At 40.2% G+C, this 72,089-nt stretch overlaps 2 long non-coding RNA genes across 5 annotated transcripts; one reads left to right on the top strand and one right to left on the bottom strand.

Moving 5' to 3' along the window:
- Positions 1-24,603: 24,603 nt before the first annotated feature.
- LOC133617688 (uncharacterized) lies at positions 24,604-32,839 on the bottom strand. 4 transcript variants are annotated; one of them, XR_009817057.2, is made up of 6 exons: positions 32,698-32,839; positions 30,759-30,854; positions 30,154-30,392; positions 27,820-27,972; positions 27,394-27,702; positions 24,604-25,684 (listed from the first exon to the last, which is right to left on the bottom strand). It is a non-coding gene; the product is annotated as an uncharacterized lncRNA (long non-coding RNA). The 4 variants fall into 4 exon arrangements; XR_009817056.2 differs by having other exon boundaries at positions 30,154-30,854; XR_009817054.1 differs by having other exon boundaries at positions 30,759-32,783.
- A 272-nt stretch (positions 32,840-33,111) lies between these two features.
- Positions 33,112-35,803, top strand: LOC133617697 (uncharacterized). The gene is made up of 5 exons (XR_009817060.2): positions 33,112-33,173; positions 33,538-33,639; positions 33,718-33,756; positions 34,930-35,052; positions 35,242-35,803. It is a non-coding gene; the product is annotated as an uncharacterized lncRNA (long non-coding RNA).
- Positions 35,804-72,089: the final 36,286 nt, after the last annotated feature.

The raw sequence follows: 72,089 nt of genomic DNA, 5'->3' as shown, positions 1-72,089 counted from the left end.
ACGAGGGCTAGCGCATATAGCATCAAACTGACACACATATATATATATATATAAATATATATATATATATAACTGATGATTCCATAGTGTACATGTTTTACTCAAACTTTATATTTGAAGTTTGCAGTCTTCACATTGTTTTTTCTCTGTACAGTATTTTTGAGTTTGTGACGTGGCTGTTTGTGTCACTGTGGAACTGCGAACTATCAAGCTGGTAGCTATTTATTGCTAGCACGCACATTTCCGATAGCTAACATTAGCATTACCATTTTGATTTGAGCATCAAAGGTCACTTACTCGCCCAGCAGGAACAGAGCCAAGGCATCATTGGTCTGAAATTCCTCGTCTTTGAGCTCCCGCCAGCGAGTGAAAGCCCAGGCAATGTTGATCCTGACTGTCCTTTTATCCGGGTAGCCTTCCTTTTCTTTTTGTTTGTCTCCTCAGAAAAAAACTTGTTGTTTCTTTGGTTGATTTGTAGCCTCTGCCATGATAGCAGTAATTGCACATAGGCGTTCTTCTTCTTCTTTAAGTTTTCTGGCAACACGTAAGCGTTCGCTTCGACTTACGTCTTTTTAATGAATGGGGAAAGAGGGAGTGACGTATGCCTTAAAGCAAGTCAGCACATTTGTAGTTTTTTTTTTGTGTTCCTGCCACCCTCCTCAAATATGCTAAGTGCCAGTGAAAGCGATACATACCCGCTCAGGCCATGACAGAGGCGTCATTCAACTAGTCGATGTATTATCCTAAAAATTAGGAAAATATTTTATGAAGGTTGAAAAGTTTTAGTGCTGCTTTAAAGTTGCTGGTACAAATTTGTGTTGCAAGACTCCCAGCTAATAATTGAAGGAATGATTTTCCACAGCTTGTAGCCAGAGATCAACACAATCCTGCCCTCTAACCTCTGGAACTGAGATATTGAGTGCAAAGGAGAGCGTCGAGTAGAGGAAATGTAACAGTTAAAAATGCTCTTGATTAATATTTCTGAATTGTTTTATTGTGTTATTTAACTATTGCGTTTGTGGGAATTTTATCTCAAAGTGTTCTTTATTTTTGTTGATTTATTAATTTATTTTACTCCTTCTTGTCACTGCATATCCTGCCAGGTTTCCATAGTTTCTTGTAGATTTTGTCGTTCCTCCCCTTTCCTCCTCACTTTGCTACTTGAAATGCTGAGGTAAGTTGTGTCCAAAATGCTGTTGTTTTCTAACAAAAGACAAACACTTTATTTTTGTGATCCTTGCCCTATATTGATCACTGTTATGTACCCTAAAGATGTCAAGTGTTTTTGTGTTGTTTTAACCGCTACTTTGAGAGCTACAAGCATTTTTCGAGTGACACGTGTTGGCGCAATTTGTTTGACGCGGCTCTCTTTTATGTCACGTGACCACACTATGTAGCCTGTGTCCTACTGGTAAATGTATGTTTTATATGTGTCTGAAGCAGAGCGGTACAGGGAGTCACAGAGAAGGAGTTTATGTGATTTTTACTTGATTTTCAGAATAAAACCCATAAAGAAGTTAAATGTGTGATCGCTGTCTGCAAACGCATCACAAGTACAGTTAAGTTAAGTTAAAATACCAATGATTGTCACACACATACACTAGGTGTGGCGAAATGACCCATCACACTGGTGCTGTAAACATTTGGATCTCCATATCATCACTGTGGTTGCTGTTTTCCTGTCCCTTCCATATTTCAAGATTTTCTGGTGAGGTTAATGAAAGTTTGTGATGCAGGAAGCTCGGTTCGAAATGATAAATTTACCTCCTTGAATTGATCATTTTGTATCACTTCTGTGTACATGTCTGCTGCGTTCCATGCCATTTTAGTTTTACCGTCATTTTGTTTTTGTATAAATACGCAATGCTGGTATATTTTGGGGTTTGTATAAGCTATCATAGTAACGATGGACAGGTTTGCTGATAGTAGGTCTGTGGGACATTCCAGGCTCACACATGACAATTACATACATACAGGGTTGGGTCAGAACCCAGGCTCAGGTCCTGTTGGGGTTTTTATTATGGGGGGGGGGGGGTCCTCAGACTTCTACCCCTGCCAATAATGTTGATGCCATTTATCCCTTCTCAGACATGAGACAACACCCAGAAACGCAGCCGGTTTCGCTGGGCCCGAGCTCATCTAAGATGGACTGATGCAGAGTGGAAAAGTGTTCTGTGGTCTGACGAGTCCACATTTCAAATTGTTTTTGGAAACTGTGGACGTTGTGTCTTACGGAACAAAGAGGAAAAGAACCATCCGCATTGTTCTAGGCGCAAAGTTCAAAAGTCAGCATCTGTGATGGTATGGGGGTGTATTAGTGCCCAAGGTAACTTGGGCAACTTACACATCTGTATTGATTGATTGATTGAGACTTTTATCAGTAGGTTGCACAGTGAAGTACATATTCCGTACAATTGACCACTAAATGGTAACACCCGAATAAGTTTTTCAACTTGTTTAAGTCGTAGTCCACTTAAATTGATTCATGATACAGATATATACTATCAGATATACTATCATCATAATACAGTCATCACACAAGATAATCACATTGAATTATTTACAATCCGGGGTGTGTGTGTGTGTGTGTGGGGGGGGGGGGGGGGGGGGGGGGTCTAGGTTTGGTTGTTATCATCAGCCATCAACAATTGAGAACAGAGAAATGGATATTGGAACAGTGTAGGTCTGACTTGGTAGGATATGTACAGCACGTAGTGGACATAGAGAGAGAGAGGGAGAGAGAGAGAGAGAGAGAGAGAGAGAGAGAGACAGAGAGAGAGAGAGAGATCAGAAGGCATAAGAAAAAGTATCTACATTTGATTGTTTACATTTGATTATTAACAATCTGGGGAGGGTGTTAGTTTAGGGTTGTAGCTGCCTGGAGGTGTACTTTTATTGCGGTTTTGAAGGAGGATAGAGGTGCCCTTTCTTTTATACCTGTTGGGAGCGCATTCCACATTGATGTGGCATAGAAAGAGAATGAGTTAAGACCTTTGTTAGATCGGAATCTGGGTTTAACGTGGTTAGTGGAGCTCCCCCTGGTGTTGTGGTTATGGCGGTCGTTAAGGAAGTAGTTTGACATGTACTTCGGTATCAGGGAGGTGTAGCGGATTTTATAGACTAGGCTCAGTGCAAGTTGTTTTACTCTGTCCTCCACTCTGAGCCAGCCCACTTTGGAGAAGTGGGTAGGAGTGAGATAAGATCTGGGGTGGAGGTCTAGAAGTAATCTGATTAGCTTGTTCTGGGATGTTTGGAGTTTAGATTTGAGGGTTTTGGAGGTGCTAGGGTACCAGGAGGTGCATGCGTAATCGTAAAAAGGTTGAACGAGAGTTCCCGCCAGAATCCTCATGGTGCTTTTGTTGACCAGAGAGGAGAGTCTATAGAGAAATCTCGTTGGTTGGTTGACCTTTTTGATTACCTTGGTTGCCATTTTATCACAGGAAAGATTAGCCTTAAATTGCCTTAAGGCACCATTAATGCAGAAAGGTACATACAGGTTTTGGAGCTGAATATGTTGCCATCCAAGCAGCGTTATCATGGACGCCCCTGCTTATTTCAGCAAAACAATACATTGTTGCAATGCTGATGTCAGCTGGTGTTTAAACACTGAATAGTGACCACCAGACATCCCCTCCTACTCAAACAACTCACTGTGAGAAGGATAGGCATGACCTTCCAAATTTGACTGTGCATGTTATATCCAGTAAAGTACTGCCGACTTACAAAGGTGACAGCAATGACAAATACTCAGTCCAGGACTGGATTGACGAGACTAAAACTCACCTTACAAAGCAAGAAATTCCTGTCTGTGAACAAGCCGACGAAATCATGGCTCATTTAATTGGCAAGGCCAGGGATGTTGTTAAGATTGCCTTGCGTAGTGATTTGTCACTTGACGCTATGAGGAAACCTGTGCTTATCTATAATGTTTTTCTCCAGTATTTCAGTGATGCTCCCTCATGTCTTCCTCTGGCTGACTTTTATGCCACTCTGCCCAAGCACAGGGCTGAACAAGGCAGCGGACCTAGCGCTTGACTGGAAAGGTAGACTCAGAGAATATGTCAAATGAAATGGCTCTCATGTTTGTCAAACACTGCCAGAGTTATTGAGCACCCTAAAGTGTAAGACAATTCATGAGTGGACCAATTTTCAGCTGAGAATGGATTATCAGAGGGAGTTGACGGCGAGTGTCAAACCCACCAGTGCTACTCAGCTAAAAAGCCACGTCACCATCATCACCCCTGAGCAGTCCAGCTTGCCATCATTGAACAGTGTGTCATCTGAGCAATGTAACACTCAGAGCCCCTCATACTTTCCTCATTTAGAGCAGTGCCACTCAACATACAGCTATTAACATGATGTGTGTATAAGGACTGCAAATTCTTGGTTGAATGTCATTAAAACAGTTAGCTCCATCTTTTGACACTTCTTTGACTCCCGTTTTTGCATGCTACACCGCTACAACAAAGATGACGGGGAGAAGATGCTGTCGAAAAGCCAGCCATGTAAATAAGGCTGCCCACAAAACGATGGTCAGAAAGCAACTTGAAAATGATCTGTAAAACATAATCTATGCAACATTTTGACCAAAGAACCACCATTACCTGTTATGTAGACCGCAAGGAAGTGTTTTTAATTTACAAAAAAAATCATAAAATGACCCCTTTAATGCGCCTTATAATCTGGTGTGCCTTTTGTATGAAAATAGACCTGAATAGACTCGCTCACCGGCAGTGCGCCTTATAATCCGGTGCGCCCTATGGTTCGAAAAATACAGTAGTCCTCTGTGTAATATTGACAGTTGCTGCAAATTGTGTGGTAGAAGTTGGTATGAAGTGAAGTGAAGTGAATTATATTTATATAGCGTTTTTCTCAAGTGACTCAAAGCGCTTTACATTGTGAAACCCAATATCTAAGTTACATTTTTAAACCAGTGTGGGTGGCACTGGGAGCAGGTAAAAGTGTCTTGCCCAAGGACACAACGGCAGTGACTAGGATGGCAGAAGCGGGGATCGAACCTGCAACCCTGAAGTTGCTGGCACGGCCGCTCTCCCAACCGAGCTATACGGGCCCATCAGGGTAAATTGTTTTCACCGTATCAAACTGTGTTTGGTTTGTTAAGCAGATATTTAAAGTGCGTTGAGGATGATGTTTCAAGGTGTGGCCGGCAGGAGGAGCTCTTGAATGGAGTTTTTGCATGCTTTTGATTTATAGAGGAAGTGAGAAGAATAGGAGGAGGGCAGAAATTTAAACAATTTGGCACCCTATAAACAATAGTCAATGTGGATTAGAGTGAATAGTATGCTGTACGTTGGCAGCTCGTACCGAGCTCCCCCTAAAATTTGGGTGGATTACAGTTGGCCAAAAAAAGGAGTAGCGATTCCAGAACAAGTTGAAATTGTCTATAGAGAGCAGGTGCACGTTCGGCTGAAAATTGTGTTTAAGGCTAATTGTTTGGTTGTCTAGGGATGTAAGACCCCACACCTAGCTGGATTTACTGTATAGCATACCGTTAAGGTAATGGTAGGAAACGATCATAGTAGCGATAATCACCTTTCCAATGAGATTTAAACACCACACCTGCTTCATCACAGCTGGCGATGTTGTTGTTTTTGTCAGGCTTAGCATGACTGTAATGTCTCTTGGACGAGGAAAGCTTTCTAATATCAAGAAACACTTCTTCTTAAGGACAGGCACAGGCAGGCTACACGGGAAAATATATGCAGCTGGTACTGAATGTTACTCACAGACATTTTTTTTTGCATTTGTCTGTTTTATTTTATCTTCCAATCATCTACCTGTTGCAATCAATATTTTTTTTAGACATTCATTAGCAATAAACAATGTGATTTAGTGGTGGTCCCCATCACATTTCTCATGCAGTATCAGTGTTTATTCTCTGTATGCACTCACAGATGTCATCTACCTTCTGACCTTAAATACGGATCAATAATCAAAAAGTATGGCTTTCTTTTCCCACTAATGTATAAAAATAATTTTATATTGAAAAACTCTCAAATCGCATTACCCTATTGTAACTGTACTGACACTGAGAACTGAATAAGTGTGAATGGTTATGCCTATATAGATAATAATAATACATAGCCATTGTGATTATACCCATTATACAGTGAATAAATGGGTCAGGATTATGGTGTATCGTTCATGTTGGGTTTTGAGACAACCTTTACACATTTTCTGTGCCCTAAGTTCAAATTTGTGCTTGTTTCATTCAGCATGTTTCCATGCACTAAATTAGTCTGATTACCTAACTCATTTGGTTTTTTCTATTTTCACACCTGCATGTGAAATCCAAGTTTCCTTGTTCAACTCTAATTTGACTGTTGGCAATAAGCTGAGTGGCTTTTGTACACTAGGAGTTGTTACAATCATCAGAGACGTACACATATATTTCTATTTTGGTGTACTGTTTTACGATTGAGTGTTTGCAACTAGGCAGTGAATTATTTGTAAGGCTGGTTTACATGTTATTGACGTTGTCTAAATTGTTGTACTTGGAAGTTTAATTCTTACATCCCTAAATAAAGTATAAATAACAATGTTGAAGATATTTTGAATGAATGAGGTTGATGCTGTCTTGAAGTCATGTGATCCACCGATATCAATTACTGTTGTCTACTGACTAATGAAACATAAACACATTATTGTTACTCTGTAAAACTCTGTTAATTCCATGTGTATACAAAAATGTTTTGATATACCCTCAAAACCCTCAAATCTAAACTCCAAACATCCCAGAACAAGCTAGTCAGATTACTTCTAGACCTCCACCCCAGATCCCACCGCACTCCTACCCACTTCTCCAAAGTGGGCTGGCTCAGGGTGGAGGACAGAGTAAAACAACTTGCGCTGAGCCTAGTCTATAAAATCCGCTACACCTCCCTGATACCGAAGTACATGTCAAACTACTTCCTTAACGTAAATGACCGCCATAACCACAACACCAGGGGGAGCTCCACTAACCACGTTAAACCCAGATTCCGATCTAACAAAGGTCTTAACTCATTCTCTTTCTATGCCACATCAATGTGGAATGCGCTCCAAACAGGTATAAAAGAAAGGGCATCTCTATCCTCCTTCAAAACCGCAATAAAAGTACACCTCCAGGCAACTTCAACCCTAAACTAACACCCTCCCTGGATTGTTAATAATCAAATGTAAACAATCAAATGTAGATACTTTCCGTATGCCTTCTGATCTCTTTCTCTCTCTCTCTCTCTGTCCACTCCTTGCTGTACAGATCCTACCAAGTCAGACTTACACTGTTTCAATATCCATTTCTCTGTTCTCAAATGTTGATGACTGATGATAACAACCAAACCTAACCCCCTCCCCCCCTCCACACCCCGAATTGTAAATAATGTAAATAATTCAATGTATACACCCTTATGATTATCTTGTGTGATGACTGTATTATGATGATAGTATATATGATAGTATATATCTGTATCATGAATAAATTTAAGTGGACCCCGACTTAAACAAGTTGAAAAACTTATTCGGGTTTTACCATTTAGTTGTCAATTGTACGGAATATGCACTTCACTGTGCAACCTACTAATAAAAGTCTCAATCAATCAATCAAATCAAAATACTTGCTGTCTCACCACCGTCCAAGATGTGTTCGCTTCATGTCACGTATTTAATGTGTCTTATTTGAGAATATTACTTATTGAATGGGTATGGTTTTATTTTATCATATACTTTAAAAAATATTGATTTATTTCAGCTTCCATAGCTTTACTTTCTTTGTATGTTGGTGTAAACAGTCCCAACCCTCGGCTTGTTGTTCTGCGCCTGCAAATATTGTAGTAAAAAAAAACGGCCACGTTGGTCACCGCAAAGAGAACTGCCAGTGAGGCGCATAATCTGGATGTGTAATCTGATTTTTAAAACCCCAAACACAATCAGATTAAGATGGCTTCATGTGATGTAGAAATCTTATTTCGAGCCAAATTATTTGAGAAATCAGACTCCCGTATTTTTCGGATTATAAATTGCAGTTTTTTTTATAGTTTGGCCGTGTGTGCGACATATTCTCCGGAGCGATTTATGTGTGAAATTATTAACACATTACCGTAAAAGATCAAATAATATTATTTATCTCATTCGCGTAAGAGACGAAGCAAATGGCAGCAATCGTCACTCACACATCAACCAATAAGAATTCGGCGGGGGCGGGTCATGGCAGAAGTGCATTGTGGGTCATGGTATGTTAACTGCTATATGCTATATGCTACTGCCGTAGCTATTAAAATGGATCACATCAACATTGGCGGTAACTTATAAAAACTGAGAAGGGCTGACCTAAAATGGCACCGAAAAGGAAATAATATACTGCAGATTACAAGCTGGACGTAGTGAAATATGCAGCAGAGAACGGAGATCGAGCAGCAGAAAGAAAGGACATACCAGAGGCAACACCCGGGAGGAAGATTTCATCGGATTTAGCGATCGGGAGTGACAGATTGTTTGGTAAACGTATAGCATGTTCTATATGTTATAGTTATTTAAATTTAAATGACTTACCATAATATGTTATTTAACATACCAGGCACGTTCTCAGTTGGTTATTTGTGCGTCATATGGCGTACACTTATTCAGCCTGTTGTTCACTATTCTTTGTTTATTTTAAATTGCCTTTCAATTGTCTATTATTGGTTTAGGATTTTATCAAATCAATTTCCCCCAAAAATGCGATTTATACTCCAGTGCGACGTATATATGTTTTTTTCCTTCTTTATTGTGCATTTTCGGCCGGTGCGACGTATAGTCCGAAAAATACGGTAATATTGTGCATGGAAACACACTAATTGTGGTGATTCACAATACCACTGTTTGTGAGTGCCCTTGTCTAAGGTTAGGTGCTTCCAGAGGAATACTTCTGTCCACTCTGGATTTAATGCTCTATTTTTGTTGTCAATCAATCAAATCAATCAAAGTTTACTTATATAGCCCTAAATCACGAGTGTCTTAAAAGGCTGCACAAGCCACAACGACATCGTCGGCTCAGATCCCACATCAGGGCAAGAAAAAACTCAACCCAGTGGGATGACAATGTTGGAGGGGACCGCAGATGTGAGACCCCCCCTCGCCCCCAGGCGACTGGTCCACTTCTCTGTTCCTATACAGCACCATGTGTATTTTTTATGCCGTCTCTGACTCACTTGTCCCTCTGTCCTCTGTCTTTATCGTTTGACCCTTTCCCCGTATTTCTTACTCGTATTTTTCACTTGTTTTTCCTCTTTCTCGATGTTCTTCCGTGTCACTCGATCACTTTACTTCTCTGCAATTTGACCTGTCTCCCTGTTTAGCGCCTGCAATGAACCAACTTCATTGGCTGAGTAGTATCCCATGGGGAGGCTTAACGTGCATGCAGTTAAGTGGATTTCATGATCTATCAACTCGTACCATAAAGTCTATAAAAGGTCAAAAATAGAAGAGCCCAGTCAAAACTTAAAATACTTCCATAATCTAAATTAAAAAAAAAAAAAAGTTTGGATTCGTATAGAATAGTGTCTGTGTCCCGACTCAGATTGCGTTCCACCAGTTAGTGACCCCTGATGCAGTAAAAAATAAAAAAGTATTGTCAAGTATTGTATTCTACTTAGAAGGGGATGTAAGCAAATTACTTTATTTTCTACCTGCTGTAATCAGCGGGAGGTTTCTGTGTGTTTATGACATGTGCGTGTGTTCCCAAGAAGCTAATGCGGAAACCATGTCTGCTTAATTGATGCAGGGAGAGCAACGTGTTCAGACGTCAGCCTCAAGTTGTGCTGAAAAAAAGCCTTCATGTATAAATCAGGAATTATCTCCTCCCACACACGCACACATAGCCATGAAGGCTGTGAACTTTCAGTGACCACACTGTGCTGGAGAGACTTTTGTGTAATACTTTGTTTTCTATCTGCGTATAGTCTACATCAGGGGTGCTCATTACGTCGATCGCGAGCTACTGGTCGATCTCGGAGGGTGTGTCAGTCGATCACCAGCCAGGCATTAAAAAAATAGTCCTAAAAATGAGCGATCATAAATCTTCACTATGACGTCACTTTCGTCACTTGATTGACATTCACGGCACCCGAGGGTCTTCTGAGATGACGCTGACTGCTGCCAGCTCATTAAAATTACCGACTGGAAGGCGAGAAACACTTTAATTCAACAGACTCTGGCGCCGTACCTGTCGTCAAAACTCCAAAGACCGACTGCACAGTTGCACAGTTGCGCTAACAAAATAAGAGTCTCAGAAAGCTGGCGTGCACAAGCTAGCAAGCTACGGAGTTTGCCGACAATGTATTTCTTGTAAAGTGTATACAAAGGAGTACGGAAGCTGGACAAATAAGATGCCAAAAACCAACCACTTTCATGTGGTATTGGACAGAAAGGAGACTTTTTTTCTCCTCCATTCGAAAATGCGGACATTATCAGCACCACTGTCTGATTCCAATCAGTGCAAGTCATCAGAATCAGGTAATACACCAACTTATATTCTTGTCTTCATGAAAGAAAGGAATCTATATGTGTTAAACATGCTTGTATTATCTTTAAACACCTTTAACTTATTAACAATATTAACTATATGTGTTAAACATGCTTGTATTATCTTAAACACTTTTAACTTATTAACAATATTAACTATATGTGTTAAACATGCTTGTATTATCTTTAAACACCTTTATCTTATTAACAATATTAACTATATGTGTTAAACATGCTTGTATTATCTTTAAACACCTTTAAGTTGTTAACAATATTAACTATATGTATTAAACATTCTTGTATTATCATTAAACACCTTTAATTTTTTAACAATATTAACTATGTGTTAAACATGCTTGTATTATCATTAAACACCTTTAACTTGTTAACAATATTAACTATATTTATTAAACATACTTGTATTATCATTAAACACCTTTAATTTTTTAACAATATTAACTATATGTGTTAAACATGCTTGCATTATCATTAAACACCTTTAACTTGTTAACAAAAACATATATTTCATAAATAAGTAAATATAAATTATATATATGAATGAGGTAGATCCCCACGACTTGATCAATTGAAAAGTAGCTCGCCTGCAGAAAAAGTGTGAGCACCTCTGGTCTACATCATACAAACCCCGTTTCCATATGAGTTGGGAAATTGTGTTAGATGTAAATATAAACGGAATACAATGATTTGCAAATCATTTTCAACCCATATACAGTTGAATATGCTACAAAGACAAACATATTTTTTTTTTTGTAAATAATCATTAACTTTAGAATTTGATGCCAGCAATACGTGACAAAGAAGTTGGGAAAGGTGGAAATAAATACTGATAAAGTTGAGGGATGCTCATCAAACACTTATTTGGAACATCCCACAGGTGTGCAGGCTAATTGGGAACAGGTGGGTGCCATGATTGGGTATAAAAACAGCTTCCCAAAAAATGCTCAGTCTTTCACAAGAAAGGATGGGGCGAGGTACACCCCTTTGTCCACAACTGCGTGAGCAAATAGTCAAACAGTTTAAGAACAACATTTCTCAAAGTGCAATTGCAAGAAATTTAGGGATTCCAACATCTACGGTCCGTAATATCATCAAAAGGTTCAGAGAATCTGGAGAAATCACTCCACGTAAGCGGCATGGCCGGAAACCAACATTGAATGACCGTGACCTTCGATTCCTTTAGACGGCATTGTATCAAAAACCGACATCAATCTCTAAAGGATATCACCCCATGGGCTCAGGAACACTTCAGAAAACCACTGGCACTAAATACAGTTTGTCGCTACATCTGTAAGTGCAAGTTAAAGCTCTACTATGCAAAGCGAAAGCCATTTATCAACTATATCCAGAAACACCGCCGGCTTCTCTGGGCCCGAGATCATCTAAGATGGACTCATGCAAAGTGGAAAAGTGTTCTGTGGTCTGACGAGTCCACATTTCAAATTGTTTTTGGAAATATTCAACATCGTGTCATCCGGACCAAAGGGGAAGCGAACCATGCAGACTGTTATCGACGCAAAGTTCAAAAGCCAGCATCTGTGATGGTATGGGGGTGCATTAGTGCCCAAGGCATGGGTAACTTGCACATCTTTGAAGGCACCATTAATGCTGAAAGGTACATACAGGTTTTGGAACAACATATGCTGCCATCTAAGCGCCGTCTTTTTCATGGACGCCCCTGCTTATTTCAGCAAGACAATGCCAAGCCACATTCAGCACGTGTTACAACAGCGTGGCTTCGTAAAAAAAGAGTGCGGGTACTTTCCTGGTCTGCCTGCAGTCCAGACCTGTCTCCCTTCGAAAATGTGTGGCGCATTCTGAAGCATAAAATACGACAGCGGAGACCCCGGACTGTTGAACGACTGAAGATCTACATAAAACAAAAATGGGAAAGAATTCCACTTTCAAAGCTTCAACAATTAGTTTCCTCAGTTCCCAATCATTTACTGAGTGTTGTTAAAAGAAAAGGTGATGTAACACAGTGGTGAACATGCCCTTTCCCAACTATTTTGGCACGTGTTGCAGCCATGAAATTCTAAGTTAATTATTATTTGCAAAAAAAATAAATAAAGTTTATGAGTTTGAACATCAAATATCTTGTCTTTGTGGTGCATTCAATTGAATATGGGTTGAAAAGGATTTGCAAATCCTTGTATTCCGTTTATATTTACATCTAACACAATTTCCCAACTCATATGGAAAAGGGGTTTGTAGATTTGCATATAATATTACTTCACAGAACCTTTAAACAACTGCAGTATAATACACTTTTTGGTGTCCTTTAATCAGACAAGATTTTAGTATAAAAGATGGAAGTATTTTTTTTTTTTCCCAAGATGGCGCCGCTGTAGTGGCTGCTGGTGGCAGGAGCTCTTGTATCATCATTTTGTGTTCCTGATGTTTCCCTCTTGTTTTCATGTTTTGTGTTTTTTATTAGTCTTTTGGTTCGTGACCCTTTGGGACTTTGCGACAAGGGGTGCGACTTTTGTGACTTCTACGGTGCTTTTTTGTGGACTTCTGGAGCCTTTTGGCCATGGAGCCCAGCTGCTGGGTCTCTGCCACACCAGAGTCCGTTTGAAGAGACTGAAGGAGATGCGGATGAAGAGACAGGGCTGCGGAGCTAGCGCTGAGCGGAGCTAGCGCTGAGCGGAGCTAGCGCTGAGCGGAGCTAGCGCTGAGCGGGACGGACGGGCTTCACATTGTCTTGTCTGAATGAGCAGGTATCGGACACCTTGGTCTCCTTATACGCATCGTCGCTCATCCATGCAGACTGAACACTGGCCGAGAGTTAGTGGGCGGCAGAGAGTGGAGTCGGCTTTCTTGGTTTCTTTGTTGGGTCTGCTCCTGTCTCTGGCCATGCTCCCCGCACCCCAGCAGACGATGGTGTGGAACACCGCAGAGGCCACCACAGTGTATATGTTTATATTGTTTTATTTTTTTGTAGCTGTATGTAGAAATGGCTGGTTGCATCAGCTATGCTCTTTTAATGTCTTTAATGTCCTTTGTGTTTTTTGATGTTTCCCTCTTACACACGTTTATTTGTGCTATGGCTATGAGTTTTTTTCCCCCTTGGCCTCAGTCTGGACCCCATCTCCAGGGGCCCAGGCTTAGACTGTTTTGTTTTTTTTCTCCCCCCCTCCCAGCATTTACCTGTTTCGCGCCGGAAGTTGGCAGACCCGTCAACGATCCTGTTCTGTCTCCCTGTAATGTTTGTCTGCTCTTGATTGTGCTGAAAATCTTTAATTTCCCCTCAGGGATTAATAAACTATTTCTGATTCTGATTTTACTTTCACGTGTTTCGAATGGCAGTTTTCTTCAGATGGGTCACCTGACCACTATATGTAACTGTTCATGGGCGTGGCCTACCAGGTAGATTTGAGAGGTCTGCATTATGAACCTTTTTGTGCGATTGCAGAATAACATTTGTATCTCTCTAGAAAAGTTTGTGTATGCAACACATCAAGTTTTTATTGTATTTTAGTCATTTTGTTGTATTTGAGTCTTATTGTCATATTTCTAAACTGCACTATCACTATTTACATCAGACCTGGGCAATTATTTTGACTCAGGGGTTACAATATTGTCTGGGGCCGGTGTAAATGAATCACTTGACAGTGTCCTGATCAATTGCCTGGGTCATGTTTTGTGTCGTTTGATATTTCCTTAGTTGTTGGTTAGTTCTGTTTCAGCACCCTGGTTTGTTTTCTTAGTTGATTTTTGTCACCTGCCTCTGATTAATGGTCGGGATGCTCACCTTCTCCTGGTCACTAATCAGAGAGCTATTTATTCCTGCCCCGTGCCACCCTCTTCCTGGCAGTCACCACGCGTTTGTATTTTACCTTGTGTAAGACTTTCTCGCTGTTCGCCCCTGGCGATAATCTTGTTTTTTTGGCTCCACACTTGACTAGTGTGGAGCCAAATATATATATATATATATATATATATATATACACACACACACACACACACACACACATATACTGTATGTACATTATTTTTATATATATATATATATATATATATATATATATATATATATATATATATATATATATATATATATATATATATGGAGTACATATATGTATACAGTTATATGCATATATATATATATATGTATATATATATATATATATCAGTGACGTGCGGTCACTAGAGGCAGGTGAGGCCCCGCCTCACCTGCCATCATGGAAAGAAAAAAAAAGTAAAAAGAAAAAAAAAAAAAAAAGTTATTATATGTATCAAGTGATTAGACTATAAAGTTATTTTCCATTTAACTTCACCAGTTTTAGATTATTTTTATTCAAAATCGCTGAATTTTCACATTTGCCGTTCAAATACTGAGAAGAGACGGTGCGGTGATCAGCAGCCTGTTGAGGCACGTCACTCAGTCGAGCCTCACCATGGAATGCGGACTCGGCTAACTGCTGGCCTGCTGTGCAGTGAGACCGTATTGCTATATGAACTATATTATACATTTCCATAGTTTAGTTAGCTGAGGTATATAATGTACAGTGTATTTTGTCAACAACTGTATGTGTGTAAAGTATTTCTTGTGCTGAGCAATCATAAAACTGCTGTGAAGACGCACTGGCTGAGGCTCGCGTAATCCCGCCTCCTGGTGCCGGTTATTGCACCTCCGCCGCAGACTGCACCCCCCGACGGGAGCGCCACACCAACCAAAGCCCACACCCAAACCCTCCACGTGCAAGACCGAATCCACCCAAAAAAAGTCACTTAACAAGAAGCCAAAAAGTGCAAAAACAACATTGCTCGCGCCGGAGGAGCCGTGAACGACTGCAGGGACACAACATTAGGTACACTTGCAGACTGCAGCATGGATTTCATATTTCATTCATTCACAACTCCTCCAACACCAACACCACTGTTCCCGCACATATAAGTAAAGGTAAGACCATAATAACGTTTTTTTATTAAATGTTCTTTTTTGTGTGCTACAGTTTGTATGTGTAAAGTTAAAGTTAAGTTAAAGTACCAATAATTGTCACACACACACTAGGTGTGGTGAAATTTGTCCTCTGCATTTGACCCATCCCCTTGCTCACCCCCTGGGATGTGAGGGGAGCAGTGGGCAGCAGCGGCGCCGTGCCCGGGAATAATTGTTGGTGATTTAACCCCCAATTCCAACCCTTGATGCTGAGTGCCAAGCAGGGAAGAATGCTGGTATGAGCTTTTAAACATAACCCGTTAACTGCTGCCAATCAAATGGTGAATAAGATACACTTTAGGGTTCATATGTTTGTAAATCTGACTGTGATGAAGTCAGTGCCTCACCAGTCATGAACCTCACCGCACGTCACTGATATATATATATATATATATATATATATATATATATATATATATATATATATATATATATATACATGGAGTACATATATGTATACAGTTATATATATATATATATATATATATATATATATATATATACACATGGAGTACATATATGTATACAGTTATATATATGGAATATATATATATATAAAACGGTACACATACAGTATATGAGGCATTCTACCAAATTAATTCAAGGTGCTGTACCATTACCAAAAAATGGCACTGAGATAATATTATGAAATGTATATATTTATGCATCTTTACCTTAAATCGCGATTTGATATGAATCTCGATACATAGGTTTCGATACGATTCACTAACAATACTTTTTAAAACATTACGATTCAATCCTATTGGGGTTGCGGGGGGTGGTGGAGCCTATCTCAGCTGCATTCGGGCGGAAGGCGGGGTACACCCTGGTCAAGTCGCCACCTTATCACAGGGCCAACACAGATAGACAGACAACATTCACACTCTCATTTACACACTGGGGCCAATTTAGTGTTGCCAATCAACCTATCCCCAGGTGCATGTTTTTGGTGGTGGGAGGAAGCCGGAGTACCCAAAGGGAACCCACGCAGTCACGGGGAGGACATGCAAACTCCACACAGAAAGATCCCGAGCCCATACAAATACAAATAGACAGAATAGAAATTAAAAGAGTAAATGAAACCAAACTTCTAAGTATAATGATTGATAATAAAATTAACTGGAAATTTCACATAAAAATATGCAACATAATGTGGCAAAAAAACACATCAATAATGAATAACGCTAAGTATGCATTGGATCAAAAAACACTCAATATTCTCTACTGCGCTAGTGTTACCATATCTGAGTTATTGTGCAGAAATATGGGGAAATAACTACAAAAGTACACTTCATTCATTAACGGTGTTCCAAAAAAAAGATCAGTTAGAATAATACACAAAGTTGGATATAGAGAACATTCAAACCCTTTATTAATTGATTCGAAAATACTGATATTCCACAATATAGTGAATTTGCAAACAGCTAAAATTGTGTACAAAGCAAACTATAATCTGCTACCAATGAATATACAACAATTCTTCTCAACAAAAGAGGATAAATATAACCTTAGAGAAAAACGTGATTTAAAACATTTGTATGCACGTACAACACTTAAGACCTTTAGTATACCGGTAGGTGGAATTAAATTATGGAATGGATTAAGCAAAGAAGTCAAACAATGTACTAATATGATCCACTTCAAGAAACTCTTCATGCTCAATGTGTTTACAAAGTACAAAGAAGAAGAGCCATGATAAACATTCTGAATTTATTCCATCCATCCATTAATTAATAGATAATCTTATTTATTTCACTATATAAAATATAACTGACTTCACTAAATATTATTATAATTCGTTTTTTTTAATGTTATTACTTGCGGAGTATATTGTGAACAGGAAGTGAACAAAAGTCTTAGCAACTGTTATGTAAAAGAAAAGGATTAAATAAGCTCTGCTTCTTCCTACTCCTTTTCGAACATGTTGAAAAGAGAAACTGGAAATTGCGATGTATCATGTTGTATGCATGCATGTTGGAAATAAACTCAAACTTGCGGGTGCATCATTTGTGAACTATTTTGGTGCTGTCTCCCATGTTGCTCTGTTGCTGTCAGTCACAAACAAGAACGGCACTCCCGTATTACGTCATCCCAAAAATCTCGCAAGATTAGTGTGGCCATATTTTGTAGTAGATCTACAAGCAACCGATTCATGATTTTCCAACCGAACATCGATCGATCCACACTATGTATTAGAGGTGGGGGAAATAATCGATTTTTAGATGCATCGCAATTCAGACATGGACGATTATAGAATCGATTAGTAAACATTAATAATAATAATCCATTTATTGATTGTAAATGAAGTAATGCAGACAGTTCTAAAATGTGACTGACTGCAGCGAGCCACCTCACCAAGAGATCCGACCAGCTCCTTTACTATTGGGCAATTATGGTCCAGTTTTGCACACATTTTCAGAATTAATTTAGCTATTTCTTATTCCAAATTAATTGTTTTTTTAAAGTTGCAAGTGATAATCGCCTATTTAGTGAAACAAAAATACATTTAAAATACATTTTGTAATATACATTTTATATACATAAATTAAAGATGCATCAATAATCGATTTTAAATCGTAGCTCCTGAATCGTAATCGTAATCGAATCGTGGGGTCCCCAATATATAGCTCGATCCAGAGGCTCACCAAACGATGTATTCATATCTCTAAAGTTAAAATTGGTTATTGGTTTGTACTGATCATTCTTTTCCACCCCTAATATATAAAGGTATGTGTGTATATATATATATATATATGTGTATATATATATATATATATATATATTTTTTATTTTTATTTTTTATTTATTTATGCTAATCCTGCATCCTTTTAGACCCTTCGATCTGGGTTGGTACATTTCTAAGCCAAACAAATCCCTTCGTGGTCTTGGGTTACAGTACATCACATTGTTCTTAATATTTCATTGGTTACGGTTTCAGTTTGTTACATTGTACTATGATTTCATTGGACACAGTGTACTTGCCATTACTTATTCACTAGAAGATTCTGGTACTTTCCAAAGTCTTACGTAACTTCCTGTTTTTCCCTCACCATCTGCTTCTGATCAATTTCCCCTGATTGATTGATTAATTGAAACTATTATTAGTATATTGCACAGTACAGTACATGTTCCGTACAATTCGACCACTAAATGGTAACACCCGAATAAGTTTTTCAACTTGTTTAAGTTGGGGTCCACTTAAATCGATTCATGGTACAGATATATACTATCATCATAATACAGTCATCACACAAGATAATCATCAGAGTATATACATTGAATTATTTACATTAGTTACAATCCGGGGTGTGGGATGTGGTTAGGTTTGGTTGATATCAGCACTTCAGTCATCAACAATTGCATCATCAGAGAAATGGACATTGAAACAGTGTAGGTCTGACTTGGTAGGATATGTACAGCAAGTAGTGGACATAGAGAGAAAGAGATCAGAAAGCATAAGAACAAGTATCTACATTTGATTATTTACAATCAGGGGAGGTGGGATGTGGAAGGGGGAGGGTGTTAGTTTAGAGTTGAAGTTGCCTGGAGGTGTTCTTTTAGTGCTGTCATGACGAGGACTATCTTGCAGCTGGCTGCGTGGAAGGTTTTCCCGGAATGCAATCGGACCAGACCAGTCATGGTTTGAAGGTATATACATGATTTAATTTAACACTATAAAAGAAACAAATAAAAGGGTACAAACCAAAGGCACGCACAAGGCGGAGAACAAACTTGGCTATGAACAAAACTAACACTTAGACAGAAAATATGGACATGAAAAACTACACTTACTGTGACGTGAAAAAACAAACACTTACGTGGCATGGCATGAAGCATAAACTAGGGAATAAACAGGGCATGATAACTAACTGAAAAGGACAGGCTTAAATACTAGTGACATGATTGATGACAGGTGTGTGAGTCCGAAGGTGAAAACAGCTGCAACTAATCGGTCGTCATGGTGACAAAACAAGGGAGTGAAAAAGCAAGAACAAAGTGTCCAAAAACCAAACCCCCCCCCCCCTTAAAGACAGATCAGTGTTGGTCTGATCAGATCAGACCAAGTGTCCCTGAATCCACCGGGGCAGAATCAGGTGGCGGCGACACGTAGACTGCCGCTGAACCTGATGAGGTGGGCGACCCGGGAATGGCCACATCCGTGGCCGGCGAGGAGGTGGACGCACGAAAGACCGGTGGTGGCGGCCGGGCCAGAGGATGCGGCTTAGCAGACCGAAAGACCGGTGGTGGCGGCCGGGCTGGAAGCTGTGGCTTGGCAGGCCGAAAGACTGGTGGTAGCGGCCGGGATGGAGGCTGTGGCTTGGCATGGTACAGCTGAGCCCCCCCACTAGAATAGTTCCCGGCCCTAGCCCCCCCCTCAAGGAGCGGATACCAGACGCGCTCCCCGTGGTCTGGAACCGTTTTTAGGGGTCGGTGGAGGGAGGTCAGGAGAAGGGCAGAATCCTCCCCTCTAAATTGTCCAAGTTGTCTTTCTGTCCTCCCCACCTGGGCTTTTATGGGTGAAAAAAAAGAAAGTTTTTGTGACTTGGGCGTGGCTTGAGTCTTGGGTGGTGGAGCTTGAAAAATAGGTGGCTTGGACTGACTAGCTCTAATTTCCATATACATGCTTTGATAATGTCTTATCATGGAATTAGAGTCTTTTGCTGGGGGCGGGTGATCAAAAGAAAAATAATTCAGGAAACAAAAATCTTGGTCTGTGATGTCATCAGGCTGCTGCCTATTTCCGCCCGGAGGGGGAGGAGCCTGCGGGAGTGATGTGTCCTGACAGGGAGGTGAAGCCCTTCTGGACGGCTTCCGTCTTTGCCGGCGCGTCCAGTACTGCTGTGGCGCAACGCCGTCCCCGGGCCACACGGAGCTGATTGGGATCAGCTTGCCGTTTGGACCCCATGTTAAGTCTCGGCGCTCCATGGCACTTAACACCTCCTGTGTGTCCGTTGCGAGAAAACGTTCAGCTGGCGACATTCTGTCATGACGAGGACTATCTTGCAGCTGGCTGTGTGGATGGTTGTCCCGGAATGCAATCGGACCAGACCAGTCATGGCTTGAAGGTATATACATGATTTAATTTAACACTATAACAAGAAACAAACAAAAGGGTACAAACAAAAGGCGTGCACAAGGCGGAGAACAAACTTGGCTATGAACAAAACTAACACTTAGACAGAAACTATGGACATGAAAAACTACACTTACTGTGACGTGAAAAAACAAACACTTACGTGGCATGTCATGAAGCATAAACTAGGGAATAAACAGGGCATGATAATGGCAGAGGAAATGTCGCCAGACAGACTAACTGAAAAGGACAGGCTTAAATACTAGTGACATGATTGATGACAGGTGTGTGAGTCCGAACGTGAAAACAGGTCTAACTAATCGGTCGTCATGGTGACAAAACAAGGGAGTGAAAAAGCAGGAACTAAGTGTCCAAAAACCGAACAGCACACGGCCAAACAAAAACATGATCAACACACATGACAAGTGCGGTTTTGAAAGAGGATAGAGATGCCCTTTCTTTTACACCTGTTGGGAGTGCATTCCATATTGATGTGGCACAGAAGAAGAATGAGTTAAGACCTTTGTTAGATCGGAATATGGGTTTAACGTGGTTAGTGGAGCTCCCCCTGGTGTGGTTATGGCGGTCATTTACGTTATGGAAGTAGTTTGACATGTACTTCGGTATCAAGGAGGTGTAGCGGATTTTATAGACTAGGCTCAGTGCAAGTTGTTTTACTCCGTCCTCCACCCTGAGCCAGCCCACTTTGGAGAAGTGGGTAGGAGTGAGGTGTGATCTGGGGTGGAGGTCTAGAAGTAACCTGATTAGCTTGTTCTGACATCAGCTCTCCTTTTAGAGCCAACAACGTGCTTTTAGTCACGTACGCTTCATCGGCTATGACTTTTTTCCCCCTTCATTCAGTCCTAAGTACTTTTCCTTTATCATACTAGGATACACTTGATTAATATGATTAACATACGTGATTAACTATTTTGTGATTACAATCTTTGATTACACTGTGGAGTATATAACTGATTATATATCTGGGCCCTTCGGTTGTGCCGTGCATAGGTGCATATAGGTGTTAGGACCAGAGGGTTTCCACTAAACTCAACACAGTGTATTGGCTGTTTGGTTGTAGTATATATAGTACTGCATATAGTTACCATGACAACTACAGACATTGATGTGTAATAAGTAGTGAAACATTTTTAGATGTTATTTTAAGAACGATTAAGTAAATATTATTGTTCTTTCACAAGTGCTAACATAGCATTAGAAGTGCCCAGGCTCGTCCTTCAGTTTTAAACACCACTGAAATAGGTGATCTGGCTGTGATACTGTGGAATTCTCCTCGTATGAGCCAGCATAGCATCAACGGCAGTTTAATCAGATGGAGACGATTTAGAATTTGTGAGGAAAAGCTTGCAACCCTTGAGCTGACACAGACATGGACAAACTACGACAGGGGGGCCATTTACGTTTGTTAAGCTTTTTACTTCGGCTTACCCAAATTGTCCAAATTATTTTATTAAAACCTGTTAACACCAAAGCTCCTGCTGGCGACAACTGACCCAGCCCGCAGTCGACTTTTAGAGCGTATTGTGGCCTAAAAAGCCTCCACACTCTGCTAAAGACCAACAGATACAAACACCCACAGCACCTGTGCCAGTTTGGCACCCACATGCATAAGATGAGCTGAACTCGCTATGCTCACTAACAGTGCATTGAGTCAAAGGAGGAAAAATCGTCTGCATGAAAATTAGACGCAGGCAGCGTAATAAAAAAAACATGTCACTGGAGCAGAAAAACATAGGAGGCATCAAAAAACGTGGAGATGCATTTTGCTAGGATTCAGCCCATTGTAAGTTACTCCCTAATTGAAACCCTCTCCTTGGGTTGGCAGTGCATTCATTCTTCCAGACAGAGGCTCTTATCAAAATGCAGCAGGCCTACTCGGGTAAATAAAGGTCTGGCAGTGGGGAGGTGGGTGTGGGGGGCTTGGACTGAGGCTGACTGGCTACAGGCACTCTAAAGCTATGGCGGTATAGGAAAAAAGACGCTAGATTAGTTGGAATTGCACCTGTGGACATATGGCATCATATTGGGTGTATGAAGGCAAGGTCAGGTAGAAATAGAGCAGTGATTACTGGATCAATAAGATCTCAAGTGAAGGGTCAGCTGATTTTCGGAGGCCAATTACCATGGCAGCTGCATCAGCAAACTCATGCTGCATTCTGGGGTCTGCAAGGGCAGTGTTGGACTATTTACAGATGCAGAAAGGAATAGTTGGTTTTCTATGTTTGCTTTATCCAATGCAAAGTTACAGTGAGTAGACGTTCTATTCCAAGCCACAGTAGGATGGTGATAAAATGTTTTAAAAAAACATTCCCTAAGCAGCAAAGACGTGATCTGGCTTTGATTTCCTATTTTAAAATCAATTGTGTACAATAAACTTCACTGAACAATAAATATGGAATCTATGCTGGTGCTTACACAACATGAGGCATGTCAAATATGTATACAGAATAATAGATGGATGGACAAATATAGACAGATATCCTTCAGCTAATACAAAACATTCCGGTTATCTAATTCCAACATTCCAGCAATTACCAGCCCCACAGTCCAACCTACAACGGCATAACTAAGCGATGTCCAGGACATGCTTGAATCAGCCTAGCCTTTTTTTAAAAAAATCTAGCTTCATCAAAAATTTTACTTTTAGGTCTACTGTCAATTAGAGGACAATAGTTCACAGGAGAGGAGCCTAATAGTTAAAGGCTGCAGCACTTAAGGCTAAGGATGGAGGGATTCGCTAATTACAACAATAGAGATATAATAACAATTGAATGATTGTAGACTGCAAAAGGATTACAGACTCACGGAAAGATAATATAATGCAACGAATGCAAAGATAAAGCTAAAAAAAAAGTGATTTCAGAGATGAACATGAATGAAAATCAAGGAAATTGAAGGAGACTAAAGCATAGCAGTGGGATAAAGTGATGTCAAAAGATTACAGAGCAGATGAGGAAATAAATCAAGACGTTAACAGCGCTTTCAAATAAGATCAAGAATGAGATGATGCAGACTTCAAAAGAGATTTCAGATCAAAAAGGAGATCTAGTTTCAGAGGGCAGCAAGCAAGATGAGGTTTTTGAGGAATTAAAAAAGACAGTTGAAGGAAGCCAACAGACTCAGAGTATCGCCAAGGAACTGAGAGATGACATCACCATAAACCAGACAGCCCTCAAGGAGCGGAAGGAAGAAAAAAGTAAGTGTCAGATTAAAAGATAAATGATATGTTCCTTTGTGTAGTATAAATGGTTGCTGGTCGCATTGGGAAATAAATGAATGTTTGTGTCGATAATATTCTCCAAATCTAGCCAATTATGGTCAGTGTAGTGAAAGGTTTCCAATTTTAGATCCTCAACAGTCCTCTGTATTGTAGTAGTTTGTTCTCAGATATAAATAAATGAGTTACATTAGACTTTGTCATTCTGTATTTGTATGTTGTGTATTTTTAACCCTTACTGTTTTAGTTGGAGGAAGTTAGAAATGTTTCTAATTCCAAATCTAATTGTGTTGTGATGTTGATGCCCATAGCAAAAATGTGCTTGCTCATCTGTTGCTTAATCTCGTATCTTGAGAACATTTTGAGCTTCTCATATCTGTCTAATTCTGTGATCAATTGTTTCTCTTTTATTGCTCCTAAGGGACCCTTAGGAGCAATAAATAAGCTAAAAAGAGACAAGACATCACTGAGACAAAGGAGGTTGAGTTGAGACAACCATTTGAGCAATATTTGAGAAGTGGGATACACTGAGGAGAGCTCATATATGTATGCCACTGATCTCAATTATGTCTCATTTATTTTGAAGGAGAATTAAAGAGAAAGAAATGAGATGTATGAGCAATAAAAGAGATCTTATGTATGTCTCTTTCATGACTTGATTATTTCTCTTAAATGTCTTAACAAAGCCATCATATCTCAAATTTGAGAATAATGAGAACAAATTGAGAGTGCAATTTAAATATTCGTTATCTGACTTAATTAGAAATAACACAAAAATAAATACTCAAATATTGAGCGGTGTATCACTTTATTTGGCTACACACAAATACAAAATATAAGATATAAAAATAGATTAAATACAACAATTTAAATGTAGTTAATTAGTGCATACATAATGTACATATTGACATTCACAATAATTAAAACAATATACAAAAAATACAACAAATACAAAACTAAGTACTCACTTTTGTTGTTGTGAAAAAGTCCGGTGTAGTTTTTTTTAACTCCTTGTTGAGCAAACCATGTACCGTAGTTAAAAAAAACACCTGACTTAATCTCAGTAAGAAGGTGAGTAAATGACTAAATTTCCATTTTGGAAATACATTTATAAAATTGTAACCGTGGTGTTTGGAACTGGTCTACATATAAAAAATAATCACACATTGAACACCAAGGATACTTAACATTTTTTACCTCAGGGCCCGACCAACTTTTCCACTACAGAGGGGTCTGGGACCCACTCAAATACAAACACTGAATTAGTCATCTTACACTAAAGTGTATTGCAACTGAGTACCATTGCGGCCCATATGGACGGACCACAGCTAAGAAACAGATATTTATTGGCGGCCCCCAAGGGGTATTCGCAACCAAACAGTGGGACCCAGCCCTATGATTAAGAAACACTGTTGTAAACAATAGAACAGCCTCCTGCGATAACAATACAACATTTGGTACATAAATGATCATTAAAACATTTTGAAATTGGTTACAAAAGCTACTAATATACCTGATTATGTAAGCAGTAACATACTGCGTCATTTCCGTTTTTTATTTGGAAACAGCTTTGTACTGTGAAGGGATATTAGCCGCTAGCTTGTTAGTGAGGTTGCATCAGTGCCAAATTTGCGAGACACAGCCCAGCTCAATATGCATTGTCACAGTATAACGTGGTACTAAAAGCTACATCATAGGGCATTTTTATACAATATATACTGCGCAACCCCAGACCAAAATATCAACATGTTTACAAAGGAAACATCCTACCCCAGAATGAACTTGGCAGGTACAAGGGCCTACTTAAAACCTGCTCTTGCCCGACATTTGTTTACCAAAGCTTGCTTGAGCTTGGCCTCCTCAATATTGTCCCAATCAGAAAGGGTACCGCATCTCAAGACATACGCTGTAAGGCAAGAACATAATAATCAGGCATTCGTAATTTTGCCACATCCAAGTTTCTACAGGTATCAAATCTATGCAATGCAATAATAATAATGCAAATCTAATTTAATGCTTTTTAACGCCATTTTTTTGGTACTTAAAAAAATGTAATGCCCATGTGCGACTGCATATGGTTATTATATATAGTCAAAAGCCTACAATTATCTGTATACACACAGTTGTAAGCATTAGACAAGTTAATTAGTTGAAAAGTTTAGATTAACTGTTACTCTCTCGTGTATTAGAATTGGCTTACAAAACTGTTTAATTGGAGAATGTATTTTTATTTATTTATTTTTCTGGAGTAGCATCTAGTGTTTTGACTGTGTGCATGGCAGTAGAATGGCCAATTAAAGGTTCCGTCCATCAAAAAAATTCAAGGAGAACTGCACTTAAGCCCTCTAAACAAACATCCAATTCTGCATCAGATGATCAATATAATATACCCATAAGCCATTTTTTAGTTGTGTCTGTTTAAAACATGCTGTAAATATATATATATATATTCTCTGAAAATATGTCTTATAATAGCCACAAACTGGAGGATACCATTTTACAATTACAATTTGTTTTAAAATAATTAAAAGGTTTTATAGAATAATAAATGAACATCATACTAGGATTGCAAATTATGCATGTTTTTGGACATGGATGATCGATTTAAACATTTTAGAAAAATACACAACGGTATTTGGAAAAATGCCAATAAAATGCATTAAAAAAAAGCTATGTCAATTATATTAATTTGCCGATATTGAATATATTGTATTTTACACCCTCTCTGTTGTTTAAAATGTTTACAGTAAATAGCAAGTTATGTATCAAGTATCCAGCAGCTGAAGGAACTCGTATTAATTTATTGTGGGAACGTCAGAATAAAAGAGTTGTGGTCTGCTGTGAAAATTGCCTTGTTTGTCCATCCTAAGCCATAACTTGAGGCTCCTGCGTCACGACAGTTGCTAATGTTAGCCAAGTTAGCTCATATGTGTTGAAGTGGAGGTGATTGAAATAAACGAGTCGTGTATGAAAAAAGCTCAGCTTCCCCATTATCCTGACATGATGTCACAGTTAAGGACTACACGCCTACAGTGACCAAAGAATGGAAAAGTTTAGGCACCCAGAGCAGTTTCATTGTGCCGTATTGAGGCAGTGCTTTTGTCGCATTCCCACCTTACAATACCTCCTGTATGCAGTTTGGCAGCTTCAGCTAAAAGAATAAACACACACACAGACAGATGTAGCAATTTCGAGGTTCTTAAGTTAATTTAAATTTTAAAATTTTTTTTTCCGTTTGACATATTGACTATCGGCCATGTCCTACAATTGTATTACATTTTTTAAATGCCTCTGGACAACGCTTTTAATGCTTTTTATTGCCATGTAAGGCCTTAATTTACACAAAATCCATTTAATGACTTCATGCCTTGTGGAAACCCTGCACATACAGTACATTAATACACACAACCACACTTCAAGTTGATGGACATAACACTATATTGCTTATCACAATGCTAGTTTTTTGGCCAATCACAAACTGTAATTATGTAACATTCAGTTATGCTTCTCGTGTGCTATAATCGATAAGGGATCAAACATTCTCGTATTGAACTTCTATTTAATTATTGTCACACAATTTTGGCCTGAAAACACCCTCAGTTTGGGAAAACTTACTTAGGATTTCTTCAACTTTTTTCCGGTCAAGGATGCGCTTTCCTGTTCCTGCAGGTTTGTTTCCAGGGCGACCAAAAGCGACAGCATTTTGACACTCCTCAACTGTAAAAAAGTGGTCAAAAAGTGCGTGGAATAAACGCATGCAATTGGGCTTTGAAGCATGACTCATGGCAGCAAGGCGGAACGAGGACATGAATACGCCGCTCTCAGGAAAGAGCTCCTGTTGGCCCGATTGTTGAGAAGGGCCGTCGCTGTATTTGTCACTAACGAGGTCGCAGAGAGTTTGGAGTACTCTGACTTGGTCCGGATCTGAAAGGGAAAAAATAGCACAAACAATACCCGAATGAGAAAATAATGTGTTCAAGGCCAAATCACAAATTTACGTAAACAAAATAATCACATCATGAATAAATTAGCATGAATTACCTGCCTATTTTCAAGAGGACTTCTTCGATTTGTTGCTTTTCTCGCAGGATTTTTTCGAACTCCTCCCAACATCCATCACATGGCGTCCATGATTTTTCTCCCTGCGGTCGATATGAGATAGTGTCCTCGACAGATGGGTTGCCTGCATCTCTCCTGTCAAAAGAGATGAGAAATACTGAACTACAAAAAAATTACTGAAATGACCCACATTTTAACCTCCAGCGGCCAAAGTGGACCTTAGTCTATGTACAGTGAGGAGAACAAGTATTTAATAGACTGAAAAATATAAAACAAAACAAAAAATCACATTGTATGTTTTCAGGTAATTTGCATTTTTTTCCATGGAATTGATCACCTAGAAACCTCTTTTGGGAGTATATTTGAAGTATCAAATATGGATATCATGCAAAAAGATGCACATTAATTACTTTAAAAAAAAATCATACAATGTGATTTTATGGATTTTTGTTTTGGATTCTATCACTTACAATTGAAGTGTACCTATAATGATAATAATAATAATAATAATAATAATAATAATAATAAAAGTAACAGATCTCAAACTACAAAATCAGCCGTCTATAAATGATTTGTTCTCCTCACTCTATGATGGACGTACCAATAATGAAAATAAATGTATCATGACCAAAATTGACCATATCTACAATCATTCAGTACAGTACTCCTAAACAAAAACATTTCACATCAAAGACAAAGGAACTGGACCAATACTGAAGATGAAATCTTCTTGACTGCAAGGAAATAGACAACTCACTTAGTCAACAATACCAACAGATTATGACAGATTTTACAATATTAAGTTATACATAACATTGACTATCACCAAAAAGTTATCACTTTATATATCTCAGGATTATTTATGAAATGTACAATTAAGTATTAACTGTCAAACCAGTACTTATATTTGGATTAAAAAATGTTTTTAAACTATGGCATATTGAGATTTCCGCCATACCTACTTTCTTTAAGTACAGGCATGTGAGCACCCTTTGACAAAAGAGGAACATTTACAAAAAAGAGGAACATTTCTATCTGCACGTAGTGCTCCCACGCAAGCCCGGAAAATATTTTTTTAAGAATCAATACTACATAGCCCTGGGCCAATAAAACAATAAATATATATCGCAATAGACACATAATGATATAAATATTAAATGCGTTCGATAAAATATTTGAGCAAGCAAGATTCGCTACATGAGGTCACCCGCGCTTTGGGAACCCAGGAAACAGAAAACAGGAAGTGTCACTGAGCAATGGGAGGGACATGCTATAACAGACAATCAGTTAACAATATTTACTGAGCAATGGAAGGGATACGCCAACAGCCAATCACGTAACAGTATCAACAACAAGTAAGCTAGCTCGATGATGCTAATTATGCTAACTAGCAAGCTTGTTTTGGTTTCCCTGTCCTGAAATTCAGTGCGGCGTTTAGGCAAGAGCAACAGCAAGTACCTGCGGCCGAGGCGAGCGTTCCATAAATTTTGTTTGGATCCTATTTTTTGATATTGTTTACTTAATTCATCCATGGAACTTTTGTTATTGTTGAAAGCTCCGGATCGGACAGGTTTTCTCGGGACACATTTCTGGTGTTGTGTGTTGCTCCGAGAACCCACCGGTGTTTAGTTAATGCTCGATTGCTGATAAGAAAGCAAAGTTCTGTTTTTTGACACTCATCCTTCAACTCCCATCCTTACACTACTTTTATTTATATTTTTATATATTTTAATTTATATTTAATTTTTAAAAATGCGGAATTTATATTTTGATGTGAAACTGAATGTTTAAAAACTTAGATTTCTTCTGTTAAGAAAGTATATATTGTGTAACTATTTTTTTCCTCAATAAAACTTGTTTATAAGATTTCAGTGTGTGTTCAAGTACTTCTTGAGCACATTTATCAATACTGTGATAACAATTGTAACCATGACATGAAATGTTAATTTTTTTTACTCCCTAGTTTTTACACATGAGATTGTAGAGTGGACATTTACACTCTATGAACATTTTGACCATGATTAAAAAGTAATAAAATGATGGCAAATAATTGTTTTCAGGGTCCACAAGTTCAGAACTTTTAATCCTGAAATCAAAGTGGATACAGATGTTGGGGTTTTGGCAATGAAATACATTAAATATTTGTATTTGTCATTCACATACTATTTACTGAAACAATTATTTGATGGCAGATAAAATAATATTTCAGTTAATGCTGTTTTTTTGGTTTGGAAATTCACCAAATTTGATTTTATAAAGATGAAAAGTTTTGAACTTGTAGCCCCATAGGCATGAGGTAATAAATGTCAATCTTACCCATAGGGTGGTGGTGGTGGTCCAACAGTGTTGCTGCCTGTTACAAGTCCCCCGTCACTTTTCCTGAAATATATTCAACAGTTGCCCTATAAATTTACCATCTGACCACTTTGCTAAAACAGAATCTCCTGTTCTAAGATCTAAGATCTGCACAGGAGCTTCATCTCTTGACAAAATGTCTGCTCCAGTAAAGATTTTGCCGGTATAACCGTCCTCCCATCTGACGAAGGCCAAACACCCTGAAAGAGAGAGTGCAAAAGAGAAAGTGTTTAACATTTTTTATTTGAGTATAAAAATTTGGACTGGTATTTGTCACCTCATTTGGACAACAATGTTATGATTATTCCCTCTCCCCATCCCTATATGCATTTTAAAGCATATGCAGTAGGGTGAGCTTGCCCATCGCTGTCTTAGAGGTGTGTGGCCTCATTACAATTAGGGTACTGTTACTAACCTTCTTGGGGCGACTTTTCCAAGGTGGCATTCTCAGCTGTTCTTTAAATACTAAACAAACTAATAAAGTCCTTTTTCCAGTTTGTTAGCTACATGTAACACGGCAATTTGGCTTAACCGTAGTCCGCTTTGCCACACATACAGAGACTTACCAGATTGCTCATTTAGGGGAGGAGAATTATGCAGGTCCTTCATTTTCTTTGTGGGAACTCTTAACCTCTTATGTTGTCATTTTCTTTTTGTCCATCCTGTTAATGAAAAAATAAATTTTGTATCACAAATTGGGGATAGGTTAATTGGCAACAATAAATTGACGCGAGTGTGTGAATGTTGTCTTGTCGATCTGTGTTGACTTGTCCAGGGTGCCTTCCGCCGTAGCGCAGTTGGGATAGGCTCCAGCACCCCCCACGACACGGAAGGGAAAAGCAGTAGAAAATAGATAGATGGATGGAACTATAATATAAATGGAAAGTATTTACATATATGGGGTCACTTCATATGGATGTTAACTTTTTGGGTAAATCATATTTAACTTCTGTCAAAAACAAGTAAACAAAATGATTGTTTATGATCGTTCTGGTTATAGTAAAAAAAAACTCAACCCAGACAGTTTAATTCTTATTTTAATTCTTATCTATTTTGGGGTGCGGGGGGCTTGATGGCACCTTTTTATAATAGGGTACATATTAATAAAGTTATGGCATTTTTAACAAAAAAGGTCATGAATAAAATATTGAGCCCCAATGACTTTGTATTGAAGAGGTTGACCATAAATTAGTGCATTTTGACCAGGTGGGTGGCAGGGCTCTCCCTTAGAGATAGGGTGAGAAGCTCTGTCATCCGGGGGGAGCTCAAAGTAAAGCCGCTGCTCCTCCACATCGAGAGGAGCCAGATGAGGTGGTTCGGGCATCTGGTCAGGATCCCACCCGATCGCCTCCCTCGGGAGGTGTTTAGGGCACGTCCGACCGGTAGGAGGCCACGGGAAAGACCCAGGACACGTTGGGAAGACTATGTCTCCCGGCTGGCCTGGGAACGCCTCGGGATCCCCCGGGAGGAGCTGGACGAAGTGGCTGGGGAGAGGGAAGTCTGGGCTTCCCTGCTTAGGCTGCTGCCCCCGCGACCCGACCTCGGATAAGCGGAAGAAGATGGATGGATGGATGGATGACCAGGTTAAGACAATCATAACTTATTAAACATGTATCACAGGAAAATTATTCTTATATTACGTAACTCGTAAGAGGTTCCGCAGCCTCCGAAGCAGAACCTCCAGGTTCTGTAACAGCTTCTTCCCTCAGGCCGTAAGGCTCTTGAACGCATCATAATGAAATTATCCCCTCAACTCCCCCCAAAATGGATTAACTCGCTGGAATAAAAAAGACAATATAACATACATCCATAAACGTGGACGCATGTGAAAAAGTGCAATATATTTATCTGTACAATAACCTATTTATTTATTTATATATGCACCTTATTGCTTTTTTATCCCGCACTACCATTAGCTTATGTAACACAATTTCGTTCCTATTTGTACTGTAAAGTTCAAATTTGAATGACAATAAAAAGGAAGTCTACGTCTAACTAGTCTTAACAAGACCTGTCTGATAATGCTAGTTTCATTTAAATGAATGAATGTTTCAAATTGTACACACATAGCTACTTTATTTTTCAATATACAGTATATGCAGTTTATATGATCAATAGCGTGATACAATACATACTGGCCACTGCCAGCTAGTAAGCAAATGTACTGCTGCTTTCAAAATGGCGGGGCACATTTGTTAATCATTGAACACTTTTGGATGTCATCTCTTATTTATTACAACTAGCCAGCCATACCAATAAAATTATTTGTCGATTGTTACTTTACCTACAACAGTATTATAAAAATGTTTAAAGTCAAACCCCCAAATTAATATGCACTGTATAATCTAATTGTGAAGGTCATTATATATACTAACATTACTTGCTGGGCAGACGACATTAGCGTTACCGCAACCTCTGAAAGGACCACTCGTTGTCACAACAGTTAAATATTTTCACTTCACAACATTACATGGTTAACCAACTAAAAAATATTAGGATACTTACCTCTCCAAGTCTTCTGTCACAAGCGTTGCGGTTGTCGTTTCCAAAACCTTCCCGCTTCTTCTTCTCTTTCTTCTTCTTCCTCGTTTTCGTTCGAGGTCGGCGCACACAACGTTAAAATGTTACGCCACCTACTGTTTTCCCGCTTCTTCTTCTTCTGACGTTGATGGCAAACAACGCGTCATGTCCGCCGCTGTCTGATAGAAGGCGTGAATTTTCTGAATTGCCTTCCTTTGAAAGTTACACATAGCCAAAAATGGCTATTTTCAGATGGACATATAAGGAGAAAATCAACTTTATCTAAATTTTGAGATGTGGATCTGTCTCATCAACATTCTCGCGAGATTTGGCACGGCGCCCCATGAATCTGTCCAATCATATTTGCTCTTCCTGGAAAACACGCATGCGCATTTAGTGGGCGAATGTGACTTGTATCGATTGGAGGAAACAATTCAGCATCGAAGGAATAACGACTGAAAGTAAGTAATACCATTTATTGTTTTTGTTTTGGTATTTAAATTACTTTAACACACACGAGTTATTATTCATCAAACTAATGTAACGTCACTGTGTTACGAAAATAGAGCTATAAATGCCGCATTCAACGGCGCAACCACCTTGCTCGAAGCTATGATACTTACCTCCACCGAGGCATCGCAAGTGATAAGATACACTTTATACATCCCATAGTGAAATAACAATGATAGAAATAAATGTACAGAGAACATTGGAAGTGGAACAATATAAATTACTGAACATACACTGCTTCAACATAATATAGAGTTTTACATTTACAAGAAGTTCCACTGTGTATTCCAGCAACCTTTGTCTGTATTTACATAGTATTGGAGTGTCAAAATGACAAAACGAAAACCTGCAAAACGATGGAGAAGAACCGGTAAAGAAGTCGACTCAAATAAACGATCAAGAAGGACTGTACAATTGGTGAGTAGACTGGCATAGTGGTGGTGCATTAAACTGGCAGCAGATATAATATGTGATACTTTATTTTTCTTCCTGCAGCCACCAATGTGAATGTGGAGACTGATGAGCAATGTCTAAGTAAGTTATATGTATATGTGTGTTCTTTGTTTATGTGAATTAGTTCTGATTGAGATTTACAGACCAGATAGATGGATAAAAAGCTGTCCACAGTTTGTCAGGAACAAGCATGGAAATATTGCTTTCTTTTACCCTGATTACAGTAGCACATATATGAAGAATGAAACTTGAAATATGAGTTGTCTCAGCATGTGTAATTAATCTTCTTTGAACCTTTCATCTTCAAGTTAAGGCTGGTAGGTAAACATCAAGTCATGATTAGGGATGTAACACTATCAAAATGTCATGGTATTATATCGTCCCAGTGTTAAAGCCACAGTAAGATATTGTTACAAACATGTCAACGTGTGTTAAATGAAGTGGCAGGAATGTTTAGGATAAACACACTTACTGTAATTGAATACAAACAAAATGTTCATATGTTGTAGTCCTATTTATTATTATAAACAGGTATTTTAAGTGCAAAGGAATGGTGCAAAATCATCCAGAATTTTAAGTAACACACATATTTTAGTTTAATCTAACACAGCAGTTATAGGCACAGAAATATTTCACAGCAACAATTCCTCCGAGCTACGAAGCACAAACGTTCCCGTCACTCCTGCACACTTCCTCTTTTTCGCCCCTATATAATGTCCCATGTTTGAACTTTGTTGTTCCACACTACGCGGGATATCATGGGAGATCGAGTTTACTTCTCAGATCAGCCCACTTAATATTGTCAGAAAAAAACACACTGACGGGAGTTCTCGTTTGATAGCGTCACACATCACGGCATTATTGTGAGAATTTTGAAACCAAAATAACGCAATATTTACAATAATGTTGCATCCCTCGTCAAGATCCTTTCTCATAGGTTTGGTTTGCTGCTGTGTATTTACTAATCATTGGCATTGTTTATCACTGAAGTTCCACACTTTCTTTTTATAGTGCGTGTTGTATTGCGATGAGTTACATTTAATACTGTGGATTATGTGTTACCACAAACACAGAAGATACGTAAACTTGAACTACAATGCGATCAAGATGTGGGAAAAAAGTAAATGCATTCCATTAGCTAGATTTGTATAATGTGTTCAATTTATGTCAACTTGCTTCTTGTTTCGCAATTTTCTTCTTTTCTTTTAATTATTTTAATTTTTAGAGTTTTTTGGTTCCTCTTCTTTGTGTCAGGAGGTAGCAGCAGGGGAACAGAAGGAGCCCAAAACACTGCTCTTCATATGGAACACATCCAACCTCCAGGTGTCCATGCAGGATGTACCGCTCTGGAACATCAAGCCTCTCCCTACTCGCCAGGTACACCCACCGTCTTCTGTGTCTAACTAATGTTTTGCTGTGAATTTTGTCACAAAGCATATCCTGCTAAAATATGACAAACTTTTGAGTGTAAGAATGTGAGCGATATGCTGAGATGTTATACGCTTTGCCTTGTGACAAAATGTTATAAAAAAACCTTTAATGATTTTTATTCTATTTTAATTTCAGCACATGAAAATATTTCTACTTTTGACTCTATCAAAGACAATGGAAAACCATTTTCCAGATCAGCCCTCATAGATCCTCCTGATGGCCTAACAACTGAACTACATGTCGATGCTGAGTATGATCCATCTCAATCATTTGAGGAATCTCTCCCTGATATGGGGGATTGGATGTACAATGACGGACATACGTTTAATGAAGGATTTGAAGATAGTTTGAGTGAGGAGTGTGCAGAAGAGTCAAATATCAAGGACACAACAGACAAACCATTATATGACAATGCATCAGTAACCGTGGCAGAGTGCCTTCTGATCATCATGGCTTATGAAAACTGTCATAAAGTCACTATAAGGCCCTATAAGCGATTTGCTGAAAATGTTCAAGTTGCTTTGTCCCGATAGTCTGAATGCAGACTGCTTAAACAGTGTGCAGAAGTTCAAAAACTTTCTTTTATCCCGCTCTGCATCATCGCCTATTTTATTACATAAATACTGCAGTAATTGTTTTGGGCCATTAGAAAGTAAACAAATAAAATGTCTGTCTTGTGGGACCAGTGTGTCAGAAGAAAGATCCTCATCCTTTATAGAGGTTCCATTTAAGGCTCACATTGTTGTGTTTACTGAGAGGGGGTGACGGCAAACAGACACCAGGGGGCGGTATATACAATTATTTATTATATATATATAGTCAACATATATATATATATATAAATAATAATAAACAATATTACTAAACTAAGGAAATGGAGTGTGAACTAGAATACAAAAGGGAATGGTGTAAGACTATGTGTAGAATTTAACTGAAGTGAGTGTTACCAACGTGTTGAACGAGATACGCGGAAGTCCAGGGGGCAGGCAGCTGATCAGGGGCGAGAGCGAGGCGTCAGAATCCAGGGGCGAGCAAGAGGTCGAGGAACGAAGGAAGCAGTCGGAGTCCAGAGGGAGATCCAGGGGAAATTGAGACGCAGGCGACGGAGGGTACTGCGGGGACACGGGAGAAGACAAGGGACAAATCAAGGCACGGAGAGGAAACACGAATATAGTAAGAGCGCATAAGGCTTACGGTACACCATGAGAAAGCTAAGTTCCCGCGACGATCCTTGGGTCCACTGGTCCCTTATTGATCTCGCTCTGATCAGTCGCAGGTGTGCAGATTGCCAGCGAGTGATTGCAGCTGGTGGCTGCAGCAGGGCGGAGACGCGTGCGGCGCGTCCCTGGATGTGCGCACCAGTGGGCGTGTCCCGAGGTGCGCACAGACGGATGAGCGGCGTTGGCAGGAGCCTGAGCCGTAACAGTATCCCCCCCCTATGGACAGATTCCAGATGTCCAACATACTCACGAAACAAGGGAGGGTGGAGGGGAGAACTGGTGGTGGGTCGCCGGCCCCAGTGTCCCCGAATCCACCGAGGACGAGTCTGATGGCGGCGGCGAGAAGAACGCCGCTGAAGCCGGCGACCAAGGGACGGCCACCATCTTGGCCGTCGGGAAGGCGGACGTGATTGGCGCCATGGTGCGTCTCGCCGGAAACGAGGATATGACATCGGCGGCGGTGTGGAGGAAGACGTCATCGGCGAGGCAGGCGTGGAGGAAGACGTCATCGGCGAGGCAGGCGTGGAGGAAGACGTCATCGGCGAGGCAGGCGTGGAGGAAGACGTCATCGGCGAGGCAGGCGTGGAGGAAGACGTCTTCGGCGGCGTGGAAGCGGCAGACGTCATCGGCGGCGTGGAAGCGGCAGACGTCATCGGCGGCGTGGAAGCGGCAGACGTCATCGGCGGCGTGGAAGCGGCAGACGTCATCGGCGGCGTGGAAGCGGCAGACGTCATCGGCGCCGTGGAAGCGGCGGACATCAAAGCCGGAGACGAGGAGGGCAGCTGAGGAGCTGGCCGAGGTGCTGAAGTCGGCGGAGCAGGCCGAGGTGCTGGAGTCGGCGGAGCAGGCCGAGGTGCTGGAGTCGGCGGAGCAGGCCGAGGTGCTGGAGTCGGCGGAGCAGGCCGAGGTGCTGGAGTCGGCGGAGCAGGCCGAGGTGCTGGAGTCGAGGCCAGCCTGGGAGCTGGTGGAGACGTGGGGGCCAGCCTGGGAGCTGGTGGAGACGTGGGGGCCAGCCTGGGAGCTGGTGGAGACGTGGGGGCCAGCCTGGGAGCTGGTGGAGACGTGGGGGCCAGCCTGGGGACTGGTGCTAGCTCGGAGACTAGCCGAGGGGTTGGTGCTAGCTCGGAGGCTAGCCGAGGGGCTGGTGCTAGTTCGGAGGCTAGCCGAGGGGCTGGTGCTAGTTCGGAGGCTAGCCGAGGGGCTGGTGCTAGCTCGGAGGCTAGCCGAGGGGCTGGTGTTAGTTCGGAGGCTAGCCGAGGGGCTGGTGCTAGCTCGGACGCTAGCCGAGGGGCTGGTGCTAGCTCGGACGCTAGCCGAGGGGCTGGTGCTAGCTCGGACGCTAGCCGAGGGACAGGTGCTAGCTCGGACGCTAGCCGAGGGACAGGTGCTAGCTCGGACGCTAGCCGAGGGACAGGTGCTAGCTCGGACGCTAGCCGAGGGACAGGTGCTAGCTCGGACGCTAGCCGAGGGACAGGTGCTAGCTCGGACGCTAGCTCGGGGACAAGTGCTAGCTCGGGGACAGGTGCTAGCTCAGACGCTAGCTCGGGGACAGGTGCTAGCTCAGACGCTAGCTCGGGGACAGGTGCTAGCTCAGACGCTAGCCAGGGGACAGGTGCTAGCTCAGACGCTAGCCAGGGGGCTGGTGCTAGCTCGGAGGCTAGCCAGGGGACTGGTGGTTGCGGCTGGGAAAAGCGGAAGACAGGTGGAATTAGTCTGGCAGAGGGTAGCCTGTCTTGGTGCAGCTGCGCCACCCCATCAGCACAGCCACCAGTACTACCCCCCCTCTCCGAAAGCGGATGCCAGACGCTTCTCTCTGGCTGAGGAACAGTCACTATGGGTGGGAGGAGGGTGTCCAGGCGACGGGTAAATACCTCCTTGCTCACATCACTGCTAAACATGCCTTTCCATGACAGTTTGGCAGGACAAGAAAACTCCTCCGGTGTGGAGCGAAAAAAAGAAAAAGACATGGTGAATGGGGCAAGAGGCAGAAAAAAGAGAAAAAAAAAAATCACAGGGGGCGGAACTAAAGTCACTGGGGGCGGGGCTAAGGAACTGTGCCGTCAGGTCCTTTAATAATTTTGGCGGGAACTTACTGTTGTGTTTACTGAGAGGGGGTGACGGCAAACAGACACCAGGGGGCGGTATATACAATTATTTATTATATATATATAGTCAACATATATATATATATATAAATAATAATAAACAATATTACTAAACTAAGGAAATGGAGTGTGAACTAGAATACAAAAGGGAATGGTGTAAGACTATGTGTAGAATTTAACTGAAGTGAGTGTTACCAACGTGTTGAACGAGATACGCGGAAGTCCAGGGGGCAGGCAGCTGATCAGGGGCGAGAGCGAGGCGTCAGAATCCAGGGGCGAGCAAGAGGTCGAGGAACGAAGGAAGCAGTCGGAGTCCAGAGGGAGATCCAGGGGAAATTGAGACGCAGGCGACGGAGGGTACTGCGGGGACACGGGAGAAGACAAGGGACAAATCAAGGCACGGAGAGGAAACACGAATATAGTAAGAGCGCATAAGGCTTACGGTACACCATGAGAAAGCTAAGTTCCCGCGACGATCCTTGGGTCCACTGGTCCCTTATTGATCTCGCTCTGATCAGTCGCAGGTGTGCAGATTGCCAGCGAGTGATTGCAGCTGGTGGCTGCAGCAGGGCGGAGACGCGTGCGGCGCGTCCCTGGATGTGCGCACCAGTGGGCGTGTCCCGAGGTGCGCACAGACGGATGAGCGGCGTTGGCAGGAGCCTGAGCCGTAACACACATAAGGTCATTGTTCCTCAAGCCAGGTTTTCAGGAGAAGCTTAACTTCAGATTAAGCCGAAAGAAGGCAGATGCTAACAACATTGAAGATATATATGATGCAGAAGTTTACAAACAGCTTGTCGATAGGGGTGGTCCTCTTAGTGACCCTAAAAACATCTCACTTGGAACACCGATGAAGACAAAAATGGATATTTGTTAAGGCTCATACATGGTACTCAAAATATACCTATGCAGATGGTAAATGTAGTCAAACTTGTGCAGTCTATTCCTGTTATTTCACAAACTATTAAACCAGGGAATGTCGTAGCTGAATTTTACAGACATATGACTAAAGATGATAGTTTCTGTCAGGAAAACAAATATTTGTCTAGGATTAAACTATATGGAGCACCTCGTGAACTTCTATTGGACACAGTTCACCTCTCTGCATTGCAAATACATGCTGGTCCCTGCATCAATTCTGGAACAGTAAGCATCTTTCACAGGGCACAAGTTAAGAGAAATTATCTCACATCAAAACACTATGGTAAAGGTAATAGAAGAAACAATTTTACAGTTTTTTTTTCAAATGACGGACAAACAAAGTATGGACAGATTGATTTCTTCTTTATCATAGCACAATCATGTGCCAAATGGGCCCTCCTTCGTGAATTCAAACATGCAGGTTTTTCTTTGCTGCAAGATAGTGTAACAAATGGTACATGAAGTCATGTTATTCCCCTATTGGAAACCTCTGCCAGTACAGTAGTATGATTGGATGACATATTGGGTAAAGTTGTTTTCCTTGACTTCACATCTGTGCCTGGCATTGTGTTTGCAGTTCATTTCCCAAACACACTTGAAAAGTTTTAACTAATTAAGAACTCAACTGGCCTAAGAAGTCACAAATCAAATATTTGATCATTGTTATAAATGCTCTGAAAATACACACCGATGAGATGTTGCCGTGGATGCTGTAAAAGTCTGTAAATATGTACTGTATATGGAGTATAATTGTTGATTAAGTTTTTGCATTGTCTGTAATATTTCAGTGGCCAATATATTAAAATGTACTTGTTAAATAAAACCACTGTCTTTTTTAATGAATATTTAGGCCTACTACGCTACTGTATTTGAATATTAGTCCTTATCATGGTGGTTGGAGAGCCAAATGTTTTCTGAAGTGGTACTTTGCGAAAAGAGTTTGAGAATCACTGCTCTAGAAAGTTCACTAATGTTAAAAGGTCTTAAAAAGTGTCTTGTGATCATAACAGTATTGTTTGGGTTCAGTTTTAAATCTCACAATTGTAGTCACTGAGTTACTGCACATGGCGTGTGTTAAGAAATCAACAAATTAAGTAGAACATTATGCATTAAACCATATAGATTACAGACCATATATCCATATTGCCTGAATTAATTATTTACTCCAAATATTGGCATGAGATAAACTGGAGTATGATTGAGGTATAATTAAATTGTGCCAATTCAAATGTATTTTTAATTTATTTTCCTAAGATAGAAAAGAGGCATATCTGACAACTCAAATGGTGAGCAGTGAGAGACAAAACCAAGTATATCTCTCACTGAGACATCATTGAGACATATTGAAACCAATACTCATCAATTTCCTTTTTGCCAAAATAGAAAAGAGACATCTGAGAACTCAAACAGTGAGTAGTGAGAAACAAAACCATGTATATCTCTCACTGAGACATAATTGAGACAAATTGGAGACCAGCTCATTCATCTCTCATTTTGCTCTTAGTTGAAATCGGGAAAAGAGATAACTGTTAGACAACTTTGAGATCTCTCACAGTGCTCACTGTGAGCCTTATTTCTCAGGAGATACATCTGAGAAGAATGAGAAAACTACTTTGGTCTCGATTAGTGCTCTTTTATGTCTAGGAGATGTATATAAGACATACATGAGATCTCATCTTCAATTTTGCTTTGCTATGGGTGACTTCATGTTATCACACTGCATTGTTCTTTGTGTTGTGCTGTTCATTTTCCTTATAGTTGAGTTGATGCGATCTTTAAAAATGTGTCCAGGTCCTTGATGTCTTTAATGGCAAGAACTTGAACTCTGCAGTTCAACTGCCGTTTCACTGCACTTTTTCAAAAATGTTTGCTTATTTTTCAAACTCCCTAAAACAAGAACACATATGCATCGCCACTGAGTTCGAGATTATAAATTAAGCATCTCATTTGTAAAATAGAAGGTTGTAGCCGTAAATCGAGAATTTGGTCAACTTTTACATTTAACTTATACCCGGAAATGGCAAGAAAAACACAAAAAACGCTCGTTTGCAGCCATCTTTTTTTTTTAAATTAATTCTTCATCTAAAAAGGGTAGATATGAACATCCTATCAGTCAGCATCCCAGTTCTGAAAAATATAAAATCTGTTTTGAAAATGATTTTTAAAAGTAATTCAATATATCTACCCGTTACTTCACCAAAAAGTATTTTAACTACTAACAGAATCACTCTTAAATAAAATTAAATAATTACTAGGGAAAGTAATTAATAAGCTACTTTGAAAAACAATTCATATATCTGGCATAATGCAGTATAGCGATGTTGCATATGAGTACAAGTGTGCGTGTGTCTGCCTTTAAAAGCGGGGTCTGTTGCATAGTGACGTGTGACGTCATTGAGGGTTTCTTCGGAGCTGTGTTTTTTACCTTTAGCAATTAGCAGCAGCAGTTTGTCGGCTTTAACGTGAGCTCTTTTGAATCTTTTCACCGAATCGTGTTACCTCTGGTTAATTAAGAGATTGAATGTGCTTCGATGGCTGTCATATGTTCTTGTCAACAAACTGTGCAAACTGTGTTTGGGGTGGCAAGTTTGTGGCTTTAATCATTGATTTATTTGTTGTTCATTAGTCCCATTGCACACACAATAGTATTGTGTACGTGTGCAGTGTCACAGTGGGTTGGTGCCTCTTCCTTTTTGCTATCAAATTCATTTTAGTGTGGTGCTGCTTGTTGCTTTCACTAGTAAAAATGTATGTCCTATATTGAACTTGCTGCACTTCTTCTTGTTGTTGACATAAAACCACATCAAAAGTAGCGTGCCACATTACATCAAGCTATCTGCATTGTAACGGACCTAAAAGTATTTATTTTGATTACTCGTTACTAGTAACACCGTTATTGTATAACGCTGTTATTACAAACACTGGTATTTAACTAGAGGTTAAGCACTCAGCTTCTAAAACTTGTAGCTCGTCCTCCTCATATTAAAGCTAAAAAAAAGATGAGGTTCTGTATCATCATTTGTCCCAAAATAATTTCCTGAATGTGTACTAGCTGTTGTTAAAGGGAAAAGAGAACGTTGTGATGTGTCTGTGAACTTAATACGTCACCGTTTGTTTGAAAAGACCAAAATACGTCAATATTACCTTACATTATGTTATCATGAATGTGGCTGCTAGAATAGAATAGAATAGAATAGAAAGTACTTTATTGATCCCTGGGGGAAATTCAGCACCACAGTTCGCTCACAGTAAACACTTTGGTGTTTTTTACATGTGAATAATATAAATACAGTCTATTATACAGCATTATTCACATGTGAAAAATATAAATACAGTCTATTATACATTTAAATACAGTCAAAAAGGAACATATGCATTATACAGTCTGATGGCTGTCGGTATGAAGGACTTCCTGTGTCGTTGCGTGTTGCATTTTGGGAGTCTGAGCCTTTTACTTGTGAAAGCAACAAGCTAGACATATTCATGTTTTAAAGCAGGGTTTCGCAAAGTCCGGACTTTGAATGACAAAATACTATAACTATTTTTGATGTAACTCTTTGAGTCGCTGCTGTGTGTGCTCTCCAGCAGCTGTGAAACACTGAAATTAGGGAACCACTTCATGTAAGGTTACAGCCAATCAGAAGCAGAGTAGGGCAAGTCAAACTTCTGCTAGCAAGTCGCACATGTAAGACCCTGTCAAAAAGTCTTCCAAGAAAACAAAACATTGGATTGAAAAAAGATCATTTGTAAAGGAACGAACGTAAATATGTTTTAATTTTGCTGCAATCTGCACAAAACCTATGTGTTTGATTTGTACTGAAATGATTGCACTAGAGCAGTGGTTCTTAACCTGGGTTCGATGGAACCCTAGGGGTTCGGTGAGTCGGCCTCAGGGGTTCGGCGGAGGTCAAAACACACCCGACTCATCGTATAAATACAAACTTCTCCCTATCGCAGTATTACGGATACGGCAACAGCTGACTGATTTGCAGGTGTGTAATTTGTTGTGAGTTTATGCACTGTGTTGGTTTTGTTGTTTGAACAAGGTGATGTTAATTTTATGCACCAGTAAAAAAAACATGGTAACACTTTAGTATGGGGAACATATTCACCATTAATTAGTTGCTCATTAACATGCAAATGAGTAACACTTTGGCTCTTAACTATCCATCCATCCATTTTCTACAGTTTATTCCCTTCAGGGACGCGGGGGGCGCTGGAGCCTATCTCAGCTACAATTGGGCGGAAGGCGGGGTACACCCTGGACAAGTCGCCACCTCATCGCAGGGCTCTTAACTAGTCATTATTAAGTACTTATTAATGCCTTATTCGGCATGGCCTTATTATAACCCTAACCCTCGAACCCTGACCCTAACCCTAACCAAATAACTCTAAATTAAATCTTTATTACTTGGAATATGTTCCCCTAGTGTCCAAATAACTCTAAATTAAGTCTTTGTTACTTACAATATGTTCCCCATACTAAAGTGTTCCCAAAAACATATAACTTTGTCTTGAATTTGAAAAGAAAAAACATTTTATTTTTCACTAAAGAAGGGTTCGGTGAATACGCAAATGAAACTGGTGGTGTTCGTTACCTCCAACAAGGTTAAGAACCACTGCACTAGAGTGCCAATGCAAAACGTTATTTTGTCCCAAAACATGGCAGTTAAAAGACGCCACACTGTTAAGGACAACAAAACCAATTAAAGTCACCCTTTGAATAAATAGATTGTAAGATCCATGAGAAGGAAAAACAACAAAGATTTACTCCTTCTTTTAAGTCATTCTGAAATTTTCACAGTTAATGTTTTGAAGTTAATCAAAATGAAGTTATGTGTTGTTTGTTTGGTGCCATATGTTTGTACAGTATCTTTTTTAACATGGAAAAAAGTTACCAATAAATGTTATGGTAATTTTAAATGTTCTCTGACCTTTCAATGGGCAATAAATATAGACCTTTGAGAAATAAGTTCCAAAAGCCCTGCTTTAAAGCAACCATTAATGACTCTTGCTTCCCCCAACACCCCAAGAGATCTGCCACTTAAACTTGCTTTTAACTGGTCTTATCATCTCTTTGCTGAGTGCTCCAAAACGGCCCCATGGAGCTCTCTATCAGTCTGACCACACATTGAGCAGCACATTTGTGCTCCAGGGGCCAGCTAGGTCGATAGCAGTGTCTATCTTCGGGTTGACACCTTCTTTCCAGCTATCAATAATACTCAAACTATGGCTGGAGCCTTGCTGCAACATTACAGACTTCATTTCCATAGTAGCCCCCAAAGAACAATGTTGGCCCTATCTTTATATCTTCAAAGCAAATTGTGACCACATATTTTAATTCTGTCAGAAGACACCAGTTGCCTCTCGAGGCTTTTATAAAGTAATGGACTCTCTAGGAATTAGTAAACATTGCAATCAAGCTAATTCATAAACACTCAATCAATCTCTGCTAATGATGTGTAGCATTGCAACTTCATCCAATCCCCGCAATTTCGGTACATATTTTTGCCAATCAAATTTTTCCCAGAGCAGCGTGCAGACACAAACAATCATATGCGTGGCCGTTAGGGACATGATTCAGAATTACCTCTCACATAAAAAAAGTCAACAATATTCTTTCATACACACTCCTGAAATCCTCTCACACACCACTGAAATCCTTGCATAAAACTGCTGAATTTCTTCTTTCACACACACTACTGAATTTTTTGCTCTAACACACTAATGAAATCCTCTCTCACACACTACTGAAATCATCTCATAGACACTACTGAAGCGCTTTCACCCACACTACTGAAACCCTTTTACACACACTACTAAATCCTATCACACACACTACTGAAATTATCTCACTCACACTACAAAAAACCTCTCACACACTGCTGAAACTCTCTCACGGACACTACTGAAATCATCTCATAGACACTATTGAAACACTCACACACTACTGAAATCATCTCATACACAGTATTGAAATCCTTTCATACACAATTCTGAATTTCTCTCATTCACACTATTGAAATTCACTCTCACACACTACTGAAACGCTCTCATGCCCTCACAACATTTAGTTAGCATAAACTAAATTTTAACACAGTTAAAATGGTTTGATATAGAAAGTTAAACTATAACAGTTCAGTGGTGAATATTAAGTATATAGTTAAAAAATAAGGTCTTCCTGTCATGTGATGCCAACAGGAAGACTTCACACATGGAAGAGCATGTTTTCCCCCATTTTTTTTCCAATAACAATATAGTAGATATTTTAACAATAAATAATATGGGAAGTTTTCATGACCTTTTTATTTTTCATTATTACTGAGTTATATATTTTTATGTTATAATAAAATGATGGGCTGCCCCCCAAAACAGTACAACAGAAAGTTCAGTCCAGAATAATTGGGAGATTGGACATTCAAACAACAAATGGTTAACTGACTCTCTTTTTGGACATTCAAAATGTTGAATTGACTCTTTTTTAACGTGACAATAGGAGCATTCTGAAGAAACAGCCTGGATGAATTCAGACATAAGAGATTTACAAGGGTAAAATTTGTAAATGATTTTGACGTGTGACATGATTTTAACTTTATTTGGGATGAGAAATGTTATGCTCAGTCCATTTTTTTAATGAATATGAGGGAAGGAGTTTCTCCAGAATGCATACAGTATCTGAAATAATTGTGTTCCTCACAAGTTTATTATTACATTTATGATCCAAAAGGTTTCTACCAGCTATCATTAAGCTTGGATGAATGTATTTAATCTGTTCATCCCATAAAGAAAACTTAAATTCCATTTATCAATATTTCATAATCCATATCAATTAAAAAAAGAGAAAAATATTATATTGTTTTCAACACATTGTTTGTTGAATCCCGGTTTTGTTTCTATGGGAAATATATTGATTATTTCAAATTTTCAAACATACTTTTAATGTATGATCAGTATTTTTTTACTCAAGTACTTGACTTTTAACATCAACTGCTGATGAAGGATTTAATTCATCAGAGCAGTGCTGGGTGGGAAATAACAGATGATCAGACTGTAAAAACAAACAACAGTAACAACAATCAGTAATGTTAGTTTTAAGCAGAGGTGGGTAGAGTAGCCAGCAATTGTACTCAAGTAAGAGTACTGTTACTTTAGATATGTATTACTCAAGTAAACGTAAGGATTAGTCACCCAAATATTTACTTGAGTAAAAGTAAAAAGTATGTTGTGAAAAAAATATTCAAGTACTGAGTAACTGATGAGTAACCTGTTTGTTAATGATGACGGCAACAAATAATGCACAAAGACATAAAAATAGCCATGAGCAAATTCAGAGCCAGGAATATCTCTTAAGCAACTAAAACAATAATATATATTAAATAATAATACATTAACATAAAAAATTGAAGGCAAATTGAGCCACAATAACTTAACAGCACCATAGGCTCAGTAGGCAGAGATTACAAAGGAAAATAACAAGTTAGCCTTTACGCAAACCATAAACTGATAGGTGTGGGCTGCACGTGGCTTTGGAACAATCAAAGCTGCTCACACGGTCACTAAGGTGGACACCTTGTTTGACATGTCAACTTAATGTGTATTATATTTATCCATGAGAGCATTTTTGTTGTAAATTGTGAGGTGTGTCTGTTAAAATCAAGGTTGTTTTTACAAATGATGACAGATGTGAACAAGAGCATGTATTGTCTTTGTGTGATGATGTAAATGAGGTGTGGTTGTATTGTATATTAAGTATGTGTCCATGAAAGGGCATTTTATGACTTTTTTCTTAAAACTTGTGTATGATTTTACTGTCATAATTTTATTGCATGATTTTCTTATCCCTTTAATTTAGGTAGCCAGGGACTGCAGATGGAAATGAGCTATTTAGCTATAATCTGGTACAGAACATATCTGTCTTTGAGCTTAATGTTTCTGTGCATTGTCCCTTCAAATAAAGACTAAACTAACTAAACCTGGGAACACACTGTGCACTTCTGATTGGTGTTTCTATGCATGCGTGTGTGTGTGTGTGTGCGACTGTGCGTGTCTATGAGGCAGCAGTGCGTTAATAAATGTCCCCACACGATGTACATTTGACAGTGATTCATAGCAGGGAAGCTAACATCAGCCTACGGTGACAGCCAAAATATCTACTAACGTTACTTACCGCGATGTGCTTCCTCAAATTTGACTTTGAGTTCATGTAAGCTTAAGCTTGTTGTTGTTATCACATGACCGCCTGGTCATGTGACCGCCTGGTCATGTAATCTGTTTGATTGGTGAAACGGGGTCAAACGTCACCAGTGACTGTATTTGATTGGTGAAACGCAGGCATGCGATAGATCCTACTTTGAAGGTCTGTCTGACAAATGAAAACAAACAAAGCGTGCATTAAACATTAAAACATTCACATGTTGCACAATGAGATGTAAGCAGGGGATCTTGTGTACATTCCTGCAACTTCCTGTTTGTAAAAAATATATTTTTATTAGTATTTATTTAATATACTAACAGCATTTCATGATTAATATTTATAAATTAAGATTCCTAATAAATGACACTAGAATAAGCACACATTTGATTGGTAAATCATAGTGTAACGACTTGGAATCACACTTTATGTGTGGTGTTGGAGTTGTCTGACTTTTTGTGTGGCTGTGAACGCATCACTGGCTAAGTGCCATATGTGCATGTGTTGGCGCAAGTGAGAAAGAGCGAGCGGCTGCTGTTGATATAACAAAGTTGCTTTTGGTCTGGTTTGTACTGCAGAAAATGACCACTTTTGCTAGATATAATTTTTTTCACTAATGTTTTGGTGATGTGTTTATGGCGGACAATAAAGAGTTTTGCTCAGTAAAGTGATGGATGGAATTCATGTCCTCAAAGCGTCTCGTCAGGCGTTACAATATTTGAACATTGATGACGAAAACTGTTTTCTCTGTCGTGTCCGTCCGTGTGTCGAAAATTGTTATGCGCTTATTTTTTTATTTGATTTTGTGCGTGGCATAGATTTGCTGTGCGCAGAGGATGCTTGAGCAGTGCACGTTGGTTACTACCCATCTCTGGTTTTAAGACATGGCAACATTGCACTGCTCAAGTAAACAGCCAAAATAGCCAAATAACATTAGATTATGCCTGTGCTACAGCAGTGCAGAAATTACTTCTAACATAATAGAAGGGATGAAGACACATTTAGTAGATAGAAGCCCTTTGAGGCATTTGTGATTAAGTGTTACATTAACAAACTTTGATTGATTGATGAAGTAAGAAGACATTTGAAATGATCATGTTTTAGTTAAATTTCTGTGGATAAATATGTTAAGCTGCAGCTGTTGTCTCACACAGCAGTTGTGTTCCCAGACAGCAAAATATAACTGGACCAGATATGGACCGGATAAGCTAAAAAATCTGGTGCAAATCCGTTTTACCCATCTTTTTGTGCCCGAGAGCAGGTGAGCATCACGAACACTAATCAGAGGCAGGTGAAACTAATTTGCACCCATGCCAACTAAAACACAACCTCAGGGGTGCTCAAAACAGGAACTGAGGGAGTCAAAAATTAAACAAACATGATCCGGGCAACGGATCCTGACAGTAACCCCCCTTAAGGACAGTCGATGGCGACCAGCGGAACTTCAGGGCCCCACATCAGACTCTCGCTCTCCTCGGGTGAATAGCGGATCGTCTCCGCTTCCATCGCTCTTAGCAGCCTCCACGTCATAACTGTTGCGTGGAAGCAAATAAGACAGCCAGACAGTGTGTGGCGAAAAACAAGAATAAGTAGCTCTTTGATTAGTGCCCGGGAGCAGGTGAGCGTCCCAAACACTAATCAGAGGCAGGTGAAACTAATTTGCACCCATGGCAACTAAAACACAACCCCTGGGGTGCTCAAAACAGGAACTGAGGGAGTCAAAAACGAAACAAATATGCTCCAGGCAACGGATTACGATCACATATGTGTTACCAAATATTACATTCAGACCAGCTCTGGACCAGATGTGGTTATTACCAAAACTTTTTCCAGTATTGATTTGCAATATATTTTGATGTGTCTAAAATAAAATAAAATGTGTCTATTTAAAAGTAATAATGACAATACTTTTTCATAAAGTTTTTTTTTAAGACTTAGACTTAGACAAATTTTAATGATCCACAAGGGAAATTGTTCAACACAGTAGCTCAGTTACAATGATGGAAAGTGTAAGGATGGAAAGGACAATGCAGGTATAAATTGACTAATATAGCGACAAAAAATCTAACATATATACGAATATATACATAATATGTGCACAGAATAATATATATACAGATATATTATATTATGTCTATAACATATATACAATATATACAATATATACAACACATGTACAATATTACAGTATATGTGACAGCAGTATAAAATAGAGAGTACATCCAGCAGGAAATAGAAAATATACATTATAAACAAAGAGAAGTAGCTAACATGTCAGGTGTCAGGTGATGCAGATGTCATCTATTGCTGTATGGCGAGTGATTATACAGCTGGATGGAGTGTGGAATGAAGGACTTCTTGAATTTAATTTTAAGTGCTGTTTATCAATGGTAACAAAATGCACCAAAAATTAGCAAAGGGTTATATGAAAACATGTAACAACATAACAAAACAAGACTTCCATAACAATTATTCAAGTTTAAACAGTAAACATTCAAGTGCTGTGTTTATATATACAGTGTATATATATATATATATATACAGTATATATATATACTGTATATATATATATATATATATATATATATATATATATATATATATATATATATATCAGGCTTGATTAGTGGAATGTCTTGCTTTATCAATTGGGTTGGGACTACCAATGAGAAGGTTGTGAATGAGAAGGTGTGTCCAAACTTTTATTTTTATATCCATCCATCCATCCATCTTCTTCCGCTTATCCGAGGTCGGGTCGCGGGGGCAGCAGCCTAAGCAGGGAAGCCCAGACTTCCCTCTCCCCAGCCACTTCGTCCAGCTCCTCCCGGGGGATCCCGAGGCGTTCCCAGGCCAGCCAGGAGACATAGTCTTCCCAACGTGTCCTGGGTCTTCCCCGTGACCTCCTACCGGTCGGACGTGCCCTAAACACCTCCCTAGGGAGGCGCTCGGGTGGCATCCTGACCAAATGCCCGAACCACCTCATCTGGCTCCTCTCGATGTGGAGGAGCAGCGGCTTTACTTTGAGCTCCCCCCGGATGGCAGAGCTTCTCACCCTATCTCTAAGGGAGAGCCCCGCCACCCGGCGGAGGAAACTAATTTCGGCCGCTTGTACCCGTGATCTTGTCCTTTCGGTCATATGAGGATGGGAACGTAGATCGACCGGTAAATTGAGAGCTTTGCCTTCCGGCTCAGCTCCTTCTTCACCACAACGGATCGATACAGCGTCCGCATTACTGAAGACACCGCACCGATCCGCCTGTCGATCTCACGATCCACTCTTCCCTCACTCATGAACAAGACTCCGAGGTACTTGAACTCCTCCATTTGGGGCAAGATCTCCTCCCCAACCTGGAGATGGCACTCCACCCTTTTCCGGGCGAGAACCATGGACTCGGACTTGGAGGTGCTGATTCTCATCCCAGTCGCTTCACACTCAGCTGAGAACCGATCCAGTGAGAGCTGAAGATCCTGGCCAGATGAAGCCATCAGGACCACATCATCTGCAAAAAGCAGAGACCTAATCCTGCAGCCACCAAACCGGATCCCCTCAACGCCTTGACTGCGCCTAGAAATTCTGTCCATAAAAATTATGAACAGAATCGATGACAAAGGGCAGCCTTGGCGGAGTCCAACCCTCACCGGAAACGTGTCCGACTTACTGCCGGCAATGCGAACCAAGCTCTGACACTGATCATACAGGGAGCGGACCGCCACAATCAGACAGTCCGAAACCCCATACTCTCTGAGCACTCCCCACAGGACTTTTATATATATATAAAAAGTTCAAATCTGCTCTAATGAGCTTGGTTTCTGAACTAGATTTTAAAAAAACAATAATTGACTGTAAAATACTTATACACATCAGAATCACAGAACCATATAAAATATTATTGTTGATAAATTATTGGCAAACGTGCATCTCAATCTGTGTACTAATGTGTGTCTGTAATCAGATCCGCATGTGAGTGTTTTAAGTTTTCTGTCAGTATTTTTTTCATGTGTCTGTGTGTAAAATAACTGTTTGTATTATGATTTGTCTTTGTGTAAACAAATTTCTCTGTCCGTATTTCGATCGGCGTGTGTCCGTATTTAGACGTGTCTGAAGCAGGAACCCTCCATTGGCTGTCTTTATACACGTGACGTTTGCGACATTTCTGCCGTTTACGAGTTGTCTGTCTGTACAGCGATTTGATAACTCTTGAGTAAGAAGAGTTGTCGGCCCTCTTGCATTTCCTTATACTCCCCACTAGTCGGCGCCTTGCAGCCACTCGCACTCGTGTTGGTGTTGATGCTAAGAACAATGAACTTTTCATCATAATTGTAAATAAAAGTTAATGTTTTAGCAGTAACTTAGTGGCCAGAAGTATTTAACGTAGACATTGTATATTTTGTAAAACAATCAACATTTTGAAGAGTTAAATGGGATGAAATTAAATACATATTTAAATAATTACTTAAACATTACTTAATATTGCAATTAAATACATTCGTGTTATTAAAGGTGTCATTTTTTATTTAATGTAAAAATATATTTATTTGGTTGATAAACAATTATTTTAATGATTTATGATTATGTGTCAGCATTTTTAATTTTATCGGTCAAACTCAGCCATCAAAGTCAGTGGGTGGTCCTAACACTTGATTGGTTAACTTGCACAAAGTTCATTCCAAATTAATAATTGGACTAGATTCTTGTTAACCGCGTCCACTGACTTTGACGGCTGAGTTTGTCAGATAAAATACATTCATGAAATAAATAAGTAATTAAATCATGAAATCAATTATTAAATAATTAAATATTGAAATTTAATGATACAATTTACATTTTTATGTATTTAATTCCGATTACAATTAGACACATTTAATTTAAATTCATACTTATTTTATCAGGTTGCATTTCACCCTTCATACCTTTACAATCAAATGAGTATTTCTAACAAACAATTATTGTCACTTTAACCGTGAAACAAATGCATATACTTGAAAAAACTGGCTCTGTGGCTATATGGGTTTTGCAATTCATCTACAGAGTCTGGTGTTGTGCTGCAGACCGAGGGATGATTTATAGGTAAAGACAAACATTTTTTTTTATAAATGGCTATTTGCTGCAATTGAAATACCAGGCAGTAACAAATATTAGGCATGTTACAAGTCAGATACTTTAAATGATTAAAATATCAGTTGCATTTTGAGTTACCTGCGCTCACGGCCTCGACGACCACCTCCACGGTCAGACGCCAAATTAAATCACCTTATGACATGTTTGTTAATGTACATGTCTGTTGCTTGCGTCCATTGCGACATCTGCATACAGCACCTATAGCACCACAAACATGATTTAATTCAGATGCTTTATATAAACTTTGAGGTGAAGTGTAGTTATTTATAAAAGTATGAAACTACATACAAGTGACACAACTAAAGCTTGAGCACATACAAATAAATTACAGAATTTGCTTTGTGGTTACTATGACAATTGTTGTACTTTCAATCATGATTGTATTGTGTATTTTTGCATCATATCTGTGGAACAAACAGAAAAATGTTGTGATGGTCAACTATAACAGTAATACCAGCAAAGGCAACACAAACTTTGCAGGTGAACAGCTAAAGGTGAATGATTTCAGAGACACCAAGATAAGAAAACATTCCTTTTTCATGTATTACGTCAAAAAGTGTAACTTTTACACAAATGCATAGACCTGTAGTGTGTTTTTCAAATTGAGGGCCCTAAACATTTTCAGATATGGAACCAACCACTTGTAGCTCTGTGGTCACTAAAATAAGTGTGATCATTAGTTACTCCTTTCCAGTCTTCAACCTCACTCGCTTTTGGTCTTTGCCTCGTGTCAATGTCTTCTATTGTACATACAAGAGCAAACAATTTAAAGAGGACTTATTATAATTTTAATCAACATTCATAACGCATTCTTGTAGTCTAGATAATATACATTGGATTTGCTTTGGTGTAAATTTTGTATATATATATATACATACATATGTGTATATATATATATATACATACACATGTATATATATACGTATATATATATATATACATACATGTGTATATATATATATATATATATACATACATATGTGTATATATATATATATATATATACACATATGTATATATATATATATATATATATATATATATATATATATATATATATATACACATATATATATACATATGTGTATATATATATATATATATATATATATATATATATACATACACATATATATATACATATGTGTATATATATATATATATATATATATATATATATATATATATACACATATATATATATATATATATATATATATATATATATACACATATATATATACATATGTATATAAATATATATATACAAAACCCCCTTTCCATATGCGTTAGGAAATTGTGTTAGATGTAAATATAAACGGAACACAATGATTTGCAAATCCTTTTCAACCCATATTCAGTTGAATGCACTACAAAGACAAGATATTTGATGTTCAAACTCATAAAAAAGATGGCGGCGCCCTGATGGCAGCGGCTTGCAGACGCTCTTGGAAGTGTAGAGCGATTTGGCAAAAATACCCGTCAATTCTGTCTATTTCATGGCTGGCTCACAGCGTGGACACTTCGTGATCAGATACGACCGACAGACGATTCTGGATGGGGATAGATCGGGCCGTTATAGGCTGAAAGATGCGGGTACTTTCGACCTCCTCGCTAGCATGGGGATTCTTCGCTGGCTACATCCAGCGGCCTCGAAAGCAGTGGAGTTACGTGCCAGCGGGGACCGTCAACGGAAGACACGAAAGCGGTGTGAGCGGAAGCAGAAGCGGGGATGCCGAGCGGGGCTAACAACAAAGCGAAAGGCTAATCCTCAAAGAAGCGCTAGTCCGGGTGAGAAGTTTGTTAAAATAGAACTAGCCAGCGCCAGGCTGGATAATACCTGCACACATAGCAACTATTTTAGAACAATACACAACTCAAAAATTTTTTTTTCTGTGTCAGAAGTAGACATGCACTCTACTGAGGTGGCAAGTTATGATGCGTTCGGTTTATCACAACATCAAGCAAACAATCGGAAAATTCCCGTCATATCAATTCCTAGATATGGTCGAAATTATTTAAAGTGCACTACACATAATAAACACAACATTATTAATATTGCTACTACGGATAATTTCAACAAAAACTCCTCAAAACAGCCCACTACCTATAATATGGGCTTCTTAAACATAAGATCATTATCTTCCAAAACGCTATTAGTTAATGAGGTCATTAGAGACAATAATATTGACGTTATTGGTCTCGCCGAGACCTGGCTCAAACCAGACGATTTCTTTGCGCTGGGTGAGGCGTCTCCTCCTGGCTATGCGGGAGCGCATATTGCCCGTCCCATTAAAAGGGGTGGGGGAGTTGCACTCATTCACAATAAAAACTTTAATCTTACCCCGAACCTAAATAATAAATATAACTCGTTTGAGATGCTTACTATGAGGTTTGTCACACCGCTGCCTCTCCACCTGGCTGTTATCTACCGCCCCCCAGGACCCAATTTGGACTTCATCAGTGAATTTTCAGAGTTCGTTGCTGATTTAGTGACGCACGCCGACAATATAATCATAATGGGGGACTTTAATATCCATATGAATACCCCATCGGACCCTCAGTGCATGGCGCTCCAGACTATAATTGATAGCTGTGGTCTTACACAAATAATAAATGAACCTACGCATCACAACGGAAATACGATAGATCTAGTGCTGGTCAGGGGTGTCACCACCTCCAAAGTTACGATACTCCCGTATACTAAAGTAATGTCCGATCATTACCTTATAAAATTTGAAGTTCTGACTCATTGTCAACAAACTAATAATAATAACTACTATAGCAGCCGCAACATTAATGCTGCCACAACGATGACTCTTGCTGGCCTACTGCCTTCGGTAATGGCACCATTCCCAAATTATGTCGGCTCTATTGATAACCTCACTAACAACTTTAATGACGCCCTGCGCAACACCATTGATAGTATAGCACCGCTAAAGCTTAAAAGAGCCCCTAAAAGGCGCACCCCATGGTTTACAGAAGAAACTAGAGCCCATAAATTATCATGTAGAAAGCTGGAACGCAAATGGCGCGCTACTAAACTTGAGGTTTTCCATCAAGCATGGAGTGATAGTTTAATAACTTATAAACACATGCTTACCCTAGCTAAAGCTAAATATTACTCAAATCTCATCCACCTCAACAAAAATGATCCGAAATTTTTGTTTAGTACAGTAGCATCACTAACCCAACAAGGGACTCCTCCCAGTAGCTCCACCCACTCAGCAGATGATTTTATTAATTTCTTTAATAAGAAAATTGAACTCATTGGAAAGGAGATTAAAGACAACGCATCGCAGCTACAACTGGGTTCTATTAACACAGATACGACTGTATCTACGAAGGATACCGCCCTCCAAAATAGTTTCTCTCTCTTTGATGAAATAACACTAGAGGAATTGTTAAGATGTGTCAATGGGACAAAACAAACAACATGTTTACTTGACCCATTTCCTGGGAAACTTATTAAGGAGCTTTTTGTATTATTAGGTCCATCCATCCATCCATTTTCTACCGCTTATTCCCTTTGGGGTCGCGGGGGGCGCTGGAGCCTATCTCAGCTACAATCGGGCGGAAGGCGGGGTACACCCTGGACAAGTCGCCACCTCATCGCAGTATTATTAGGTCCATCAGTGCTAAATATTATAAACTTATCACTTTCCTCTGGCACTGTTCCACTAGCATTCAAAAAAGCGATTATTCATCCTTTGCTCAAAAGACCTAACCTTGATCCTGACCTCATGGTAAACTACCGGCCGGTGTCCCACCTTCCGTTTATCTCGAAAATCCTCGAAAAAATTGTCGCACAGCAGCTAAATGAACACTTGATGTCTAACAATCTCTGTGAACCTTTTCAATCCGGTTTCAGGGCAAATCACTCTACGGAGACAGCCCTCGCAAAAATGACTAATGATCTACTGCTAACGATGGATTCTGATGCGTCATCTATGTTGCTGCTTCTTGATCTTAGCGCTGCTTTCGATACCGTCGATCATAACATTTTATTAGAGCGTATCAAAACACGTATTGGTATGTCAGACTTAGCCTTGTCGTGGTTTAACTCTTATCTTACTGACAGGATGCAGTGCGTCTCCCATAACAATGTGACCTCGGACTATGTTAAGGTAACGTGCGGAGTCCCCCAAGGTTCGGTTCTTGGCCCTGCACTCTTTAGTATTTACATGTTGCCGCTAGGCGACATCATACGCAAATACGGTGTTAGCTTTCATTGCTATGCTGATGACACCCAACTCTACATGCCCCTAAAGCTGACCAACACGCCGGATTGTAGTCAGCTGGAGGCGTGTCTTAATGAAATTAAACAATGGATGTCCGCTAACTTCTTGCAACTCAACACTAAGAAAACGGAAATGCTGATTATCGGTCCTGCTAAGCACCGACATTTATTTGATAATACCACCTTAACACTTGACAACCAAACAATTACACAAAGCGACTCAGTAAAGAATCTGGGTATTATCTTCGACCCAACTCTCTCCTTTGAGTCACACATTAAGAGTGTTACTAAAACGGCCTTCTTTCATCTCCGTAATATCGCTAAAATTCGTTCCATTTTGTCCACTAGCGACGCTGAGATCATTATTCATGCGTTCGTTACGTCTCGTCTCGATTACTGTAACGTATTATTTTCGGGTCTCCCTATGTCTAGCATTAAAAGATTACAGTTGGTACAAAATGCGGCTGCTAGACTTTTGACAAGAACAAGAAAATTTGATCATATTACGCCTATACTGGCTCACCTGCACTGGCTTCCTGTGCACTTAAGATGCGACTTTAAGGTTTTACTACTTACGTATAAAATACTACACGGTCTAGCTCCAGCCTATCTTGCCGATTGTATTGTACCATATGTCCCGGCAAGAAATCTGCGTTCGAAGAACTCCGGCTTATTAGTGATTCCCAGAGCCCAAAAAAAGTCTGCGGGCTGTAGAGCGTTTTCTATTCGGGCTCCAGTACTATGGAATGCCCTCCCGGTAACAGTTAGAGATGCTACCTCAGTAGAAACATTTAAGTCCCATCTCAAAACTCATTTGTATACTCTAGCCTTTGAATAGCCCCCCTTTTCTTAGACCAGTTGATCTGCCGTTTCTTTTCTGTTCTCCTCTGCTCCCCCCTATCCCTTGTGGAAGGGGAGACACACAGATCCGGTGGCCATGGATGGGGTGCTGGCTGTCCGGGGTCGGGACCCGGGGTGGACCGCTCGCCTGTATATCGGTTGGGAACATCTCTGCGCTGCTGACCCGTCTCCGCTCGGGATGGTTTCCTGCTGACCCCACTGTGGACTGGACTCTTACTGTTATGCTGGATCCACTATGGACTGGACTCTCACAATATTATGTTAGACCCACTCGACATCCATTGCATTCGGTCTCCCTAGAGGGGGGGGTTACCCACATATGCGGTCCTCTCCAAGGTTTCTCATAGTCATTCACATCGACGTCCCACTGGGGTGAGTTTTTCCTTGCCCTTATGTGGGATATACCGAGGATGTCGTTGTGGCTTGTGCAGCCCTTTGAGACACTTGTGATTTAGGGCTATATAAATAAACATTGATTGATTGATTGATAAACTTTATATTTTTTTTGGAAATAATAATTAACTTAGAATTTCATGGCTGCAACACGTACCAAAGTAGTTGGGAAAGGGCATGTTCACCACTGTGTTACATGGCCTTTCCTTTTAACAACACTCAGTAAACGTTTGGAAACTGAGGAGACACATTTTTTAAACTTCTCAGGTGGAATTCTTTCCCATTCTTGCTCGATGTACAGCTTAAGTTCAACAGTCCGGGGGTCTCCGTTGTGGTATTGTAGGCTTCATAATGCGCCACACATTTTCAATGGGAGACAGGTCTGGACTACAGGCAGGCCAGTCTAGTACCAGCACTCTTTTACTATGAAGCCACGTTGATGTAACATGTGGCTTGGCATTGGTTTGCTGAAATAAGCAGGGACGTCCACGGTAACGTTGCTTGGATGGCAACATATGCTGCTCCAAAACCTGTATGTACCTTTCAGCATTAATGGCGCCTTCACAGATGTGTAAGTTACCCATGTCTTGGGCACTACTACACCCCCATACCTTCACAGATGCAGGCTTTTCAACTTTGCGCCTATAACAATCCGGATGGTTCTTTTTCTCTTTGGTCCGGAGGACACGACGTCCACAGTTTCCAAAAACAATTTGAAATGTGAACTCGTCAGACCACAGAACACTTTTCCACTTTGTATCAGACCATTTTAGATGAGCTCAGGCCCAGCAAAGCCGACGGCGTTTCTGGGTGTTGTTGATAAACGGTTTTCGCCTTGCATAGGAGAGTTTTAACTTGCACTTACAGATGAAGTGACCAACTGTAGTTACTGACAGTGGGTTTCTGAAGGGTTCCTGAGCCCATGTGGTGATATCCTTTACACACCGATGTCGCTTGTTGATGCAGTACAGCCTGAGGGATAGAAGGTCACGGGCTTAGCTGCTTACGTGCAGTGATTTCTCCAGATTCTCTGAACCCTTTGATGGTATTACGGACCGTAGATGGTGAAATCCCTAAATTCCTTGCAATAGCTGGTTGAGAAAGGTTTTTCTTAAACTGTTCAACAATTTGCTCACGCATTTGTTGACAAAGTGGTGACCCTTGCCCCATCCTTGTTTGTGAATGACTGAGCATTTCATGGAATCTACTTTTATACCCAATCATGGCACCCACCTGTTCCCAATTTGCCTGCACACATGTGGGATGTTCCAAATAAGTGTTTGATGAGCATTCCTCAACTTTATCAGTATTTATTGCCACCTTTCCCAACTTCTTTGTCACGTGTTGCTGGCATCAAATTCTAACGTTAATGATTATTTGCAAAAAAAAAAAAAGTTTATCAGTTTGAACATCAAATATGTTGTCTTTGTAGCATATTCAACGGAATATGGGTTGAAAATGATTTGCAAATCATTGTATTCCGTTTATATTTACATCTAACACAATTTCCCAACTCATATGAAAACGGGGTTTGTATATCCATCCATCCATGTTTTACCGCTTATCATTTTCGGGGTCGCGGGGGCTGCTGGAGCCTATCTCAGCTGAAAAGTGATAAAATAAAAAAAACATCCAAAAAACTATCAAATCTATTCTGATTGCTTCAGACACCTGCAAACGTCCATTGAGATGAGGATGAAAGGACTATTAGAATAGAATAGAATAGAATATATCTTTATTGTCATTGTACATTGTACAACGAAATTGTAAGCAAAACTAATTTATTGCAAATTCATAACACATAAAACCATAAGAACATAGTGTGGTACCTGATTCTCACCAAGACACAGGATTGGGTTTGCAGCAAGCCGAAAAGGGCATTTATTGTACACGTCTTTTTAGGAAGGGCGGCGTGTGGAAGTAGCAAACTTAAAGTGTCCATTAATAAACATAAATATCTCCCATCTGGGGCTCTCAGTCCTTCACACAGCACACTTCTTTAAAGGTCAAAGGTCATTGCCTATAAAACAAGAGAAACACAACATAAGTAAAACATTTCATCAGTAATGTCTTTAGTGGGGAAATAGTGGATGTCTCACTTACCGCCTGATGCACCTGCCTTGACACAGAGGAGAGCCAGACCTGAATGAGGCAGAGTTAAGTAGGGTTTGTAGCTGGGCCCCACCTGGCCGCACAGCTGGTGGCACTTCAGGCTGATTGAGCAGGTACAGGGGAATGTACCGCCCCTCGATGACGCGGCCAAGGCTGGGGCGTTGTCTTCCGTGTTCCACTCTGCCTCCATGCCCTGGCTCCTCCCCTGTGAGGTGCCTACCTGTCAGGCGGTGCTTGAGTGAGACTCATACTTGCCAACCCTCCCGAATTTTCCGGGAGACTCCCGAAATTCAGCGCCTCTCCCGAAAACCTCCCGGGACAAATATTCTCCCGAAAATCTCCCGATTTTCAACCGGAGCTGGAAGCCACGCCCCCTCCAGCTCCATGCGAACCTAAGTGAGGACAGCCTTTTTTCATGACAGGAGGACAACAGGGTGACAAGAACTAAATCATCCAGACTAGAGATAAATTGTATTATTATGTTTATCTCACCTAAAAATAAATATATTTATTAATTTACAAAAAAAACAACTAAACACATGTTTACTATATTTTGCTAAAAACATCAAAATTAATTGTATTTGTATTTGTATTTTTTCCTGACTCCTTATTACATCCAGCCATAGAATTATACATTAAAATAAACATATTTGAAATAATTGATTTTAAATTATCATAATAATTAATTTAAAATGACCATATTTAATTATTAAAATAATTGCTTGTTTATCAACAACTTTAGCATTTTATTCATTACATTTTGAAACTCTCAGAAGCCAAATTATGTTATATTCCTTAATATTTATTTATGCAAGTTTGAAGTATCAATTATCTAAACACAGTTTTGTTTGCATATTTTCAGGATGTAGATATCTATATATATATATATATATATATATATATATATATATATATATATAGTATATGTATGAAATACTTGACTTGGTGAATTCTAGCTGTCAATATACTCCTCCCCTCTTAACCACGCCGCCAACCACGCTCCGCCCCACCCCCGACCACGCTCCGCCCCACCCCCGACCACGCCCCCACCCCCCTCCTCTCGAAATCGGAGGTCTCAAGGTTGGCAAGTATGGTGAGACTCAGGCCCTGCCCTAACCAATCTGGCGCCCTAGGCAAGATTTTAGGCTTTACTTTGCATTTTAATTAACGTGAGATTATTTTTTTGTATTTAGAAATAATAGTAACAACTTTTTTTTTTTTTTTTTTCTCCAACATTTGTGGCACTGGCATGGCACCCCCTGATGGACGGCGCCCTTTGCATTTGCCTATACGGCCTATGCCACGGGCCGGCCCTGGTGAGACTCCACAATAGATAAATAGATAAAAAATACATAAAATACATTAAAAATACCAAGCACACAGCTCACATGCACAGTCATTGTCGTCTTGTGTTCAGCGACACTATTGCTCTCGGGTAAAAAGTGTTCTTAAGTCTGATGCCACTCTGTATAACTATCAAAAATCAAAATGCACATCATTGTTTCTTTAGTACGACCGCAGCGGAAGGGGACTGTGCGTATATCAGCTGTGTTTGAACATCCTGGTACGAATGGACGTTCGATGCATCTAGACAGTGATCATTGAACTACGTGACTATTTAATAGAAAATACATATATAATGTAACGTCGACTGTGTCAATTTATTCCTTTGATATTTTTGGGGTTTTTTTTACATTTAATGTCAAACTCTTCTCTGCTCTAATTTTCTGACTGGCCCACACACAAATACATTTTTCCAAGCAACTCTCTTAGATGCATTGTATTCCCCACTGCACGTAAGAGCTGTATAAAGCTATCTATTTGATCAGATGGCTTCCACCTGTAACAGTTAACTGCTGGATGTGGTATTTTTTTTCTTGTTTAGAAAACCACACAGTTAAAGGAGGTGACATTTCCACCTTTCGTAGTCACTGAACATTTGGCCAACGTGTGCATGTAAACAGAACACTACCTCTAAAGTCGGTAAATGCAGGGGTTGACTTAGAGAAATCATTGTCGGCGATTTTCATTCCGGCTTTTATCCGTATTGTTAAAAGTGGCTATAAGACGATGCTCGCAGGAAGTGCAAAAACAAAAAAATGCACTTTCGATATCCGTATCCCCATAAAATCCTTTCATGGTTTATACACTTAAGAAATAAAACAGCCTCCAGTGCATATTTTTTCTCTAACAACAGTCTGTTGTCTAAAGATATGCACACCTTCTGCTTTTCTTTGAGTGTTGAAAAGAGTGATATCTAAAGCCAAAGTCAGTGACTGAGATGCAAGCAGTAAGATAACTTAAGTCACTAGTGGCTTTCCTAACTCTAATATATAAGATGATGAATATTTAAATCTTTAAGTCTGTGAAGAAGAAGAACAAAAAAACCTTTATCTTATGATAACACATGTTTCAGATAAATGGGTTATACTTGTATAGCGCTTCTCTACCTTCAAAGTACTCAAAGCGCTTTGACACTATTTCCGCATTCACACATTCACACACTGATGGCGGGAGCTGCCATGCAAGGCCCTAACCACGACCCATCAGGAGCAGGGGTGAAGTGTCTTGCTCAAGGACTCAACGAACATGACGAGGTTGGTAGAAGGTGGGGATCGAACCAGGAACCCTCAGGTTGCTGGCACGGCCACTCTCCCAACCGTGCCATGCCCTCCCCACCTTATAAACCTTAACAGAATTTTGGAAAGAAAAAGTCTCTCAAGATCAAAATAAAAAAAATAGAAAAACGAACATTCCTATTTAGGAAGAGGTCATGCACTCAATATCTTGGGGTGACCGGGCTTTTTCGACTTTGCCTGTAAGAGGAGTGTGTGAGCGATGATAAAAAGCGGATATAAAAACCTGACGTAGAAGATGAATGCGTCCTACTACCAATCCCGGCTATCAGTCCTGAGCACAGACAAGGACGAGGGCTCGGGAAACATGTCAAGCGGCTATCTCCTCTGCACCACAAACCCGCCTGCCCTTCCTGCACTCAGGCAGAATTAAGTTGAGGACAAAAGAGTCGACTGATTGGCTGGGATGGGCCAGAATGCCAATTTTGTTTAGAGGAAGGAGTAGGGCTTGTAGCTACAAGACGTGGGGATGCGGGGGCATTTGCACTTGTGACCACTTTAAAAGAGCTGACACAAACCAAAGCTTGTGCCCTCAAATGGAAACCAATATACTGTATACTCAGGTAAGCACTCATCGTAATTAAACATGGAAGCTGTTCACACCAACTCACTTTGAGGCTGCAGAGTTCGGAATGATATTCAGGGTATTTTGGATGTTTTTTTCTGGTTGAGTGGTGAAAAGTGTGTTTGTGTGTGTGTGTGTGTGTGTGTGTGTGTGTGTGTGTGTGTGTGTGTGTGTGGGGTAGATTGGCCGATCCGATACTTAAATATACTGGATTGGTGGGGGTTGTAACTCAGGACCGTACCCGCCTGGTCTAGTCCCTGCGTCCGTTCCACCCGGGACTCGAACGCGGGTCCTATAAATAATAGTGTGAGAGCGCAAGTAATTGAGCTTGAGGTCTGTTTCATAATTTCATCAGGGAGTGGAATTTACCACCATACACTTGCTCAGCCACACCAGCAGGCCTCTGTTCGACTGGCACTCTCATTAAGCCTGGGTTATGCTGCAGCGTCACACACTACACAGGCTTGCTCTGCTCCAATCCTGCAAGCATAAGGTTGACATATCTAAATTGACTGACTGACTTGACTAAAGTGACTGCAAATGTCATTATAAGCTTCTTATTGAAGTGTCTGAGTGGGTTTGCCAGCATGCCTTGTGTTTGTGTTGATTGCAAATAATGGTTGGATCTGATGAGCCTCTGTTTTTTGGGATGCAAATAAAATACTTCCTTAAAGGCCTACTGAAACCCACTACTACCGACCACGCAGTCTGATAGTTTATATATCAATGATGAAATCTTAACATTGCAACACATGCCAATACGGCCAGGTTAGCTTACTAAAGTGCAATTTTAAATTTTGCGCGGAATATCCTGCTGAAAACGTCTCGGTATGATGACGTCAGGGCGTGACGTCACAGATTGTAGAGGACATTTTGGGACAGCATAGTGGCCAGCTATTAAGTCGTCTGTTTTCATCGCAAAATTCCACAGTATTCTGGACATCTGTGTTGCTGAATCTTTTGCAATTTGTTCAATGAACAATGGAGACAGCAAAGAAGAAAGCTGTAGGTGGGAAGCGGTGTATTGCGGCCGACTGCAGCAACACAAACACAGCCGGTGTTTCATTGTTTACATCCCCAGAAGATGACAGTCAAGCTTTACCATTGGCCTGTGGAGAACTGGGACAACAGAGACTCCTACCAGGAGGACTTTGAGTTGGATGCGCAGACTCGGTACCGTGAGTACGCATGCTGTTGCGGCTTCCAAACATTTGATTGCTTGCCCATACGTGCGTGCCGCTATGTGCATGTCACGTACGTAACTTTGGGGACTTTGGGGAAATATATGTGCTGAATGAACTTTGGGGAGGTGAACGGTACTTTGGGCTGTGGGATTGAGTGTGTTGTGCAGGTGTTTGAGTTGTATTGGCGGGTTATATGGACGGGAGGGGGGAGGTGTTTGTTATGCGGGATTAATTTGTGGCATATTAAATATAAGCCTGGTTGTGTTGTGGCTAATAGAGTATATACAGGTATATATGTCTTGTGTTTATTTACTGTTTTAGTCATTCCCAGCTGAATATCAGGTCCCACCCGCCTCTCACAGCATCTTCCCTATCTGAATCGCTCCCACTGCCCTCTAGTCCTTCACTCTCACTTTCCTCATCCACAAATCTTTCATCCTCGCTCAAATTAATGGGGAAATCGTCGCTTTCTCGGTCTGAATCGCTCTCGCTGCTGGTGGCCATGATTGTAAACAATGTGCAGATGTGAGGAGCTCCACAACCTGTGACGTCACGCTCCTCGTCTGCTACTTCCGGTACAGGCAAGGCTTATTTATCAGCGACCAAAAGTTGCAAACTTTATCGTCGATGTTCTCTACTAAATCCTTTCAGCAAAAATATGGCAATATCGCGAAATGATCAAGTATGACACATAGAATGGACCTGCTATCCCCATTTAAATAAGAAAATCGCATTTCAGTAGGCCTTTAAAGGGGCCCTATTAGGGAAAATCAACTTTTCTTGCCTATTTGTACCCTGTTTTGGTGTACTTGGGATCCGCTTATGTCCAGAAAATTGGAAATCCAACCATGGAACCAAAACAATCCTGCCTTCCTTCATATTTCATCCAAAATAATTTGAGGCTTTAGTTATATAATGTGCCGTAGTTACATCAGCAGATATGTCCATTTATGGTCGAGGTTTACTTAAAGAGCTTTGCACGTGTCCGCAAATTGTAGTCCAAATAAGTTGGTTGTAATCAACCAGGTTTGGCTACTTGTTGTGGATTGCACATGCACATGCATCCTCCGCTGTTGCCATTGTTACGGTGCAGGCCTCGTGTGAGGGTTTCCTGCTTGGCCCTTCGTTTTTTCTCTCTCTCGTTTTGTTTGCAAGTTCCACATCTGCACCTTGTTTTGCCTGATTGGAGGGAAGGAATATCAGCTGGGAACCCCAGGACCTCTCTGCTCTGCTCTCCTCTGCTCGACCCGGTCTTACATGGGTACTCAGTCCAGCCTTGTTTTGCGTTTTATGTTAGGTTTGGATTTTCTTTACTGTTGTACTTGTTTTCTGTTGTATTAAAGGGGAACATTATCACAATTTCAGAAGGGTTAAAACCATTAAAAATCAGTTCCCAGTGGCTTATTTTATTTTTCGAAGTTTTTTTCAAAATTTTACTCATCACGCAATATCCCTAAAAAAAGCTTCAAAGTGCCTGATTTTAACCATCGTTATATACACCCGTCCATTTTCCTGTGACGTCACACAGTGATGCCAATACAAACAAACATGGTGGTTAGAACAGCAAGGTATAGCGACATTAGCTCGGATTCAGACTCGGATTTCAGCGGCTTAAGCGATTCAACAGATTATGCATGTATTGAAACGGATGGTTGTAGTGTGGAGGCAGGTAGCGAAAACGAAATTGAAGAAGAAACTGAAGCTATTGAGTCATATCGGTTTGAACCGTATGCAAGCGAAACCGACGAAAACGACACGACAGCCAGCGACATGGGAGAAAGCGAGGACGAATTTGGCGATCGCCTTCTAACCAACGATTGGTATGTGTTTGTTTGGCATTAAAGGAAACTAACAACTATGAACTAGGTTTACAGCATATTAAATACATTTGGTAACAACATGCACTTTGAGAGTGCAGACAGCCCAGTTTTCATCAATTAATATATTCTGTAGACATACCCTCATCTGCTCTCTTTTCCTGAAAGCTGATCTGTCCAGTCCAGTTGGAAATGCATCTGCTTTGAGTGTCGTAGGATATCCACACATTCTTGTCATCTCTGTCGTAGCATAGCTTTCGTCGATAAAGTGTGCGGAACAAACGTCCAATTTCTTGCCACTTTCGCATCTTTGGGCCACTGGTGCAACTTGAATCCGTCCCTGTTCGTGTTGTTCCACCCTCCGACAACACACCGACGAGGCATGATGTCTCCAAGGTACGGAAAACAGTCGAAAAAACGGAAAATAACAGAGCTGATTTGACTCGGTGTTTGTAATGTGTTTGAGAAAATGGCGGATTGCTTCCCGATGTGACGTCACAACGTCACACCATTTCTATTACAAAGTTTCATATAGTTCTAACTTACTGTATAGATGTCAGTAGACGCCTAAAGGAAGTGCTAAAAACTACAACAGGTAGAAGACACTGTTGAAGTGGAGGCATGTAAATAAAACTGCCCACAAAACTGCATCCTGAAGAGACGGTCAGAAAGTAGTTTGAACATTTTTGTTTTTTTGGGTTTTTTTTTTCCTTGGCCTCAGTCTGGACCCCCTCTCCAGGGCCCAGGCTTAGACTTCATTTTTTTCCCCTCACCCCATTAATCACCTGGGAATCATTTTTGGTTGAGTGGTGGCGACTTGTCCAGGGTGTACCCCGCCTTCCGCCCGATTGTAGCTGAGATAGGCTCCAGCGCCCCCCGCGACCCCAAAGGGAATAAGCGGTAGAAAATGGATGGATGGATGGATGGAATCATTTTTGGTGATTTAACCCCCAATTCCAACCCTTGATGCTGAGTGCCAAGCAGGGAGGTAATGGGTCCCATTTTTATAGTCTGTGTGACCCCTTTAAAGCAAGTACAAGTCTGTCCATATGTTTTTTTTTCCTGCAAAAACAATTGCTTTGTGTCATTTTTTTTCACAAATAAAAATACAAAAATTATGTTTTGATTAAAATGTTTTAAATGTATGTGGTTGCGAATGCTGAATATAGAATATGCGGGATCTACCATCTTTCAAACAGGACAATCTGTCCTATATTACATATTCAAGGGGAGGTATGAAGCTAAACTCCTCACTCACGATGCTGCTGTATGCTTAAAATTGCTCTTTCAATTTTGCCTTTGGAGGCAAAAAGTTTGGGCACCCCTTATGAAGACGTTCCTTTCAGCTTACTTAGGCCCAGTCCCAATATACCCCTCACCCTACTTTTTAGCCCTATTTCTACATTTTGCGTGTTCCCGTGAAAGTAGTGGCGTCCCAATGACTCTTTGCATGTAGGGGTAGTGGGCATAACGAGGAGTAGGGGGTATGAATCTAGCCCTTCAGAGTGAGGCATTTCAGATGCTGACTTGCTCATCATGTAGGGCCAGAGAAAAATGCACAATTTCTGCATAAGTTATATCATTTATCATAATATCGGACTGCCGATGTTATCGGCCGATAAATGCTTAAAAATGTAATATCGGAAATTATCGGTATCGGTTTCAAAATTATTGGTATCAGTTTCAAAAAGTAACATTTATGACTTTTTAAAACGCCGCTAGAGAAGTACAGAGCGCCAATAAACCTTAAAGGCACTGCCTTTGCGTGCCGGCCCAGTCACATAATATCTACGGCTTTTCACACACACACAAGTGCATGCCATACATACTTGGCCAACAGCCATACAGGTCACACTGAGGGTGGCCGTATAAACAACTTTAACACTGTTACAAATATGCGCCACACTGTGAACCCACACCAAACAAGAATGACAAACACATTTCGGGAGAACATTCGCACCGTAACACAACATAAACACAAAAGAACAAATACCCAGAACCCCTTGCAGCACTAACTCTTCCGGGACGCTACAATATACACCCCCCGCTACCAAACCCCGTCCCCCCCAACCCCGCCCACCTCAACCTCCTAATGCTCTCTCAGGGGAGCATGTCCCAAATTCCAAGGTGCTGTTTTGAGGAATGTTAAAAAAAATATTGCACTTTGTGACTAAAATAATAAATATGGCAGTGCCATGTTGGCACTTTTTTCCATAACTTGAAATTAAGTTATTCTCTTATTTTGGAAAACCTTGTTACATTGTATAATGCATCCAGTGGGGCATCACAACAAAGTTAGGCATAATAATGTATTAATTCCACAACTGTATATATCGGTATCGGTTGATATCGGTAATTAAGAGTTGGACAATATCGGAATATCGGATATCGGCAAAAAAGCCATTATCGGAGATCTTTATAATTTATTACATGCTAGATTGGAACGTTGTTTGTAATGTTAGCCAGCTAGCCATGCTAGCTAACGTTAGGCTAAAATACCAAATAATAATACTTCAATACTAAAACTTTAAAGATTGAAAATGTGAAAACGTTTATGTTACATATGTTCAAAATGTTCACAAAAGACAACAGTTGTAGTACAAACTCCGTTTCCATTTGAGTTGGAAAATTGTGTTAGATGTAAATATAAACGAAATACGTCCATCCATCCATTTTCTACCGCTTATTCCCTTCGGGGTAGCGGGGGGCGCTGGAGCCTATCTCAGCTACAATCGGGCGGAAGGCGGCGTACACCCTGGACAAGTCGCCACCTCATCGCAGGGCCAACACAGATAGGCAGACAAGATTCACACTCACATTCACACACTAGGGACAATTTTAGTGTTGCCAATCAATACAACGATTTGCAAATTATTTTCAACCCATATTCAGTTGAATATGCTACAAAGACAACATATTTGATGTTCAAACTGATAAACTTTTTTTTTTTTGCAAATAATCATTAACTTTAGAATTTGATGCCAGCAACACGTGACAAAGAAGTTGGGAAAGGTAGCAATAAATACTGATAAAGTTGAGGAATGCTCATCAAACACTTATTTGGAACATCCCACAGGTGAACAGGCAAATTGGGAACAGGTGGGTGCCATGATTGGGTATAAAAGTAGATTCCATGAAATGCTCAGTCATTCACAAACAAGGATGGGGTCACCACTTTGTCAACAAATGCGTGAGCAAATTGTTGAACAGTTTAAGAAAAACCTTTCTCAACCAGTTATTGCAAGGAATTTAGGGATTTCACCATCTACGGTCCGGAATATCGTCAAAGGGTTCAGAGAATCTGGAGAAATCACTGCACATAAGCAGCTAAGCCCGTGACCTTTGATCCCTCAGGCTGTACTGTATCAACAAGCGACATCAGTGTGTAAAGGATATCACCACATGGGCTCAGGAACACTTCAGAAACCCACTGTCAGTAACTACAGTTGGTCGCTACATCTGTAATTGCAAGTTAAAACTCTCCTATGCAAGGCAAAAACCGTTTATCAACAACACCCTTCACTGGGCCTGAGCTCATCCAAGATGGACTGATACAAAGTGGAAAAGTGTTCTGTGGTCTGACGAGTCCAAATTTCAAATTGCTTTTGGAAACTGTGGACGTCGTGTCCTCCGGACCAAAGAGGAAAAGAACCATCCGGATTGTTATAGGCGCAAGGTTGAAAAGCCAGCATCTGTGATGGTATGGGGTGTATTAGTGCCCAAGACATGGGTACTTACACATCTGTGAAGGCGCCATTAATGCTGAAAGGTACATACAGGTTTTGGAGCAACATATGTTGCCATCCAAGCAACGTTACCATGGACGCCCCTGCTTATTTCAACAAGACAATGCCAAGCCACGTGTTACATCAACGTAGCTTCATAGTAAAAGAGTGCGAGTACTAGACTGGCCTGCCTGTAGTCCAGACCTGTCTCCCATTGAAAATGTGTGGCGCATTATGAAGCCTAAAATACCACAACGGAGACCCCAGACTGTTGAACAACTTAAGATGTACATCAAGCAAGAATGGGAAAGAATTCCACCTGAGAAGCTTAAAAAATGTGTCTCCTCAGTTCCCAAACGTTTACTGAGTGTTGTTAAAAGAAAAGGCCATGTAACACAGTGGTGAACATGCCCTTTCCCAACTACTTTGGCACGTGTTGCAGCCATGAAATTCTAAGTGAATTATTATTTGCAAAAAAAAATAAAGTTTATGAGTTTGAACATCAAATATCTTGTCTTTGTAGTGCAATTAATTGAATATGGGTTGAAAAGGATTTGCAAATCATCGTATTCCGTTTATATTTACATCTAACACAATTTCCCAACTCATATGGAAACGGGGTTTGTAATTGTCTTGTATCCGAATTGTGCTCTAAAAATAAACTTACCTTACCAAATACACAGGCAATAATATAATGAGGATACTCCTTTTACATCAATATTCATATATAGTCACTGCTACAAGAAGCATTCTAAGGGCAGCCATAACTGCGATGTGGCCCTCAACGAAAACAAGTTTGACAACCCTGAGCTAAATGAATTAAAAATAATAATAATATAACAGTAGTATTGGCCACAAAAGGAGACCAAAACAATGAGACCGCACTGTTCAGTCTCATGGCCACTGATTGGCTCCGCCTCAGGGTTTGTAGTAGTAGTCTTCTTCTCCGTGTAGTTCTTGGTTTATTCATCAACCGAAATGGTAAATGGGTTATACTTGTATAGTGCTTTTCTACCTTCAAGGTACTCAAAGCGCTTTGACACTACTTCCACATTCACACACTGCATTCGTGTGTGAAAACGCACACACTGAAGCGCATACAATCCTTAAAATTGTCTAAAGGAAGAATGACAAAATAACAGCAATACTACTGGTTAATAAAAATGGTGCATGAAAGGCAGTGACGTGCGGTGAGGTTGATGGCTGGTGAGGCACTGACTTCATCACAGTCAGATTTACAAACATATGAACCCTAAAGAGTATCTTATTCACCATTTGATTGGCAGCAGTTAACGGGTTATGTTTAAAAGCTCATACCAGCATTCTTCCCTGCTTGGCACTCAGCATCAAGGGTTGGAATTGGGGGTTAAATCACCAAAAATGATTCCCGGGCGCGGCGCCGCTGCTGCCCACTGCTCCCCTCACCTCCCAGCGGGTGATCAAGGGGATGGGTCAAATGCAGAGGACTAATTTCACCACACCTAGTGTGTGTGTGACAATCATTGGTACTTTAACTTAACTTTAACTTTACACATACAAACTGTAGCACACAAAAAAGCACATTTAATAAAAAAAACGTTATTATGGTCTTACCTTTACTTATAAATGAAGTCCATGCGCCGCTGTTGTGCTGGAAGAATGCACACCCTGACGGGAGTGTTATATCAACTAAAGCCCTCACTTAAACTTTCCACGTGCAAGATTGAATCTATTTTAAAAAAATGTAACCGAAGGTTTATAAATGTCGCCTATACTGTATGAAACTACAAAATAACAAACAGAGGCTCCAGTTTACACGAGGACCCCTTTATTTACCTTCTTTCAAAAACCTCCGCTCCACTCCAACGTGTCATCACTTCCGCTCTTGGCGCCTTCAAAATAAGAGCTCAAGGCA

This window comes from Nerophis lumbriciformis, linkage group LG01, assembly GCF_033978685.3.
Source record: "Nerophis lumbriciformis linkage group LG01, RoL_Nlum_v2.1, whole genome shotgun sequence".
NCBI classification, from domain to species: domain Eukaryota; kingdom Metazoa; phylum Chordata; class Actinopteri; order Syngnathiformes; family Syngnathidae; genus Nerophis; species Nerophis lumbriciformis.
Note: the sequence above shows the minus strand (reverse complement) of the source record. Positions and strands in the feature narration are given on the sequence as shown.